Here is a 72,089-nt window from a genome sequence, read left to right as displayed (position 1 = left end):
AGATGCTTATGATATGTGAGCAGAAGAGGCAAGACGTAGGAAAGGGAAACAGGTAGTTGAGGAGTAAAACGGTTGTGATTGGAAGCGAGTGCAGTGTAGTAAGCTAATACCAGGCAAGTGTTCTGAACTTTCTCGAGATATTGTAGTACTTGATAATTCTGTGATATTGCAAGTGCTTTGAAGCACAGAAACCAATTCCTGATTTCAGTAATTGTCCTTGAGCCATGAATCATATTCTTTCTAATCCATTGATTATTGTATACCCAAACAAGAACCACAAATCTACGATACTACTCTACAAATACATACAAACTAAATACCAAACACTGAAATGAACTATTATATACTCAACCCATGGTATCTTATACTTTGAAAGATCGAATCCTTGAAACCTTGAAACGTTGATTCCTTTTTTATCCAATTCTTTCAGTACCCAACATCCAAGCTTTTAAATTGCCTTATTGATCCTTACAAGGATTGAAACCCTTTCATTGTTAAACATTTATTGTTGTTAATGATTTCGGTTATTGTTTACTATTGCATATTCTGTTATTATGTTAGAATTGGATTGTTTTTATAAAATTGTGGACCAGATTCGTGGTCAGACCATATAATGGTCAAGTTAGGCCAATGTGTGCCTTGGATCCAGTAGTTAGAGCAATGTTGTGTGCCTTGCTCGGGGTTAGTGCGTGACTGATCAGCAGCCTAACCTTGGTTTTTAAATTAAAAGTATAATATCCAATTCTAAATCATAATCCATTGTTCACTTGATATCATAAACATATTCACCTGATGATCATTATTCTCAGTTTTGTCATTGTGACTTGCTGAGCTAGTTAGCTCATTCGTGCGATGTTGTTTATATTCTTTCCAGTTAAAAAGGAACCAGTTGGTAAAGAGGATCCCCAGTCCAGCGCGACAGCTAGGGGTTTAGGTTGAGAAAGCTGAGCTAGTAGGCTTCTTTTGGAATAATTTAAGTTTGTAAAAGTTTGTAATAATGTTTAATACTCAGTTTGAATTTGAAATAGTTGGGATTTGAACGGTTTGTAATATATTAGTGTGTTTGGCTTGTGTGCATACTTTAACCTGTTGCGGTCCGTGGTGATTGGTAAGTAGGGTCATTGCATATATTATTATTATCTTTATTATTGCTATAAGCATGTTATAATTAAGATGTGTGTGTGGACCCCAAACTTCTGACCCGGGTTTGGAGGGCGCCACAGGTTTGGTATCAGAGCTACAGGTTATAAGTCATTGACACAAGCCTAGGTTGACGAGAATGGGTAGAGGGATAGGATTAGAAGTAAGGTATAGGATGATAGAACGTCGAGAGGTTGAGTGTTATGGTATAACCGGTATTAGTATAGGTTGCGTCGTGGTACGAGATTCTTATATTACGATATGATTTCAGATAGCAGAGATGGTCGACTCTTTTATTCCCGTATCAGCTGATCACTCAGAGCCTTCAGTTGGAGCACCAGCATCGGATCCACGTCCTGTGATTCCACCAGCATTGGCTATTCTACCTCCACCGGTGTTGCAGCCCGTACCATTGCAGGCTATTCCACCTCCAGAAATGAGGCCACCTGTCAGAGGACCCCCACCAGCTGAGTCAGATTCCACTGGGCATTCAGTAGCGAGTGCCCCATTCCAGTCTACATTGCCCCCAGTTCCTTATTACCGGTATGAGGCTCTTCTATTGGAGCGTGATTCCTTGTGGGCTCAGATTAGAGAGTTACAACATATCATTAGGACTACAGATGTTGATCGTGGTGTGAGGGAGCTTCGAGAGGAGATTCATGTGACATGGAGGGTTCTTGAGGCTAGGCTACATGGAGCTACACTACCTGGCAGAGGCCCTGATGCATTGCTGGGCTGGGCTACTGAGGTAATGGAGGACTTTGAGAGGCTGGCAGGACCAGAGTTTCCTTGGAGCTGAGTTAGAGATTTTGAGATGGAGATGCTGAGCAGTGTTGTTATGGTTATGTAGTATGGACAGTAGTGTGTAGTGTGTATCAGTAGACTTTTGAGTTGTATTTATAGACTAATGATGTTGACTAGTGAGTAGGTTGTTGTACCCTTTTTGCTTTTACTTTCGAAGCGTCTTTACGCTTGTACTACCTAAAACTTTTGATCTATATATCAGTACCTTTTCCTTTCCAACACTGTCATTTACTTTATCGCACCTGTTTTACTTACCTTATTTATTGCACCAGTATACCTGTGATACCATGTACCCTGTTTTCCATAACTGTTTATATTCTGTAAAGAAGCATGCAATTTACTTAGTTACAACTATTTTCAAAAAGAGATATTTCTATTTTACAAAACTTTTCTTTTATACAAAGATTTGATTCAAAAGCTAAATAAATTGATTGATTCTTTACAGAAAATGCCTCCCAGAAGAAATACCCGCACCAACACCCAGAATGAAGAAACCAACAACAACAACAATAACAACCAAAATGATATAAACCAGAATGTGAACCCAGGACCCATGGACCCAGCAATAGCCCAGATTCTTCAAATCTTGGCCCAACAAACAGTTCACCTGGCACAACAACAGCAAAGACAGACCAATCCCCAGGTAATTTTCAAAACTTTTCAGGCAGTAAACCCACCAGAATTCAAGGGTTCCTTAGAGCCAATTGAAGCAAATGTGTGGTTAAAGGAAATAGAGAAGGCATTTGCCTTGGTAAAAGTGAAAGAGGAGCAGAAGGTTGAATTTGCAAGTTACTATCTGAAGAATGAGGCCACCTATTGGTGGGAGATGGTGAAGACCTTGGAAAGCACAGATGTTATTACTTGGGAAAGGTTTAAGGAATTGTTTTTAGAAAAGTATTTTCCTCAGTTTGTTCAGGATCAAATGGAGCTGAAGTTTTTAAAATTAAAGCAAGGGAATATGTCGGTTGCAGATTATGAGGGGAAGTTTGTGGAATTGTCAAGGTATGTGCCGTCATATGTTGATACTGATAGAAAGAAAGCTAAGAGATTCCAGCAAGGCTTGAAGCCATGGATCAGAGGGAAAGTAGCTATTTTTGAATTGGATACCTATGTCGGGGTTGTACAGAAAGCTATGATCGCAGAGACAGAGAGTGAGATGTTCCAGAAAGAAAAGGAAAGCAAGAAAAGGAAAGTTGAGGGAAGTGAGGGTCAGTCACAAACAGGGAAGTTTCCAAATTTTAAGAAGGGCAAGTTTCAGCCAGGGAGAAATTTTAATTTCAGGAGACAAAATGCAGGAGACGGAGGCCAGGGCAATCGTCCAGCTATTGTGAATCAGCCGAATCAGTTGAGATTAACTTTTCCAGATTGTCAAGTATGTGGAAAGAAGCATGGAGGAGTTTGTAACAAGTTGAATGTGGTATGTTTTAAATGCAACCAGAAAGGGCACTACTCGAGAGAGTGCCGAAATCATCCAGTAAGAGAGCCAGCGAATAAGGATCAGCCTATCCGGAATCCAGCAGTGAAGGTTCCAGCCATTGGATTTACATGCTTTAAATGTGGGAAGCCAGGACATATGGCCAGGGATTGCAAGACACCAGCCCCAGTCAGTAATGCATTAAGGATTATGGGATCTACCCCAACAGTGAATGAGACTCCGAGGGCTAGAGTTTTTGACATGTCGGTGAAGGATGCGATCCAGGATACGGATATCGTGGCAGGTACGCTTAATGTGAATTCTTTATGTGCCAAAGTGTTAATAGATTCGGGAGCAACTCGATCGTTTGTTTCAAAAGATTTTGTTAGTAAGTTAAATTGTCCAGTTGGGTATTTAAATGAAATAATGACTGTGGAATTAGCAAATCAAGAACGTGTAACTGTTAACCAAGTCTGTGGGAATTGTGAGATTGAGATTTCTGGTAGTAAATTTTATGTAGATTTGATACCGTTTAAGTTAGGAGAATTTGACGTTATATTAGGGATGGATTGGTTATCTAAGCATGATGCTCGGATAGATTGTCGAAATAAGAAAGTAATGGTGAAAACGCCAGACGAAAGAATAGTAACGTTCAAGGGACAGAAGCAGGTAAAGAAGTTCTTAACAATGATTCAAGCCAAGAAGTTACTACGACAAGGATGTGAGCATTTCATAGCATATGTGATCGACAGAAGTCAGAAGCCAGCAAAACTTGAAGATATTCCAGTTGTAAATGAATTTCCAGACGTATTTCCCGACGAGTTACTAGGACTTCCTCTAGATAGAGAAATTGAATTTGCAATTGATTTAGCACCTGGAACCGAACCAGTATCCAAGGCCCCGTATAGAATGGCGCCCGTTGAGATGAAAGAATTAGCAAAACAATTGCGAGAGCTGTTAGAGAAAGGAGTAATTAGACCCAGCATATCCCCGTGGGGTGCACCGGTATTATTTGTTAAGAAGAAAGATGGAAGCATGAGACTGTGCATCGACTATAGGGAGCTCAATAAGTTGACGATCAAGAATAAGTATCCGTTACCCAGAATTGATGATTTGTTTGACCAATTGAAGGGAGCCAAGTATTTCTCCAAAATCGATTTAAGATCGGGATATCATCAACTAAAGATCAAACCAGAAGATATACCAAAGACAGCTTTCAGAACAAGGTATGGGCATTACGAGTTTTTAGTGATGTCTTTTGGATTGACCAACGCCCCAGCAGCATTTATGGACCTGATGAACAGAATTTTCAAAGAATATTTGGACAAGTTCGTTATAGTATTTATAGATGATATTTTGATCTATTCAAAGACGGAGGAGGATCATGCGGAATATTTAAGGACAGCTTTGGAGATTTTAAGGAAAAAGAAGTTATATGCTAAATTGTCGAAGTGTGAGTTTTGGCTACAGGAAGTTCAGTTCTTAGGACACATAGTCAGTAACGAAGGGATCAAAGTGGACCCGGCAAAGATCGAGGCAATTACGAATTAGGAAAGACCGAGAACACCCACTGAGGTAAGAAGTTTCTTGGGATTGGCAGGATATTATCGACGATTCATTCAGAATTTCTCAAGAATTGCAACACCATTGACAAAGCTTACACGAAAGAATGAAAAGTTTATATGGAATGACAAGTGCGAAGAAAGTTTTCAGGAATTAAAGCGGAGATTAATCACAACACCTATTTTGTCACTTCCAGACGATCAAGGGAATTTCGTAATTTATAGCCATGCTTTCTACAAAGGATTAGGATGTGTTCTTATGCAGCACGACAAGGTGATTGCGTATGCGTCAAGGCAATTGAAACCACACGAACAGAAGTACCCTACTCATGATTTGGAGTTAGCAGCTATAGTTTTCGCTTTGAAGATTTGGAGACATTATTTGTATGGAAAAAAATGTGAGATTTTCACGGATCACTAAAGTTTGAAATATATATTTACCCAGAAGGAACTTAATATGAGACAAAGGAGATGGTTAGAATTGATTAAGGATTATGATTGCTCGATTAATTATCATCCCGGTAAGGCGAACGTTGTAGCAGTTGCGTTAAGTCAGAAGGAAAAGTTAAATGTATTATCCGTACCTGAAGAGATATATAAAGAATTTCAAAAATTGGAATTGGAGATTAGAATTTGCAAGCCTAAGGAAGCAAAAGTGTACAGTATGATTTTCCAACCGGAGTTATTGGAGAAAATAAAGAAATGCCAGAAAGAGGTAATGGATCAAGATATAAATAGTTTGGTAGGTGAGGAATTATGCACGCAACAAGATGATCAAGGTATTCTTAGGTTTTCTTCAAGAATTTGGATTCCACCAGTAACGGAGCTGAAAAATGAAATTTTACAAGAAGCACATAGTTCAAGATATTCCATCCATCCAGGGAGTACCAAAATGTACAGAGATTTAAAGAAGAATATTGGTGGCCAAATATGAAGAGGGAAATTGCGGAATGGGTTAGCAAATGCTATACCTGTCAGAAAGTTAAAGCGGAGCATCAGAGACCAAGCGGATTGCTACAGCCATTGGAGATTCCAGAGTGGAAGTGGGAACATATTTCCATGGATTTCATAGTATGATTACCAAGGACAAGGGCTAATCATGATGCCATTTGGGTTATAGTAGATAGACTTACCAAGTCAACTCATTTTCTGCCTATAAATGAAAGATTTTCGCTCGATAAGTTAGTTCATATGTACTTGAAAGAAATTGTAGTTTGTCATGGAGTTCCAGTATCTATTGTATCTGATCGAGATCCAAGATTTAATTCAAGATTTTGGAAGAGTTTTCAAGAATGTTTGGGAACAAGATTGAATATGAGTACGGCCTATCACCCCCAAACGGATGGTCAAAGTGAAAGAACGATCCAGACAATCGAGGACATGCTACGTGTTTGTGCTATTGATTTCAAAGGAAGTTGGGACAAGCATTTACCCCTAGTAGAGTTTGCTTATAACAACAGTTATCACGTCAGTATTGGGATGCCACCTTATGAAGCCCTTTATAGACGCAAATGTAGATCTCCAGTATATTGGGACGAAGTAGGAGAACGCAAAATACTTGGACCTGAATTGGTGCAACAGACAAAGGAAGTTGTTGAAATTATCCAGAAAAGATTAATAGCTGCACAAGATCGTCAAAGGAAATATGCGGACCAGTCAAGAAAAGACATGGAATTTGAAGAAGGAAGCTTGGTATTATTGAAAGTATCACCGTGGAAAGGACTAACGAGGTTTGGGAAGAAAGGGAAGCTAAACCCAAGATATGTCGGACCTTTTGAAATCCTAAAGCGTATTGGCAAAGTAGCTTACGAGTTGGCGTTACCTCCGCACATGGAGCATATTCACAATATTTTTCACATATCAATGCTTAAGAAATATAATCCAGACTCCAGGCATATAATAGAATATGAGCCAATAGAACTTCAAACAGATTTATCATATGTAGAGAGTCCAATAGAGATTCTAGAGGAAAGGGAGAAAGTATTAAGAAATAAAGTGATAAAGTTAGTAAGAGTATTGTGGAGAAACCCAAAGGTTGAAGAATCAACCTGGGAGTTAGAAAGTGATATGAGAGAAAAATACCCTCATTTGTTTTCTTAGAGATTCTGAGGACAGAATCCTTTTAAGGGGGGAAGGATGTAATATCCGGGATATATCGTGTAATTATTTTTGCTATTATATAATTATTATGTGTGTTCAGTATCTATTCTGCGAGCTAATTCTTAAGTGTTATCTGTACTTGAATATTCAAAAATAATATTAATTGAGTATTTTAATATTTATATGTCCAAAATAAAATATAGATAATTGTCATATCTTCCTAATTATTTTTATGTTGGTTTATGGATTTATAAGAATCATATGAAATTTCTAAAATCTTTTTCTGGGTAATTAAAATCTATTTTATAAAAACGGGAACCAACCGACGTCAACCGTTGTTACGTTTTTGGAACCCGAAACTCTTTCGAGAACTCCTTCCTAACCTAATTGTAATATTCCGAGCATATTCCATATTTCGACTTTTTCAATCCGGCGTACGGTTTGTCCTGCGCGGGTCCCGACGCAACATTTTCGATACAATATTCATTTCAGTAAATCAATAAAACCCGTATTTTTGATAAACGGGAGCTTTTTATTAAACTATCCCAATTATCACTTCGTAATACGTGTAACCAGGTGCTGAGACCAAGACCGCAGTACAAATTGTACTGATTTGGATAATTATCCCGAAAACCGATACCGTTTGGATCAGTTTTTACAAATAAACGTACCGTTTTATATCAGGAATGATCCAACGGGATACTAATTTTCCGTAATTATAAATAGCCTTTTACCGTATTTTATTTCGTATCAAAATCATTTGCAGACAGATAATTATATAATTTTCAGAGAAAAGCCCTAATTACATAAACTGTTCTAAGAATCAAATAGCAAAACGAAGGCGTTACCGATCTCTGTTTTCAAAGCTTGAGTAACCAAAACGAAGGATTTGAGGTGTTCTATCATATTCTGAGCTTTATTTCACTGCAGAAATCAAGGGTATTTTTCTAAAAAATTATTTATTTTCGAATTTATTTTATTAAAAATATGAATTTTTGTTCGGATGATTGTTTGTATGATTTGATGATTGCATGTTGTAGAGCTTGTTTTCCTGATGATTTTCATATGTCATACGTCTGATTTGGAGTTCAATAACATGCTCAAAAGTGGGTTTAATTTTCGAATTTCAAAATTAGGGTTTATAACCCGTATGAATGTTCTTAATTGAAATTTGGGGGTTTCTTATTCTGTGATAGATTGATGTTGTGTTATAGTGGGTTGTGTTCTCTGTGAAATTTACAATCTAGTCGTATAAGTTTCATGAACCAACGAGGTCTGTAGAGAAGGGAGTTGTGTTTTGAAGTTTTCCGATGTTCGTCGGAAACTGGAAAACTTCACGGCCAAATTCCGGCCAATTCAGGGATTGTTAGGTTGTTTTGATTGCATGATTGTATTCCTGGTAATTTGTAGATGTGATCTGGAGCTTTTGGTAAGGTGAGGAGGTCAGAATCGTGTTCTCCGACGAATCCGACTGTTTTCCGGCGACGGTGTGTAAAATTGCAGTTTGGTCCCTGGACTTTTGGGGACGATACAGTTAGGTCCCTGAAGTTTCCAGACTTTGCAAATTTAGGATTCCTGTTTATAAAATGTTTAAAAATCATATTTCCAATTTATTTTTATTATAAAAATTCGTTTTTAATTTTTGAAAATTCTAAAAATTATTATTTTAATTCTGAAAATTATTTTTAATTCACAAATAAATCTAAATTAATTAGTTAATTAATTTCAGTTAATTTATAATTGATTAATTGGTCAATTAATTCGAAAATTAATTGATTAATTGATTTAATTAATTATTAATTGATTTTAATTAGTTATTTAATTAGATTTAATTATTTAAAAATGATTTAAAAATTTTGAAAAATAGTTTCGAGCCTTAAAATATTATTCTAAATTATTTCCAAGGCTCGATAATTATTCTAAAATTATTTCGGAGCTAGAATGGGCCAACCGAACCCTGTTTATTAACCCGAAATTGATCCAACGACCCGTTTAATTCCGAAAAATGTTTTAAAAATCATTTTAAATACCAGAAAGCCTATTTATGACCCGAGACTTCTTTATAAATAATATATCATTGATTACGTGATGTATTATGTGCTACATGTGATTTGTTAATTGACTATCGGTCTATATATTCGGTGTTTACTTGATTATTGCATAACTTTCAATCCGTTAATCGGATTTGGGTAAAACGAAGGGTAGATAGAAGTATGTGTTGAATAGAATTCCATGAGTAAATTATTGATAGATGCTTATGATATGTGAGCAGAAGAGGCAAGACGTAGGAAAGGGAAACAGGTAGTTGAGGAGTAAAACGGTTGTGATTGGAAGCGAGTGCAGTGTAGTAAGCTAATACCAGGCAAGTGTTCTGAACTTTCTCGAGATATTGTAGTACTTGATAATCCTGTGATATTGCAAGTGCTTTGAAGCACAGAAACCTAAATCCTGATTTCAGTTATTGTCCTTGAGCCATGAATCATATTCTTTCTAATCCATTGATTATTGTATACCCAAACAAGAACCACAAATCTACGATACTACTCTACAAATACATACAAACTAAATACCAAACACTGAAATGAATTATTATATACTCAACCCATGGTATCTTATACTTTGAAAGATCGAATCCTTGAAACCTTGAAACGTTGATTCCTTTGTTATCCAATTTTTTCATTACCCAGCATCCAAGCTTTTAAATTGCCTTATTGATCCTTACAAGGATTGAAACCCTTTCATTGTTAAACATTTATTGTTGTTAATGATTTCGGTTATTGTTTACTATTGCATATTCTGTTATTATATTAGAATTGGATTGTTTTTATAAAATTGTGGACCAGATTCGTGGTCAGACCATATAATGGTCAAGTTAGGCCAATGTGTGCCTTGGATCCAGTAGTTAGAGCAATGCTGTGTGCCTTGCTCGGGGTTAGTGCGTGACTGATCAGCAGCCTAACCTTGGTTTTTAAATTAAAAGTATAATATCCAATTCTAAATCATAATCCATTGTTCACTTGATATCATAAACATATTCACCTGATGATCATTATTCTCAGTTTTGTCATTGTGACTTGCTGAGCTAGTTAGCTCATTCGTGCGATGTTGTTTATATTCTTTCCAGTTAAAAAGGAACCAGTTGGTAAAGAGGATCCCCAGTCCAGCGCGACAGCTAGGGGTTCAGGTTGAGAAAGCTGAGCTAGTAGGCTTCTTTTGGAATAATTTAAGTTTGTAAAAGTTTGTAATAATGTTTAATACTCAGTTTGAATTTGAAATAGTTGGGATTTGAACTGTTTGTAATATATTAGTGTGTTTGGCTTGTGTGCATACTTTAACCTGTTGCGGTCCGTGGTGATTGGTAAGTAGGGTCATTGCATATATTATTATTATCTTTATTATTGCTATAAGCAGGTTATAATTAAGATGTGTGTGTGGACCCCAAATTTCTGACCTGGGTTTGGAGGGCGCCACACGTTCCAGGGATGCTCAGGCCACCATCACCTCCATATCACATCTACACAACACCAGGAACACAACCATGCAATCAATTCATCCTAACAATCCCTGAGTTGGCCGGAATTTGGCCGTGAAATTTTCCAGTTTCCGGCGAACATCGAAAAACTTCAAAACACAACTCCCTTCTCTACAGACCTCGTTGGTTCATGAAACTTATACGACTAGATTGCAAATTTCACAGAGAACACAACCCACTATAACACAACATCAATCTATCACAGAATAAGAAACCCCCAAATTTCAATTAAGAACATTCATACGGGTTATAAACCCTAATTTTAAATTTTCGAAAATCAAACTCAAATTTGAACATGTTATTGAACTCCAAATCAGACGTATGACATATGAAAATCATCAGGAAAACAAGCTCTACAACATGCAATCATCAAATCATACAAACAATCATCCGAACAAAAATTCATATTTTTAATAAAATAAATTCGAAAATAAATAATTTTTTAGAAAAATAACCTTGATTTCTGCAGGTGTATGGATTACAGAATCTGGTAGAGCTCTTCAAGACCTTTAGATTGGTTACTCGAGCTTTCCAAACCGAATTCAATAACACCTCCAAATGCTTGTTTGATTCTTAGAACAGTTTTAGGAAATTAGGGTTTTTCTCTGAAAATTATATAATTATCTGTCTGCAATTGATTTTGATACGAAATAAATTACGGTAAAAGGCTATTTATAATTACGGAAAATTAGTATCCCGTTGGATCATTCCGGATATAGAACGGTACATTTATTTGTAAAAACTGATCCAAACGGTATCGGTTTTCGGGATAATTATCCAAATCAGTACAATTTGTACTGCGGTCTTGGTCTTAGCGCCTGGTTACACGTATTACGAAGTGATAATTATTATAGTTTAATAAAAAGCTCCCGTTTATCGAAAATACGGGTTTTATTGATTTACCGAAACGAATATTGTATCGAAAATGTTGCGCCGGGACCCGCGCAGGACCAACCGTACGCCGGATCGAAAAAGTCGAAACATGGAATATGCTCGGAATATTATAATTAGGTTAGGAAGGAGTTCTCGAAAGAGTTTCGGGTTCCAAAAACGTAACAACGGTTGACGTCGGTTGGTTCCCGTTTTATAAAATAGATTTTAATTACCCGGAAAAAGATTTTAGAAATTTCATATGATTCTTATAAATCCATAAACCAACATAAAAATAATTAGGGAGATATGAAAATTATCTATATTTTATTTTGGACATATAAAAATTAAAATACTCAATTAATATTATTTTTTTTGAATATTCAAGTACAGATAACACTTAACAATTAACTCACAGAATAGATACTGAACACACATAATAATTATATAATAGCAAAAATAATTACACGATATATCCCGGATATTACAAAGTTAGAGATAGTTATCCTCCATTTGATATTGATAATGATTGCCAACTTATGTTTTATATTGGGTTGAAGAAAAGAGAACCAGGATTTACAAGATACCCTCTGTGTTTGACAATCGGAGAAAATAATGTCCAAGACACTATTACGTCAAGCAGGAGTGGAACGACAAGTGATTATGTGTGTATTGAAGCAGTGCAACCTGAAGATGCAACATCAAATTCACTTACTAAAATGGATGGAGAAATGATTACAGATTAGATTGACTACGCAGAACTCATATCTGGTCAACTTATGGATATATTAAATGAGTTTGAAAATATTGGGGATGCAACTCATATTGAGAAGAAGTTTGTCATTAGCAACAAGCAACATGATCAGATTGAATTGGATCAAATAAACAAAGACAGAGAAATACTGAAGATAGTTTTGAGTCATTATGCCATTCGTAATAATTTTCAGTTTCATGTTAAAAGTTTTTGCCATAGGGAGTATTTGGTTGCATGCCTCGACAAAAATTACAGCTGGATGATGCGCGCATCACGAAATGGACAAACAAGTCAGTTCATAATACGGAGGTTGGGTGACACTCACACCTGTGATCTAGAGTTAAGATTTAAATATCAACGGCAGGCCACTGCAACCATCATTGCAGACATCATAAAAAACAAATACACCAATATCAAAACAAAATACACAGTTGCAGATATAATAAGAGACATGAAGCATGATTATAAAGTGCAACTGAAGTACAACAAAACTTGGAGATCCATGGAAAAAGTGCAAGAAATTGTTAGAGGCAACGCAAACGAATCTAATGCTCAACTGGTACTTTATTTATGTTGCATTATACAAATCCAGGATCAAATGTTAGTTTTAAAGTGGGAGAGGATGGGTGTTTCTTATACGTCTTTGTTGCATTGAATGCTTCAATGAAAGGGTGGCCTCATTGCATACCAGTTGTCATTATTGATGGTACCTTTCTAAAATCAGCTCATAGAGGTACATTATTTGTGGCAGCAACTCAGGACGCAGGGGGTAAGATCTTTCCATTGGAATTCACTGTAGTCAATTCAGAAAATGATGAGTCTTGGGACTGGTTTTTGACAAGTTCGGATATGCTTATCGATTGAGAGGAGACATGACTATAATATCTAATCGTCATGAGAGCATAATAAAAGCTGTCAACAAAGTGTATCCGAAGATACCACATAGATTTTGCATCTTTCATCTCCTGAACAATATTAAAAGTAAGTTCAAGAAGAACTCAAAAAAGGTTAAAAAGTCTTTCTTCTCAGCGGTAAATGCATACACTATTAAAAGTGTTTGAGTATTACATGAGAGATCTTGATAAGGTTGATAGCAGAATAAGAATATTTTTGGAAGAAGTTGGGTATGACAAATGGGCAAGAGTTCATTCACCAAATAACAAGTACTCAAACTTAACATCCAACATTGCTGAATCTTTAATTTATGTAATCATAGCAATTCGAGAACTCCCGGTTTGTACTATGCTAAGAGTTTGCATGCTTTGATCCAAAAATGGAGTTGGAGCAATAGAAATATAGCAAATGCAACCTTGACAAGACTGACCAATTAGTTCAAAGAAATATTGAAAGATAACTACCTATACTCAATTAATTTGACGGTACAATTTTTAATTTTAGAATTTTTAATATATTGTGTATTGACAAGCAGTGACTTATATATTCATATGTGTACAGGTGCATCTGATAAATGATGTTTCGTTTGAAGTTCATAATGGTGATAGAAAAGCTATAGTTGATATTGGTTTGAGAACCTACACATGCAATAGGTTTCAACTGGACCAACTTCCTTATGATCCATATGATTATTGTTCACCATATTTCACAAAGGAAACAATGATTCATTATTATGAAGAGACAGTGTCCCCTGTTGGTCACAAAGACACGTGGAAAGTACCCAAAAATATCAAGTCAATGAAATTAAATCCTCCACAAGGACGAGTAAGAGTGGGAAGACCAAAAAAAGAAGATGCAAAGCTTCTTGGGAGATAAATGCAAAACATCATGAACAACTCAAATGCGGGAGTTGCAATCAGTACGAACATAATAGAAGAACTTGTCGAAATCCTCTACTCTGAATTACTTGAATTAGTTACTTTATATAATTACATTAATTGTTTTTTCTCAAGCAAATACACAATTGTCGTTTTACAGTACACATAATAAAACTACTAATTTTATATATTTAACTTTAAAAATTATTTCTTGTTTAATTCAGGTTAAGGTATCAAGTGGCACTGATAACCTAGTTTCAGTGGCATTTGAAGTTGATTTTTATTGCATATTAGCATTATAATGTCTGTTAAACATTAGCAACACTGAATGTTATACTATATGCAAATATCAACCTAATTTGCAACGTTGTGATCAATTTTACTGCTTTTTTTTAAAAATCCAAAGTGCAGCTTCATTAAGAGCCTCTATGGGGCCAATAATCCAAATGAATTCAATATTATCATGTCTTTAGATAGTAAATGCACTGGCATGATATTCCTTTTAAGTTAGTCCATGCTCATAGTATTAATTTAGTATCCAAGAACGTATAAACCTACAATGCAACAACACATGCAACTCAGTATTATCATATGCAACATTATATGCAACTTAGTACCCTTATATACATATTGGTTTATAATATGCACACATTTAGTTTCAAAAAATATCAACCTTAAGATCATCTATCTAAAAATTCACCCCTCTCATGCAATGGATGAATATTCATGTTAATTAAACTACCCACTTATAGGCGTAAATTGTTAAAGTTGGTACTATGCAACTTAATAATCCAATATGCAACATTATATGGAACTTATTAAATAAATATGCAACTTCAGCAGCATTAATAATTTATTAATTTAATATGCAACTTTGAAACCTAATATGCAACATATTACAAAACTCAGTAATATGATATAAAAATTATATGCAACTTAGTGCCTTGAGATGCAACTAACAACCAAATACAAACTTAATAATTCTTAAACGAACCAAATCATAAGTTTTCAAATTCTTAATTCCATCATATCAAATCATGTTACAAAACTAACCACTAATATACAATTCCTTTCAAGTACTTAGTGGCACAAACAAAAATTAACACAAGCAACTCATTTCATAGATCTCGTCTTTCTCTTCTTCGTTGGAGTCTTTATCGCCTTCACATTTCATGTTGTATCATCTCCCTCGCTCTCGTAGCCATATATCTTCTTTTCCATGCCATATGTGTAAAATAGAAAAGCAAGTTTGCTTCTACGAGCACCAATATCCAATTCTGCTTTGGGAATTTCCTTCTTATCAGCAAAATACTCATCAAATGAAATCATGCATATACCACTATCACTGCAACAAATATAACATAATATAATGATAGATTATATAAAGAATTTAACAAACTTAAATAGCCATGCGAAATTACATAGATGATGACTTAATGCAGTCATGATGTAATACCAGTCCCAGAGGATCAGCATCTAACTTGTTCAAATAAGACTTGGATGAGAAGTCAATATCATCACGTTTGTAGAAGCTAGTATTCTCATATAGTAAGGCAAGAACTTGCAAAATAGACGCATATTTTTTACAAGAATCTCCTTCACGCCATCACATTTTAAGGTGTTATACACATGGACTTCCCTATCTGCAAAACTAAGTCTTCCAAGAAGCCAATATTTTTTCTCTCGAATGAATATAGGAAACAGGACATTACCAACCAAACCCCAATGAGTATTGTAACGAATGACACCACCCATCATAACTTTCACCATATGTTGCTTGATATTAACTGTAAAATTATCTTTCATGACACATGCATCATACATGGTAGCAACTCTATTTTGAAAGGTGGAATCTGTAGAAACAACTTCAAAGGTTTACTTAACCTTCTTCCTTAAATGGTAAAAAAACACATCAACATGCTGCATAAAAATATATTGACATTTTATTAATATAAATAGGAATATTATAGTACAATTTGAGAAATGCAACCTGATATTCAACAATCATTAAAACTTATAGAGTTCGTGAGACCCTTGCTACCGTACTCCAAAATATAAAACTATGTTTCCTGGGATACGCCTAAATTCAGAATCGGATTGATCTTGTTGTCTTCTTTTGAATATAATGTTGTCGCACTAAAAAAATATAAAAGACATAAACATTAAAATCTACATAAAACTAGATATGCATATACATAAACAAGTATAAAGCCTTACTTTTTCTTTGTAACCATGCCATGATCCAACCATTCTATGAACTCTCCACATATATCAAAGCCTGGCAATTTTCCAATCTTACCATACAATGCAGAAAGTCCTTTACAGTCTTGAACACTTATTTAATAGATAAGGAGTCAGTACTTTTCCCTGATGTTGAACCAAAATGTTGCAAAAATGGAGCCTGCAATTATGAAGGGAGTTTAACCATCCGTTTAGGATTAACAAGAGTTGGCTGAATAGGTTCAGCAGAAGTTCCTATAACAAAATAAATAAAATTTACCAACTACACGTGATTATACATAAAAAAACAATATTTACACCTTTTAAATTTATTAACATTTACCAATATGAGATTCCCTATTTTTCTGACACTTTGCACAGCCAACTCTAAATCAGCCAATTCTTTGTCAGAGAAATTATCAAAAAAACCATCATCATCTTTGTCAACTCCTGCAACTTTTGAATCTCCTACTACAAAATTATTATCCTTCTTTGCAAGCTTTACAAGGTCCCCTGCAACTTCTTCATCAGCTGCTGCAACCTCTATTGTAACAGCTGCAGCTTTAGCTGCAATATCTCTATCATTTGCAGCAACCTCTACTACAACATCTGTAACCTTAAGTGAACCAACTTCATTTGCAGCAGCAACCTCTCTTGCAACATCAAAAATTTCTACAACCGCATTTTATGGCCAAGGGTCCCATCCTCTTTTATCCTGAATGATATAATGTATAACATAATGAAGCATTTATATAATATCACAATAATTCAATAGGAACAAACTAATTTAATAATGCAAACCTGTTCAAAAATCCTTTGTAATTGGAGCATCTTTTCCAGGATGGCTAGCATGGCAACATGAATCATCTATGGGATTGGACACATCATCTCCAGTGTAATTGTAACATCCGGGATGTAACGTGTAATTATTTTTATCAATAAATGATTATTATGTGTTTATTATGTGATTTTTGGTGATTTATCTGATGATTGGTGTTGTTATGTGAATGTTTATATGTGGTAAAGTCTAGGTATGTTAATTTTATTATGTCCAAAATAAAATATAGATAATTAAGATATTTTTCTGGTAATTTTTGGAATATTATATGATTTTATATTTATTAATTTATTAATTATTATCTGTATAATTACAAAACTATTTTATAAAGCCGGGAATCGTCCAACCTCAACTGTTTTTACGTTTTTACAACCCGAAACTCTTCGGAAAACTCCTTCCAAACTTAATCTGATAATTTCAGACATTTTTATTATTTTAACTTTTTCGATCCGGATTACGGTTTTACTCGTACGCGTCCCGGCATACAAATTTCGATACGATAATCATTTCGACGAATCAACAAAACCTGTATTCTCGAAGGACGGGATATTATTACATTATTTTCATATAAAGTGTTTAATAAGAAGCCCGGTTTGGATAATTATCCAATACGGGTATCAAATCGGATCGTTTTTGCAGTTACTTTGCGGCTAAGCAACTAATTTATTGATCCAACACGATCCAAAATGAACCAATATTTCATAAATATAAACAGACTATTTGTTTTCTTATTTTATTCGTATAATTATAAACAACCAGTTAAAACTATTAATTTACAGAGAAAAAACCCTAAAAATGTTGCGTTCTTCATAATCAAACCCACGAACGAAGGCGTTATCGAACTCCGATTCAAACGTGCGATATATCAAATTGAAGTTCTCGAAAAGACCTTTCTAAATCATTCAACTGTTTCGGTGCAGAAATCGAGGAACTTTCTTTTTAATTATTTTATTTCAAATTATTTATAAATTAAATTATGAAATTTTGTTCTTGATGTTTTTTATATGATTTGATGGCATAATCATGTAGATAATTATCTTCTAATTAATTTGGTATATTATATGTCAAAAATCGAGTTCAATAACATATAGAAATTGATGTTTGATTTTGAACACTTGAAATTAGGGTTTATATTCATGAATAATTTCAATTGAATTTGGGAATTTCATTATTACTGATTGTTTAATGTTTTGTTGATTACGACTGTGTTTATCAGTTAATTTACAATCGTTTCATATATAGACCATGTTATTTGGATGACATTTTGGCTGATGTCGGAGCTGGTCGGTGTTGCCACCGGTTCTGTTCGACTTCTCGTCGGAATGGGTACTATACCGATCGTTTATGGCGATAGTTGTTATTGAGATGATGGCACTATATTGATTGATTCTGGACTGAAATCATGTTCAACTTGAGTCGTTTTGGGTGAGATCGGAGCTCCGGCTGTTGCCAGTTTCTGGAGATTGTCGGCGGGTCGGGCGGTGTTCCTCACCGACCCGATTGGTTCTACACGACCCATTTCCCGACCCAATTATGACCCGTCTTTGATCTTCTTTTACCCAAACTCATTTCAAAAATTATGTTTCTGTGATTTTTATTTAAAAATAATTCGAAAATTCTATTTTTCATTTCTAAAATTCATTTAAAATTCCAAAATACATTATTTATTATTTTGAAAATTATTTTTAATTATAAAATAAATCTAAATTATTTAATTAATTAATTTTAGTTGATAATTTAATTATTTAATTAGTCAATTATTTTAAATATTAATTAATTAATTAATTAATTTAATTAATTATTAATTAATTTTTAATTGATTATTTAATTAGATTTAATTATTTAATTGGATTTAAAAATCCTGAGAAATAGTTTCGAGCTTTAAAATATTATTTAAAATTATTTTCAAAGCTTAATAATTATTATTAAATTATTTTAAATTCAGATTCGGGTATTCGAACTCTATTATTTAATTATAAAATGATTCGGAGTCCCGTTTTAATTCTGAAAAATGTTCAAAAATTCGTATTTAATACCTGGAAAATCATTTTAACCATGAATCTTCTTCGAATAATTATTATAATTAAATATCTTGCGTGCTATGTGTTATACGTGATCCAATTGTTGTACAATATGACTGTATGTGCATTGTTTGACTGTTTTTGCTGTAACTTTTAATCCTTACGTCGGATTTAGGTGAAACGAAGGGTAGATAGAAACTCATAACGAATAGAATGAGATGGGAAGTAGTATTAATATAAATGTGTGATGTTTAACAGAGAAAGAGAGATATAGAAAAGGAAAGCAAGTAGTCAGTGAGTGGGAACCAATTGACAAGTACAAGTAGAGTGAAAGCGAATTAATAAGGCAAGTGCTTCTGTTCTTTCTTGTGATGTATTGCGAGCACCTTTGAACTATCTTCATTATGTTATTACAAATAGTTCTTGTTCTATATTGCAAGTACTTTGAAGTACTTAACCCTAAACCCTGATTCTTATTGATCTTGAGCCATAAGCCTTATTCTTTGGAAACCACTGATTGTTGAATTCTCAGATACGAATTACATATATACGATACTACTCCACAAATACATATCTACCACATACTGATTCTTGATATGAAATTGTTCAACATACGAACCCTTTACTTTGTATAACTGTTAGGGCGAAATCACGCACTAATATTCACACAAGTATACGCGTTCGCAAATAATATAGAATACTTTCTAGTCGTTCCCTCAGAGACTCAGACTAAGTTATTGTCTAATTTAACTCACTCACCAATGTATGACTACTTCTCAATGTTAAGATAATAACACTTAAAATTGTTGATTAAATATTAACTATAATTAACTAATTAATTAACCACTTAACTAACACTTCAATTTATCAATAATAAAACACTCATGAGATCACAACTTCATTATTACTTCCTTCTATAGCCATAGTTATTACCTTTAGCATGTGACAATGATGATATTAATCGAATAACACGAAACTGATAAAAGCCAACTTTCATTGTACTAATACCATTCTACCAAGCATCCACAATTAAGATAGAAGTTGAATAGTCATCAATTATGTTGAGTTCCTATATGTCTACAGAAATTGACAACACAACGATTTAAGCACAAGTTATTCCTTTTTGATTACATAGGGCAAATAAAACTGTTAGAGTTACCCACTAATCATGCACAACGTACATGAACCTATGCTAGCATGGCAAGTTCTAAATCTCAAGATCCACCGTCGCTTCACAAGAGATTAACACCCTATCTTATATGTTCGCGACGCACATAAGACGAATACGCACAACCAATACTAGATATCATGCAATCATCACACACTAAAGTATTAAACAATTAACTAAAGAATTCCATAATAAATCCGTTGCAACCCCATGATCACGATTAGCCCATAATAGAACTTATCGCCATCATGGGTTCATATGAAATCATGATAAACGACACAAGAAAATAACAACTAAACTAATTATATTAAAACAGAGTACGTCACAAGAGTAAATAAGTCAAAGCAAGAAAACTAGCATCCAACGTTACAACGAAACAAGAATCACAAGAATATATGCTTCCTCTTCGTTGCTGTGTGCTAAATCGGTCTTCTTCCTTATCTCCTTCGCTTCTTGCAAAACACAATCTAAAACATAATCTCCTCTTAATACTCTATGAAAAACGTCTCAAATCTACCTATATAATAGTCCCATAAAACTCAGATTACATAGAAGTTGGAAGCCAAACAGAAATAGAAGTCTAAAATAATTCAGCTTTTTCCCCGACCCTGCGCGGCCGCTCAGCATTTCTGCGCGGGCGCGCAAGGCTGCTGCGCGGCCGCTCAGCATTGCTGCGCGGGCGCGCAGGACCCTACTGGAAAATTTCCAGGTTTGCTCCGTTTCTTCGCCGTAATCTGCCCGTTCTTTTCCTCTCGCAATGGTGAACACATGCCAAGGCTTATTCTTGATGATTCCTTCTCCGAAATGCAACTAATACCCTGAAATGCATAAACACTAGAAAAACGCATCAAATACACAAAATACTTGATTTCAAGACACCAATTTAAGCCATTTTAAGACGTTCTAAGCGGTATAAAATGCCACTTATCACACCCCCAAACTTAAATCGATGCTTGTCCTCAAGCGTCACAGACTCAAAAACAAATAAAAATATGCATGAATGCAATCTATATGAAAATGCAACGATCCCCCTTACTACAATTAACCAACCAAATTGCCACGTCTCAACGAATGCAGTTAGACACTAAAGATCAATAAACTCATGCAAACGGACATACCGCCAGAAACGTGGTGTGTGCAAATGCTTAACAGATATGCTTTGGAACTAGACCAATTACTATGACTAGACTATCCTCAAGACAATCCTACGATTATACAAAGAATAAAAATTCTAGGCTCAAAGTGATATACAACACTACAAGAACTCTGGAGCTTACTACGGAATCGTGCTTTTTATTTACAACTCAAATGCTTATTTGACCGTGCAATGAGTGAGGTCCACAAAAGACTTATACAATGGTATCCATGTAACGAGCGTTAGGTTAGCGGATCCCAGACTCTAAAAGCCTTAGGTCACTAGGCACAAAGTCCCCTAAGAACTTAATAACTCGAATACCAAAGAGCCCACTCTTGATCAATTATGCAAAATTTTTTTTTTTTTTTAATAACTCTGAGCAAGTGCGTTTCGCTCCATCTTGCTCAACCCTAGACTACTCGCATAACATGCGAGCCGGCTACTAGCCATTTGACACCTAGCCACAACTAGCAACAAATTCCATTTTTACTCCATTTTTTTTTCTTTTTCATGCCTTTACCACTAAGAACCTATTATCAAATTCTAAGCATAATAAATAGATTATCCTCGAAAATAATCAGATCATAACAACAATCTAGTCCTTAAGCATTCTCTAAGACTTAGTGACAATACAAGTGCTTCTAGCATGCATATCAACCTACACAACTTAATATCACTTTAATGCTATCACTACACTCGCATTAATATCACAATTCAGTCGATAAATCATTGCAAAAGGGATCATGGTATATGCATGAACTATATGATATGACAAACAAATAAAGCTATATATATAAAAAAAAACTATATAGCAAAAATTATGCAACTATATGAACTAACTATCATGAATATGCAGCTATATGACACACACAAAATATTCCTTAACTACCACCCCCAAACTTAAAATCTTCACTGTCCCCAGTGAAGGTAGTAGAAAGGAACACAGGGTATACCTACTCGGAGTCATCATCATCATCACCCTCAGTGGGTGGAGTATCAGGCGGCGGGTATGCAGAGTCCTCACCAAAAACTGGCCACTGGATATCAGCTCCAAGGCCTCGAAAAGCAGTCCCTAACGCAAGGGTGAGCTCCTGAGCAAACCTGCTCTGCGTCTCATACATGGCATCCATCCACCGTGAAAGCCTCCTATACTGGGCATCACCCATCCCAGCACCCTCCTGAGCTCTCGAAGAACTAGCCTCACCACGCCCTGGCCTGGCCATAGTAGCACCTCGTGCTGGACGCCCTCCTGGAAGACGATAACCCAGCCCATGCTCCTCAGGCTCACCACCGGTCCACTCCTGCATCCCATTTAGAGTGCCAGAATCTATCGGAGCTGCTGGCAACTGCAACTGCTCATGAGCCGGCCAGTTCACTCCTACTGCTCGGTATAGCTTTGTAACCGTGGATGCATAAGGGATGTTCATATGCTTTGCTCCCCTCAAAAACTTCAGAATTCCTTGGTAGATAAACTCACCAAGGTCCACATAGTATTCCTCATTCAGAATTCCCCACAACAACTGTGCTCTCTCAACTGTGACCTCGTGTGCATGTGAAGAAGGCAAAATATTAGCACATATAAATGCATTCCATGCACGGGCATACCTGTTCATGGCGATCGCCGGAAAGTGACGATACTCATTATTGGCTGGACTGCGGTTCCAAACTGTGCCCGGTCGATAGAGAGTCGCACAAATCAAATCCAAGTCAAAGTCCTCAGCAGTCTTTTCATTCCAGTTCTCCTCCTCGGGCTTCCTCTCTCGCTGTCCAATCACACGGCGAATCGCCGCAGGATGATAATCAACCGTCAGCCCACGAACTACAGAAAACCCATTCTTTTCAGCCTTCGCGTTCACGTAGAACTCGCGAACAACGCTCATCGGTACTGCTTCGGGTGACTCACAAAAAGCTATCCACCCCTTCTCTGCAATCATGGGCAACAACTCACTATCCCTCCCTGATGGTAAAAACCCCCTCTCCTTCAGAATCGGCTTCCCCAACAGCCTAGTGTACTCCTCCTCCGCGGCTCTGTCAGTTAACCGAGGCCTCGCAGCAGTACCCCTTGATGAATCAGCAGTAGGAACTGTGCTGTTGCTGTCAATAGTGCATGCTCTCTTGGGTGCCATTGATTTGTGAATAAAAGTGTGTAAGAACTGATTTTTGATGTTTATGCGAGGGTTTAAGTGTAGGAAGTTTGTGGGAGATATGTGGGATAGGTGTATGTATATATAGGGTATGGAGTAGGTTAAATTAGATTAGGAGTGGGGTTGAGGGATAAAATCATGGGGTAATGGGAAAAGAATTCGTGGGTTTATGGGCTGTGATGGGTTTTTTTTGTGTGTTTTTGTTTTTTTTTTTTCTTTCTGAACTGTAAAAAAAAAAAATTCTGGAACTCGACCCCTGCGCGGCCGCTCAGCATTTCTGCGCGGGCGTGCAGCAAGCTGCGCGGCCGCTCAGCATAGCTGCGCGGGCGCGCAGAGGGTCTCTGGAAAAAAAAATTTTCAGCCCCTGTTTTCTGATTTTTTTTGTGTTTTTGGATAGGTTATTAACTTCTAAGGGTTCCTGTAACAACAATTCATGGGTTGCCTCCCACGCAGCGCTTCTTTTTCGTCATTAGCTTGACGTTCCGTACCTTTCTCACGTAGTCAACAACATGGCACTAACCACCTCTCGGTTTGCCATGTCCCCATAGTAGTGCTTCAACCGCTGACCGTTAACCTTGAATGCTTGGTCCGAATCATTCTCAAAAATTTCCACCGCTCCATGTGGAAACACAGTTTTGACAATAAAAGGTCCAGACCACCTTGATTTCAACTTCCCAGGAAAAAGCCGGAGCCGAGAGTTGAATAACAGAACTTGTTGCCCTGGCACAAATAACTTAGGATGTAGCTTCCTATCGTGCCACCTCTTCACCTTTTCCTTATACATTTTGTTATTCTCGTACGCTTGAAGTCGAAATTCATCAAGTTCATTAAGTTGAAGCATTCTTTTCTTACCAGCTGCATCTAAATCCAGGTTCAATTTCTTCAATGCCCAGTAGGCCTTATGCTCAAGCTCCGCCGGTAGATGACATCCCTTACCGTACATCAACTGAAACGGTGACATCCCAAGTGGAGTTTTGTATGCTGTTCTGTAAGCCCAAACAGCTTCATCGAGCTTTAAAGACCAATCCTTCCTTGATGGACAAACAACCTTCTCTAGAATGCGCTTTATCTCTCTGTTAGACACTTCCGCTTGACCATTTGTTTGCGGATGATAGGCAGTAGCTACTCGATGATTCACATTATAACGCTGCATCATAGAAGTGAACTTACGGTTGCAAAAATGCGATCCTTCATCACTTATGATTACCCGAGGTGTTCCAAACCTTGTGAAAATTTGCTTATGAAGAAAATTTAGCACTGCCTTTGCATCATTTGTCGGTAAAGCTTTAACTTCGACCCATTTTGAGACATAATCGACTGCCAGCAAGATGTACTGATTATTGCAAGATGAGATAAAAGGCCCCATGAAATCGATTCCCCATACATCAAAGACCTCGACTTCAAGCATCACATTTAATGGCATCTCATCCTTCCTTGACAAATTTCCCACTCTTTGGCAACGATCACACCTTAAAACAAACTGATGAGCATCCTTGAACAAGGTAGGCCAGAAAAAACCTGCTTGCAGAATACGAGCTGCCGTCTTCTCACCTCCATAGTGTCCACCATAAATCGTGGAATGGCAGTCTCGTAATATCCCCTCCGTCTCACAGAACGGGATACATCTCCTGATGATCTGGTCAGCTCCCTGTCTAAACAAATATGGTTCATCCCACATATACCACTTCACCTCATGCAGAAACTTCTTCTTTTGCGCGGATGTCAAATTAGGAGGCATTATATTGCTGACAAGATAGTTTACAATATCTGCAAACCATGGTTCTTCCTCCTGAATTGCAAACAACTGCTCATCCGGAAAAGATTCATTGATTAACGTTCTATCTTGTGAAGTAGAATCGGGATTCTCCAACCTAGAGAGATGGTCAGCTACTTGATTCTCAGTACCTTTTCTATCTTTGATCTCTAACTCAAATTCTTGAAGTAAAAGCACCCAACGAATGAGTCTCGGCTTCGAATCCTTCTTAGAAACCAGATAGCGAATAGCTGCATGATCAGTGAATACTGTCACTTTCGTACCAAGCAGATAAGATCGAAATTTCTCAAAGCCAAAGACTATAGCCAAAAGCTCCTTCTCAGTAGTGGTGTAGTTCAATTGGGCCCCATTTAAAGTTTTACTCGCATAGTAGACCACATGGAAGAGATTTTTCTTGCGCTGTCCTAGAACTGCACCTACCGCATAATCACTCGCATCACACATCATCTCAAACGGTTCTGTCCAATCTGGTGCTGTAATAACTGGTGCCGTGATCAAACTCTCCTTGAGAGTTTCGAATGCTGCCAAACATTCATCATCAAATTTAAAAGGCACATCTTTCTCAAGTAAATTGCACAACGGCTTAGATATCTTTGAAAAGTCCTTGATGAATCGCCGATAAAAACCCGCATGACCGAGAAAACTACGGATTCCTTTCACCGAATTAGGTGGGGGAAGATTTTCAATGACTCCCACCTTGGCCTTGTCCACCTCCAGACCTTTGCTAGAGACCTTATGCCCAAGGATAATGCCTTCACGCACCATAAAATGATATTTCTCCCAATTAAGCACCAAATTAGTTTCCACGCATCTTTTGAGTACGGCGCGCAGATTATTCAAGCATTCATCATATGAGTGTCCAAAGACGGAGAAGTCATCCATGAACACTTCGACGTTATTTCCAATCATGTCAGAGAATATAGCCATCATACATCTCTGAAAGGTGGTCGGGGCGCCACATAACCCAAACGAAACTCTACGAAAAGCAAATGTGCCAAATGGACAAGTGAAGGTAGTCTTTTCCTGATCCTCTGGTGCAATACAAATCTGATTATACCCGGAATAACCATCCAGAAGACAAAAATACTCATGTCCCGCCAATCTGTCAAGCATTTGATCAATGAATGGGAGAGGGAAGTGATCCTTTCTTGTGGCTTTGTTCAATTTCCTATAATCCATGCATACTCTCCATCTTGTAACTGTTCGAGTAGGGATGAGCTCATTCTTTTCATTTGTGACCACAGTGATACCTCCTTTCTTAGGAACACATTGTACAGGGCTCACCCACGAGCTGTCAGAAATAGGATAAATGATGCATGCATCTAGCCATTTCAGAATTTCTTTCTTCACCACCTCCTTCATGATCGGGTTCAGTCTTCGCTGCTGTTCCACAGTTGGCTTACTACCTTCCTCTAACAGAATTTTATGCATACAATATGAAGGACTTATCCCCTTGATGTCTGCTATGGTCCATCCTATAGCCGATTTGAATTCTCTCAAAATCCTTAAGAGCTTGTCTTCCTCACTACCTGAAAGGTGAGCTGAAATAATAACAGGTAACGTAGATGAATCACCTAAAAAAGCATACCTCAAGTGTTCAGGTAATGGTTTAAGCTCCAAGGTAGGTGCTTCCTCTATTGATGGTTTGAGCTTCCCTTCAGCATTCTTAAGGTCAGAAGTACCAAGAGATTCAAATGGTATGTCGAGCTTTCGCTTCCATGGAGAAGCGTTCAGATATTGTAATTGCTCGTTGCTATCTTCATCTTCACTGTCAAATTCCCCCACTAAGGCCTTTTCCAATGAATCAGACATTAGCATGTGATCGAGTTCCGAAGTAACTGCGGAATCAATCACATCCACTTTTAAACACTCCTCATCTTCTGTAGGGAATTTTATTGCCTTGAATACGTTGAAGGTCACATCCTGATCTTGAACCCGCATAGTAAGTTCCCCTTTTTGCACATCTATCAAGGTACGGCCAGTAGCCAAGAAAGGCCTCCCCAAGATTATGGGAATCTTCTTATCTTCCTCAAAATCCAGAATAACAAAATCTGCAGGAAAGAAGAGCTTATCCATCTTGACGAGCACATCCTCAACTATGCCCCTTGGGTAAGTAATGGAATGGTCCGCCAATTGTAGCGACATGTATGTGGGTTTTGGATCAGGCAGATCCAGCTTTTTAAAGATCGACAAGGGCATCAGATTAATGCTTGCTCCCAAATCACAAAGGCACTTGTCAAAAGTTAGATTGCCAATGGTGCAAGGAATGGTGAAGCTTCCTGGATCTTTCAGTTTTGGTGGTAACTTTTGCTGTAGAACAGCGCTGCATTCTTCCGTGAGAGCAACGGTTTCAAGGTCATCCAGTTTCACCTTCCTTGAGAGAATAGTTTTCATAAACTTCGCATAACTAGGCATTTGTTCCAGAGCCTCAGCGAAAGGTATATTGCTGTGAAGTTTCTTGAACACCTCCAGAAACTTCCCGAACTGTCTATCCAGCTTTTGTTGCTGCAATCTCTTAGGAAAAGGTGGTGGAGGATAGAGCTGTTTCTCCCCTGTATTAGCCTCAGGCAGAGTGTGTTCAACAGTAGTCTTCCTTGGTTCTGCCGCTTTCTCCTTTTGCTTAGATTCTTCATCCCTAACTTCAGCTTCGACTTCTTTTGCCTTTTCAGCATCAGCTACTTTTCCAGACCTTAAGGTAATATCCTTGACTTGCTCTTTGGCTTCCTTCCTGCCTGGTACTTCCGTGTCACTGGGAAGAGTGCCAGGTTGACGATTGAGCACTGCATTGGCTAATTGACCGATTTGATTTTCCAAGGTCTTGATAGAAACCGCCTGACTCTTGCACAACAGCTTAAGTTCCTCAAAATCAGCACTAGTAGGTGCTGCTGCACTTCCCTGTTGAGGATATGATTGTCTTGTAGCATACTGCTGTGGTTGCTGGAATCCAGGTGGGTTAAACTGTTTACTCACTCCTTGCTGATATGGTGGCTGAATAGCATTCTGATTATTTCCCCAGCTGAAATTTGGATGATTTCTGTTGTTAGGATGATAGGTCGCTGGAACAGGCTGCTGTTGTCGCTGATAATTATTCACATACTGAACAGATTCGTTGATAAGAGAACACTGATCCGTAGCATGAGAACCTGCACAAAGCTCACAAACCATAGCTATTTGATTAACTCCATACATAGCCAAAGAATCAACCTTCATTGATAGCGCTTGGAGCTGGGCTGCAATAGCGGTGGCTGCATCAACTTCCAGAATACCTGCTACCTTGCCTGACGTCATCCTCTGAGTTGGGTTTTGATGCTCATTTGCAGCCATCGTCTCGATAAGATTATACGCCTCAGTATAGCTTTTAGCCCATAAGGCGCCTCCAGCTGCTGCATCGAGCATGGGCCGAGATTGGGCCCCCAAACCATTATAAAAACCAGTGATTACCATCCAATCCGGCATTCCATGATGTGGACATTTTCTCAACATTTCCTTGTAGCGTTCCCAAGCCTCGCACATAGATTCTGTAGGTTGCTGCGCAAATTGAGTAAGAGCACTCCTCATAGCAGCAGTCTTTGCCATTGGATAAAACTTCACCAGAAACTTTTGCGCAAGATCTTGCCACGTAGTGATTGACCCAGCTGGTTCAGAATGTAACCAGTCTTTAGCCTTATCCCTCAGTGAGAATGGGAAAAGCCTCAACTTGATAGCCTCATCAGTCACGCCATTATACTTAAAAGTGCTGTAGATCTCGACAAAATTCCTTATGTGCATGTTAGGGTCTTCAGTTGCCGCTCCTCCAAAAGAAACAGAATTCTGCACCATCTGAATAGTGCCCGGCTTGATTTCAAAGGTGTTAGCTTGAATAGCCGGATGAAGGATGCTTGACTGAATGTCATCAATTTTAGGCCGAGAAAAATCCATAAGAGCTGGATCAGCTTGAACAATACGATCTCCCATGTTTACTGGTTCTTTCTGCTCAGTTCCTGAATCTGAATCCTCAAAATCTAACTTCTCCGGTGTATCAAGAACTTCGTCTTTCTCCTCAGCTGTATCTAAGGTCCTCTTGCGAGCACGAGAACGAGTTTGCATAAACGTTTGCTAAAGTACCTGAAACACAACCGAAAAGAGTAATTAACTACTACGTCCTAATCACTGAGTCCCCGGCAGCGGCGCCAAAAACTTGTTAGGGCGAAATCACGCACTAATATTCACACAAGTATACGCGTTCGCAAGTAATATAGAATACTTTCTAGTTCGTTCCCTCAGAGACTCAGACTAAGTTATTGTCTAATTTAACTCACTCACCAATGTATGACTACTTCTCAATGTTAAGATAATAACACTTAAAATTGTTGATTAAATATTAACTATGATTAACTACTTAATTAACCACTTAACTAACACTTCAATTTATCAATAATAAAACACTCATGAGATCATAACTTCATTATTACTTCCTTCTATAACCATAGTTATTACCTTTAGCATGTGACAGTGATGATATTAATCGAATAACACGAAACTGATAAAAGCCAACTTTCATTGTACTAATACCATTCTACCAAGCATCCACAATTAAGATAGAAGTTGAATAGTCATCAATTATGTTGAGTTCCTATATGTCTACAGAAATTGACAACACAATGATTTAAGCACAAGTTATTCCTTTTTGATTACATAGGGCAAATAAAACTGTTAGAGTTACCCACTAATCATGCACAACGTACATGAACCTATGCTACCATGGCAAGTTCTAAATCTCAAGATCCACCGTCGTTTCACAAGAGATTAACACCCTATCTTATATGTTCGCGACGCACATAAGACGAATACGCACAACCAATACTAGATATCATGCAATCATCACACACTAAAGTATTAAACAATTAACTAAAGAATTCCATAATAAATCCGTTGCAACCCCATGATCACGATTAGCCCATAATAGAACTTATCGCCATCATGGGTTCATATGAAATCATGATAAACGACATAAGAAAATAACAACTAAACTAATTATATTAAAACAGAGTACGCCACAAGAGTAAATAAGTCAAAGCAAGAAAACTAGCATCCAACATTACAACGAAACAAGAATTACAAGAATATATGCTTCCTCTTCGTTGCTGTGTGCTAAATCGGTCTTCTTCCTTATCTCCTTCGCTTCTTGCAAAACACAATCTAAAACATAATCTCCTCTTAATACTCTATGAAAAACGTCTCAAATCTACCTATATAATAGTCCCATAAAACTCAGATTACATAGAAGTTGGAAGCCAAACAGAAATAGAAGTCTAAAATAATTCAGCTTTTTCCCCGACCCTGCGCGGCCGCTCAGCATTTCTGCGCGGGCGCGCAAGGCTGCTGCGCGGCCGCTCAGCATTGCTGCGCGGGCGTGCAGGACCCTACTGGAAAATTTCCAGGTTTGCTCCGTTTCTTCGCCGTAATCTGCCCGTTCTTTTCCTCTCGCAATGGTGAACACATGCCAAGGCTTATTCTTGATGATTCCTTCTCCGAAATGCAACTAATACCCTGAAATGCATAAACACTAGAAAAACGCATCAAATACACAAAATACTTGATTTCAAGACACCAATTTAAGCCATTTTAAGACGTTCTAAGCGGTATAAAATGCCACTTATCAATAACAGAAGACCAATCCTTGTAATCCTTGAACCCTTGGTCTTCTAATTTCTGATTTTTTCTTTAATTAAAAACCAATCTTTATGATTCCATTGTTATACCTTCTTGGAATTATGAATCACCCTATGCTTCGAGATAAATGTTGTTTATGATTCAGCTTATTGATTTACATTGTTTATCATATTGTTATTCTGGAATTGGATTGTTTTTAAATATGGACCAGATTCGTGGTCGGATCAGATTCGTGGTCGGACCAGATTCGTGGTCGGACCAGATTCGTGGTCATAACAGACCAATGTGTGCCTTTGATCCAGTATATAGAGCAAAGATGGGAGCCTTGCTCGGGGTTAGTGTGTGTCTGATCAACAGCCTAACCTTGGTTTTTTAAATAAAAGTGAATATCCAATTCTAATCATTGCTTATCAGTAAACTTGATTCCTTATATCATTTCAATTGATCATTGTTTAATCTCAGTGTTGTCATTGTGACTTGCTGAGCTAGTTAGCTCACTCTTGAAAATTTGTTATATTCTTTTCCAGTGAAAAAGGAAACTGGTGGTAGCGAGGATCCACAGACAAGCGTGCGAGCTAGGTTTCCAGGTTGAAATGGAATAAGCTAGCAGATGATGTTTGGCTTAGTTGTGTTGATAGTTTGTAATAAAGTTTACTTCCATTGTAAGATAAATAAAATGGGATTTGGAATATTGTAATATATAAGGTTGTGACTTGTAGGCATACTTTAAACTGCTTCGATTCGTGGATTATGGTAAGTAGGGTCATTGCATACATATTATTATATTCATAATCAGGTTTAAATATGGTGTGTGTGTGTGTGTTGTGGACCCCAAACTTCTGACCCAGGTTTGGAGGGCGCTACAATAATTATTAAAAAAAACATCATCATCGTTTCCATTCAGCCTCCTAACCTGAGAAATTCAATTACTTTGCATAAAATATCATCATTAGTAGAGTTTTTGAATCAAAAAATTATTCCAAATTAATATAAAGGTTCAACTATATTAATTTAGAAAAAGATTACTGAAACTAAAAAAAAAGATACGTACTTCTTTCATGATAGTTTCTTGCAAGTTTAAGAAGACCGATTCAAAATATGAACGCATCTCACTTATAGTTTCTTCAGAGAATTAACCTCAATAGTAAGATTATTCTGACGACTTTTAAATGAGCAAAGTTTCATCTGCATTTCAATAAGAGATATGTTACCTTCAGGTGCATTTGAATGTGAAAAAGATAGCCTCAAAATTAGGCGTGGACGGTTGGCAGAGTCATCATCGCTATTATCATTCTCCAGAACACTCTGCTGATTGGAAGTTGGAAACAATTCTTCCAAATGAAGTTCTTTAATCTCACTTGCAGTAGCACTTAAGTTTCTCAATTCCAGTTGTAAAAATAATAACAAATGAATAAAGCATTATCTATATAAATATAGATATAAATATAACGAGAGCAAGGTAAATTTAGTAATTATACCTCATTTGCGCTCAATGACAGTGTAGTAAACACATCCTCAAACTTCGCATTACCGTCATTGACCAGCTAAGCATACATGGAATACACCCACTATCTGCATCACAGTACTTTCCATTCAAATATGAACAACACTTATAAAACCATAGTTGAAGAACATAGGAAAAATCATTCAAACGATAATAGTTGACTTTGGAACTTGTTCTTGCATTAAATTTCAGTGACTCTAAGGTTGTCTTATAAATTTCCCTACCCCATGAAAACTGATCAAAATCTCCACTATCCGGCATATCAAGGTCACCCTTAGGAATCAAAGAATCACTAATGGAGCTAAGAAGAAAGTGGTGAAGTAATACAATTTTGCAAACTTAATTGCATCCTCATCAGTTTTCCATTCTTTTTTTAAAAAGGACTATTTGACATGACTATTGGTTATACTATTCGCACCATGATAATAAGAATTAACAAACTGATTCTCGAACCTAAAAAACCTTTTCTTATCTACAGCACTAACGCAACCCATACCAATAATAAGCGCAAATTCACGTATACCAAAACAAAGTTTTGTCCCAACAATACCAATCCAGATTTCAAGAGGGTTTGGTTATTTCAACTGTCTAAGAAAGAGGTTATGGATAAGTTGATATTGGATTTTAAAAGGTCTTAAATGGGTGAAATGGCCAAAACAAGAAGCGCAAAATTCGTCAAGCTGCTTTACAAATAATGTATTGAACAAATCACTAATTTGTTCATACTTGTTATTCGTGTTAACTTTCGTTGTCTTGTGATTTTTAACAAGAATAACATATTGCATCCCATGTAAAAAAACAAAACATTGAATACAAATATATATTCAACATCATACTAGTCTGTTTAAAAAATGCAGTACCTTAGGAGGTGGAATCATATTAACTTGAACTGTAAAGTTCGCCCTCTTGCCTTTCCCTTTTAACTTTGACTTTTTCATTTCAACTTCCTTCAGTGTCATCTTAGATTTCCCCTTTGAAGCAGAACCACATTCTGAAGGAGACCGAGACACCGAAGAGAACCTCGTATGCACCATGATATGTAAACAGATCTGTAACTTAAAAAAGGCAAAATATCAACAATTGAAAACACATATAAAGCTCAACAATTAAAAATACAACTATCTACTTCATGTACTTAAAACATAAATTGTATTGATTCTTTTTGCACAACTTGTACAATATATCTTTCATATCTAGCATAAAAATATCGAGATGCCCTAATTAAATTGTTAATAAAATAACTCCTAATTGATCTTGATAATCCATTACATGAAAGCTAAATCTAGATCTAAAACCCTCAGTCGAATGTGTCAAAGTCGTCCAGAATATGAAATTTATCCGGCATTTGTGGATTCTTAGAGGTCTTTGGAGATTATTGTTAAAGTGAATATGGATTTTTATAATATCCAGATTCATGTTAAATGGCCTTTGTAGATGCCTTACTACCCTGAGATATATAGGGTTTGCAATATCCCAAATGAATATCCCACCAATGCACTAGGAGGGAGTCAATTCTTCTAGGTTTTTTCATCCATTATTTCAAAGTGTCCTGCAATGCATCACGACTTTTATATACTAACTGACTAAAGATCCTGAACATGTCATTCACATATTTCCTGAACATGTCATTCACATATTAGCATTATAATGTTTATTAAACATTAGCAACATTATATGCAACTTAACATCTTAATATGCAACCTTGTGATCAACTTAATCCATTTTAACAAAAATCCTTGTAAAATCCTCCCAAAATATATCTAAATCTTGATTGCGACTTCAATGAGTGCCCCTGCGGGGCCACTAAACCAAACGAAACTAAATCCTAAATTACCAACTTAGTTAACTACAACTTCATATGCAACTTATTTAACTGATATTCATCCTAAGTTGAAGGGGACTTTGTAAAAATGCAACTTCATCTGCAACTTACTTAACTGATATTCACCTTAATTTAGTGACCCAATATGCAACTTATAAACCTAATAAGCAACATCACATGACATATAAACAGATCTATTACTTAAAAAGGGAAAAACTCTCAGTAATTCAGAACACAACTATCTACTTCATATACTACCCACTGTACAATTTTAAATCAAAAAACAACAACACTACATCAGAATTAAAGAGATTCAGAGTTTTTAACATTCCCCAATTGAAATTTACAAAATCAAACACATATACACTTGCAACTTCATTCAAACCTAACAAGCTATAAACCAATAAATTATCCGAAATTTTGGTATTTAGGGTTTGATAATATAGAAATTGAACAAATCTATACATACCTAAATATTCATCCATATAATATTATATACAAAATTCACAAGTTTTATTACACTTCACCTGATTAACCGGCAAAACAGAGCAGCAGCGAGAATGAGAAAGTGTTGTTGATGAGATCGTTGGAGGTTGAAGAAGAGCCTTGCTCTCGAAGCAATGAAACAGTGAGTATATGCGCTGAGCACCTCAACTCCCAACTCCACTGCCGTATTTTAAAAAATAAAACCAACTGTACCGTATATATGGTAATAAAAGCATGTATGTGTAAAAGAAGTAGTAAAAGTAAAAATGTCATTAACTGTGGTAGTAAAAATAGAAATAAGAATAAAAAATAGTTTTTAGGATAAATTCCCTAAAATATACTAATATAATTATATCCGCCACCTATCTAATCCACATAACTCCACTTTCTCTCACCTCTGAGTTCTTCTCTTGTTCATGAGTTCATCAGCATCGTTCATCAACAGATAGCCTATTTCATCTTCTTCCCAAATCCATATTCATTCTTAATAACTAACAATTCTTATTATTTTAATCCAATTATAAACGCATCTAATATATTAATGTATGTATGTTGTCTGTTTTCAAGAAATTGATTAGAAAACTTTGAAGATCGGATCAGTGAGAAGAATCAACGACTCGATTCATCCATCTTTTACTTCTTTCCTCTCTCTCTTTGAAGCATCAAAGCAGGAGATCGAAATTTATCGTGATTGTGTTGAGAATTAGCAACCCGGGATTTTGACCCGATATGAGAAAATTGATTTATTCAACGATTTACCTTAATTAGATTGGAAGTATAGTTTTGAGCGATATTTTGGCCGATTTATCGGCATTCCGGGCGATTTCTGCAACACTGACCATTACCATCAATATTTATGCAAAGTAAGAAGTGAAAATACTAAATAATATTTTAATGTAGTCATCATTATTTTTCAGATATTAAACTTAAAAAAATATTACAAGCAAGATAATTTTTTTTGTAATCTATATTATGATTTCAACTTTAGAATAGAGAAGGTGGTTTTTAAAATAAAGACTATAGCTATGATTTCCGTGTATGGTCTTACGGTTAAACCTCGATAACTCGGTAAATAAATATATTCGGGGCCAGATAATTTTATTCATTTAATGAGACTATTCATTTATCGAATTTAAAAATACATTGTCTCTATTATTATTTTGGGATAAAAAATGATTTGATTGACGAGATTATTCGTTTATCGAGGTTTTACTATAATTTTAGGTACTCACCTTTGATTTGAGCAAGACATTTTCTTAATGTTGTGTTGGGTTTCGACCCAAGATGATTGGTTGGACTTGGTGATATAAGACATAATTAGATTGAATAATAATTATTTAGGTAGACAGTTATTTTTATAATCAGATTATGTATATCTTGTTAACTAAGTTTGTGATGACTATATAAACATAATTATGTTACTGTTTTGATGTATGTTTAAGAGATATAGTCGTCTTAGGTATCGTGCGGGAGATGTTTGAGTATTGGTTAGTTCAAGTATCAGTTTAGGACACCATTGAGGTGTTATGTATTGATTGTATTATTAATAATTATTTTGATTAATAATACAAGTTGTGACGTGGGTTTTCCTTGTCAGATATATGTTGTGTGTGTACTCCGTCTTGGTAGAATTGAATCTCGAATATGTGTGTGTCTTTCCTCCTAACAAGTTGTATCAAGAGCCGAGGTTCGAGGTTCGGGATGAATTGGCCTGGAGAAAAGTTCGCGGTTCAATTGGTATGGTGAAGTACGTTGATGAATTTGCTGAAAAAGTTACGTGCGGTATGACGGTTGACTTGTACCGTGGATCAATTCGTTCAGACTCGAGATGAAAGATGAAAAGGATCATTGCAATAGTTTCAATGGTTTGATGGTTGACCAACCAGGTGAATAATTTGGATGATGCTCATGATGTTCTTCATAAGAGGCCGAAGGATTGTGAAAGTAAGAATCGGGTGGCTCAGTGGTGAAAGGAGGTACTCGTGGTTGATGCATGTGATTTTGTGGATGGTTATACCGTTATGATGAAGAATTGTAGTTTGTAGGTATTGGAGGTCACTATACAGGTTTTAGTGATTCTTAAAAATTGGAAGAACGTGATGAATTGAATTTTATTCGAGGGGAGGTATCGACGAATGGACGTTAATGTTTTGATGGTTACCGTTCAATCTGATCTTAAGTATCGGGTTGAAGGGGAGGATTGTTGTGTTTCTACCCAAGATGATTGGTTGGATTTGGTGATAAAAGACATAATTAGATTGAATAATAATTGTATGTGTAGATAATTATTATCATAATGGGATGGAGTAATAATTGTATAATCAGATTAGGTATATTTTGTTGGTTAAGTTTGTTAATGATGCATGCTTAAATGATATAGTCGTCTTAGGTATCGTGCGGGAGATGTTTAAGCATTGTTTGGCTCAAGTATCAGTTTGGGACATCATTGAGGTGTTATGTGTTGATTGTATTATAAATAATTATTTTGATTAATAATATAAGTTGGGACGTGAATTTTTCACATTATATATATGTTGTGTATGTAGCCCGTATTGGTAAATAAGAATATCGAATATGCGTGTTTCTTCCTAACATATACTCCGAGTTCAAATTTGAAGAGAAGTGAACATAATGGAAGAAGAAATCTCGAAACTTTCTTTCAAGGTGCTCCCTGAAGGTGGAAGCAAACAAGCAATTACGCCCCCTCCCCCCCAATCCAACCCCCCATCCCAAAATTTAAACGTCACACAATTAGTTATTTGTTAGGTGTTGAGTGTTGACTTCTTGACAAACTATTAGCTTTCTCAGGTGAGGACACTGTTATAATCTTCAAAGTATGACCACACATTCTCTCAATCTTCAAATTCCTCAACTAAATTTACCTCAACAGGCTGAAATTGAATGAGGCTACGCCAAAACTGATGGGTGATGGTTGAGTTTTAAATGTACTAGGCATTAGTTTATCACTCTATAAATACCAAGACTCATCTTCACTATTCTACATAACAAACTTTCACTATTTTCAAACATTTCCAGTTTCTTATATCGTTTTGCAATCACAACGAGATTAATCATGGGAGTTCAAACCTTCACTGATGATATCAAAAGCCCCGTGGCAGCCTCCAGGCTATTCAAGGCCATGGTCCTCGACGCTGACATCCTACTGCCAAAGATTGTGCCTGAGGCTATCAAAAACGTCCAGGTAGTCGAGGGCAACGGAGGTCCTGGAACCATCAAGCAGATTAATTTCCCGGAAGGCAAGTCATTTTCCGCACTACGTTAAGTCACATTATCTTAATATTCTTGCTGTACTTATCATCACTCTGTAATTTTGTCCACAGGTAGTCCTCTCAAGTATGTGAAGCATCGAGTCGATGCACTGGACAAAGAAAACATGACATATGCATACACAGTGGTTGAAGGTGATGCACTGATGGGCAAGGTTGACTCGATTTCTTACGAGTTCAAGCTCAGTTCTGCACCTGATGGCGGGAGCATTGGGAAGAATGTGAGCACTTACAATACTAAACCAGGTGTTGAGATCAAGGAGGAGGAAATCAAGGCTGGGAAGAATATGGCTGAGGGTGTTTTCAAAGCTGTGGAAGCCTATCTCCTTGCGAACCCCGATGCTTAATTCAGATATCTCTGTATCTATGTACTAGTAGTCATGTTTTCCTCCTGTGTGTTTCGACTTGTGTGTGCCTTGTGTTTTCGTATGGCCTTATGGGCTCTTGGAGATGAGTATGAATAAATGCTTTGTACTAGCGATATTATATAAGAATTATGATATTCATATATGTTTACATAACATAAAATGTTTTCCTTTGTGGATGAACGCAGTACATGATGCCTTCTAATCATGAATCTCAAAAATAGTTCCTCTAGGCTCACTCAACGCCTGAGCTCGAAAATTTCCTATGGCAAACAATTAATATATACAACATCAATATCTTGGAGTTTTTCATCATCAACAGAAGTTGGTTGATTTTGGTGCTTTCTTTCTAGGGTTTGTCTATGCCCCGGGTGCACCCTCTAATCACTAAATGAATTTATGCACTTTTAATAATTTGGTTCATTATAATTGGTGGAGATTTTAACAATTTGTCTATCATTATTAATGAAAATGAGTCAATCTAATTTTGACAACTAGTAAGTTATTAATGAATATCATTGCCACACGCTAGAAAATCCGTTCTGTCTTTTACGTTTAATTGTTTATTCACTTGATTTACAAAACTTTCAGCCATCCGATTAATTGAAGTCGCTCCATAACCATGCATGTAGAAATTTTACGAACAGAAAAGGGGGGGTAAAAGGTGTTTGCAGACACAGAAGATTTTAACAGATATCCACATAAAAATACTACCCTACGGACAAAAGAACTTACTCTGTAAAATCGGATCAATTATCATAAATGGAGATATCAAGGACGTGGGCAACTTTGTAAAAATGATGTCCTTGTTAATCATTTTAATACAAAAATATAAAATTAAAAGAAAAAATCAAATAACAACTTTTTTGAAATGAGAGAAAATGAAATCGTGGACTTTTAAAAATTTAAATTATAAAAAATATGAAATTAAAATAAAATAAAAGATATTGCGCAAAATCCACGATCAGAAGATTAAGAAAAAAAATTGATATATCACGAATAAAAGACTGATTACACAATTGAATCTTGAGAAAATAATAATCAATATAATAATAACTTGTTAGAATAATTTTCTTTTCCGATTCTAATGAATATAATGTATTGTTATTTCCGGTAAACTAATAAATATACTAAAAATAATATTTTTTATTATAACCAAACATAATACATTAAAGAGAATTAATTCATAAAAGAGAAAATAAGTTGGATGAAAGTATCACCCGGTTAACTTTTTGGTTATGGAAGATATGAAGCAGTTAAGCTGCGTTTGCCAAACAGTAGGCTACAAATTGGATTAGTGATTGTCATCATTTAAGTTGGGTAAATGAATCCCCAAACGAGTTCATGAATATGAGTCCTTGAGGAAGCTCCTCCAACTTTGGACAGTTTCTAATCCTCAAGCAGGACAGCATGGGCATGATTCCTTTCTCCACCCTCCATATTTTGAAGTTGCGGAGGTGCCATAGTTCGAGCCGGGTGAGTTTTGAAAAACCCATGGCTGAACACACCATTTGCTTTCCCACAAATGAATTTCTGGTTAAAAACAGCTCACTCAAAGTAGGAATTTTCTCAAATACTGGCATTGGGGAATATTATGAAGTTGTCGCTGCTCAAATAATAGAGCCAACTCTGGAAGCTCACAATATATTTCTAATTTCAGAAGCTTATGTTTACACAACAACTCCCTTAAGATAATCGGACCATTTCCCAACCTCAGATTACCTGTAACAATAGTAAGGGATAAGTACATGAGACAAGAAGATGATGGCAAGCCTATCTCTGCTATATATTTCATCAACTCTTCCAAACCTTCATCACTACCGTTTACTTTCAGACTTAGCTTCCTAAGACTAATTAATTCTGGTACATCCCTTATCTCACACCAACAACTCTCAAAGTACAAATGCCGCAAGCATCCCAATTTGCCCAGGATATTTCTTCACATCCATGGGGGAAAATATATATTGTCTTGTATGTCTAATTTAAGAGTTTGCAGCAGTACTAACTTTTGAATGGATGGAAACATCAACAAATTAGTCTTCCTGACACTAACATATCGCAAGTAAACAAGGCTGCCTAGTACTCTTCCAAGATTTATACGAAACAGGGTACCTGAAATAGTTCGTCGATCAACCTCTACTTTTTCTAAAGAAAAAACTCTTAGTAACCTAAAATTGGCAACATGTGACCCAAGTACTGGTGGCAAACTTCTCATTACGAAATCATTGAATAGTAACAGTGATCGATATTGTTGTCGATTGGCTTTCTTGACAAAGTAGGAATTAGCTTTCCTGCTTATATGTCCCTCATCAGAATAAACTACAAGTTGTCTAGTGTAGGCAGACGAGAAATCCGTAGGAGGACTCATATCAAATTCATTTGTTTCTGGAAGATAAGCAACTTCAAAAAAATCTTCCAGTTTTGCTTTGGAGAGAGAAAGATATCTCATAAGGTCATGAAGAGAACAATATTCAATCTTTGTAACCAAGATTCCATATCTGTATATTTCGCTTGGACCATACTCATATGGACCAGTTCCTCAATATACAACTCGGCAACTTGCATCGGTGTTTGTCCTTCCCTTTTGTCACTTGATAGTACCATCCCTTCCGCGATCCATAACTGACATAATGTCTCTGCTTCTATTAGTTCATCTTCTCGAAATTTACTAAAATATAGAAAGCAGGGCTTCAGATGTGGGGGCAAATCATTGTAACTCCAAGCCAAAAAGTTCAATAACTGCTCTTGATAATTTTTTTCCAATCCATTCCCCAACTCCCGAGATAATTGACTATGATTATACACCTTCTCCCACTCTACCAACGTAGGTTTTGTTACAAGAATTCCTCCCAAAATGACTATAGCTAATGGAAGACCAGAACAATATTCAACCAAGTCTCTTCCCAGTATCTCCATCTTTTTAACATCTCTGGTGTCTGAAAGGCACAATGAGAGAGAGGCACAATAAACAAGATACACATTTTAAATAAATGAATGTAAAAGATAACATACAGTCTAGTTAGGTTTTCTAATGAACTAGATATACCACAATTGTGATTGAGTCCGACTTTAGAATTTAAATCCCCAAAGTAAGTTCTCTTTAAGTTTCAAATCATGGTAAAATCCTACTAAACTAAGTTTGCATGATACTGCACTTCAGAGTAGTATAAAAGATTGTTATCTTGGATTTTCAGCTGAGGATGCATCAAATTCTACTTTGATAAGTTTGGACGTTTTCAATGATATTACATTAGGACTAGTATGAAGATATTTATACTTCTTTTCACATACGAAAATATGAAATTCAAACTCATGTGACAAGCCAAGGCCCCGAAAGGGTCACTAAGGAAATACCACATTTAGAAGCTCATTTACCGCAATTTAGACAAAAACAGAATTGTAATGCTGGGATCTTGGGTAGAGACGGGTGAGATTTTAGTAGGTAAATTAACGCCCCAAATGGTGAAAGAATCGTCGTATGCCCCGGAGGATAGATTGTTACGAGCTATACTTGATTTTTTGGTTTTAACCCTACGGCATAGAAGGAATAGGAAATTTTTGGGGGTCTACAAATTTAGTAAAAGCATGTAAAATAATGTACCTAGATGATCTCCTCTTGGAAGTGCTTTTAACTTGAGTAGTTCCCAACTTTGTTCCGAACTTGGATATTCTGGTTGGTGAATTAAATCCCTTCGGATTCACATATCTAGCAACCTCAAACTTACGACTTGTAAGCATTAATTTGCTTATTGACTTGTCAGCTATGAAGGCTGCTTTTAAACAATCCCAAGGCATCAGTTGACCATATGTCATCAAGGACTATTAAGCATTTTTTCGTTTGCTGGATTTGTAGCAAACGAAAATCATCCATAGCAAGAAAATCGTCTTTCTTCTCATGAACAAGACATATAAGAATCCTCTGCAACACAAGTTTTGCTCCACAGTTTTGGGAATGGAAACCCAGGCTAAACCACCAGAAAAGTAATTTTTTATGGTGGAATGATTGTATATTTTTTGAGCGAGAGTGGTCTTACCCAGACCTCCCATTCCACAAATGGAGACAAGCGGGTAACAGTCATCGCCTTCGTTCACCATATGTCCCACCAAGCGATCAACGTCTCTCTGAAACCCAACAAATATCTCTGGTTCAATTGTAGTGAAAGAGTGAAATCGCATTGGCTTTCGCAGTGTCCCATATGATGAATTTGATGGTTCAGGGGATTCCAATGTTGATTTAACATTATTATCACGAAAACGATCAGAAAGGAGACAAATCTTCCTTTGTATATCTTTGATCTTTCTTCCAAACTTGTTTGCATTCTTTTCCCGGTAGATAAAGCCTTAACAAGAAAACTTTCGACAGCATGTTCAGCATCATAGGCAAGTCCTCGTAGGTCTGCAAGCAAGATGTGGATAATTTTATCTTTACTTGTCCTTGAATCGGCATCCCGTAAGAATGCCTTGATCCGCCCCAGCTCAGTCACCAATTGTTGAATTTCATCTCTCACATCGTCAAGGTTCCTCAAACAACAAATCAGACAATTGACACGACTGCTTCCACCATTTACAACTCCAAATTTAACCACTTGTTCACACAACAGACAAGACCCTGCTTTCATATCCAAGATACTATATTAGCATCTACACAGCACACTTAATTTATCAGAAAATTATAAACATTTCCGCAACAACAAAGATAGCACACAGCAACTATTAAACTTACCATGCAAAATTTCTGCCCAAACTTGAACTCAAAGAGCTTATAACAAAAACATTTGAATTGTACGAATAACATACTACAGCCTGTAATGTCTTCGAGAATCACAAATACAACCACATAAAAAGTTGTTAAAAAATTGCTGATTTCTGGGCCCTTCCCCTACTGCATCATTTCCCAAATCTAGCTGCCAGGACTGAGAGAGCTTATCAGGGATAAAAACGATGATACCAGAAACAACAGCCTCCCTAGAGTAAACCATGATAAATTAGCGTTTCTTAAAACATGAAAGCAGAAAGTGACGCATGTTCAACTCAGTAACAATCCACATATTCTTCTTCCACACATTTTTCTGACCAGTCCTCTTCATTGAAATTTCTTGAGATAAATAATAGATCACCTCCACCTTACAATTAATAATTAAAAAGAAGCACAGAGTAGACCGCAATTTACCAGTATGCACTTTTTTAATCAAACACATCAAACCTTCCAGTAAATAAAACACAAGCACACCTGGACAATAGCCAATTCGAGTAAACTACATAACCATGAACATGTAATTACTCTCTTGGACTCCTAAGCTCACATCAGCTCTACTTATATCTTATAAAACCTGAATCATAATCCCATAAATTTAAAGTAGCTCTTTTTTTGTGTGTACACTGAACAAGAACCTCCTCCCATACGTTTTAATAATAAAAATAAAAACAATATCAGCAAGACATACACTCTCATCGTTGTAATATCTGCAAGGACTTAACTGGACAAATACTCCTCTCATCTTCAAATCTTAACGAAGATATGTAAACTTTAATGTTGATCTTATCCCAACAAACTCAATTTATTTATAAAAGTGTACTTCATTTGTATGTTCAATAAATATCTATTTTCTTTTATAGTTAGTTCTTTTAATTACCCAACACTCTCATAAACATAGTTTCAAGACACCTCAACATATGATACCTGTCTCGTACAGCATGATGCATATGATAGAAGTAGAGAACTAGGATAGAAAAATATACAGAAAGGAGAAATAAATTGTGTGGAGTTCGAAAAGTATAATTTCTTCTTTATATTTATTATACTTACTAATTCAAAGTTACCCTGAATACCTTATTATACTGTCAAAAAAGAACTTGTAATAAATAAACTATACGAGCCTGATAGCAAGATACTCTGTCTATGCTCTAATTTAACTCACAGTTTACCTGTACTCAATAAAATAAACAGAAAAGTGGATAGCAAGTACGAATAATATATAGGGGGTTTCTGACAGATTAAAATTTCCATCTGTTAGTAGAAATAAATACCTGAGTAGCTATTGATGTGCCAAAGATCATAACCAAACACCATAATATTAAATTCTTGAATATTCATATATTCTCCACTTTAACTAGAAAGATGAAACTCATGAGAACATATTAATTTAGCAAACTGGAATACATAGTAAGCATAGCTTGAGTGCTTAGCTGCTGATCATAGCATTACTTGTAAATTGTGCAAACAAAGAAACTAAAACCGCCTGTTTTATCCAAAAAATTGTCCAATAAAACTCAGAAAATACGTTATTATGCAACCAGAACATGTGATAACCAAGCAAACACAAGCAGATAATCCACATTTTACATCAGATGATTCTTTATTTTAAAGCAATCTTGAAACTATAGCTACCAGCTAGCTGGGCTAGTGCTACAAAGCTTAAAAAATTTAGACTTTTATAAGGTAGATCACATGGACCGCAAAATCTCATTTTGCTCTTAAATTTCATGTCAATGGCTTCGCTCATCCCATCAATCCATGTTACTTGCCTCATCTTTTGAGTCTGAAAAAACTAGAGACACGAAAACATCTTTGATTGCGATAATCATGAACAATTTCATTAAGACCAAGACCCAAGTTCGGGTCATTTCATGGTGAACGTAATCTGCCATAATCTCTTGAAATTCAGATGCACTGCCACTTCGTCCAGCATTGGCCACTGAACGAACACCACTTCCAGTTTGCTTTAGGGTCTCCTCTTTAACCTTCTGGATAGCTTCACCTCCTGACGCATAGCCCCTTGTAAAAACTTCTCCCTGTGACATGAACCCGGGAATTACTTGGTGATTCTTGAATCCAGGAATGCCTCTCTGAAAGCTTGATCCATAGTGGTTTAATGGTATCCCGGAAAGTCCAACCCTTTTTTGTGCAGTGCAGAGTGCACGGAAGCTTTCAGTGGTTTTCGGGGTTACATCTGCATAAAGTTCCCTCATAACTCGAGCAGCGTTCATCTTTCCAATCATCTTGCTAACTAACTGCTTCGGGTTTGCCATCTTTCGCAGTACAATCTATAAACAGAAGATTGTTAATGATGATCATCCACAAAACGGCATAGCAGAACACAACCACAAAACGGCATAGAACACAATTATAATCCCCACCAAATGACAATTAATATTCATTACTTAAATCAAAAATAACAAATTACTTCATCACTACTCAGTACATTCATTACTTTGCTCACTCGTCCAATTTCTATACTAATTCAAAATGTAAAAATCATGTAAAAATCACGGCACTCTTCGTGCATTTCTGCACTGGTAGTCTCGAATAGGATAAAAAGGGGTATACTGGTGGAAAAGGATGAAAAATAGTCGTAAAATGGTTGAAATTTCTTAACAGACATCGTTTAACTTTAGAATAAAACTAAAAAGATGATATAGGTGATAGATTGCTGTAAAGTTTAATCACTCAATGTAAAACAAATTACTTGGAAAAGAACTTGCCAATTTACTTTAAATCATTTGCATACGCTCCATTGTATAAATACATCTTTTATCCTCTTGGAGTAGTTTGCAAGTTGTGCAAAGAGTTCGTATCAGTTACATACAAATTAACAATAGTAAGCTTTCCACATTGTTCCTCGTTTAATTTATAGTTATGATTCATCCAGGTGGTAACATAAAATCACAATGAAAAGGCTGCCAAGTAAATCAAGTATAGCAGGACCAAGCAAGCACGTTACAATCTCGACACTACAACTAGCAAACTCAGAATTCAAGTACAAGCAAAGCACGGACACTTGACGGAAATTTAACAGAACAGTCGAATTATCCATTCTTAGTACTCTTAACTCTCGAATTACTAACATAAAATTAACAGTACTTTACTGAATACTCATTGTTTTCGATTTTAATAATATCAAAGGGGCAACAAACAGATCTAATTTACAACAAAACAAAATATTAAAGCGGAAGATCTGAAATTAACATGAATCGAATTGATAAAACGTAAAAACCTAAAAATCAATATGAAAGCCATATAAACAGATTGAAAAATTTAGCAATAACAAATAAACAAAACTTAACAATTCAATCTATATTGATAAACAACAACTCAACTTACACGCGATGAAATTCAAAGGCAGCAGTGAGCGATAGGTATGAATGAAATCTTGGGGGGGGGGTTGTATGAAAAAGCTAGTGGATTTACCCGACCCGACTTTTTCTGACTTGTTAATTTTTCTCCGGCAAATCATGACAAAATATTTTCTGCCAAAAAAATTATGACAAAATAATTTTAAGTAATAATAACCTCTATAAATAATATGGTTGGCACCGAAGAATTTTATTATTTTAAAGATATTAAATAATCGATAAATTAATAACTATTAATTTATAGAGAGATTCCGGTGTTAAATAAAATTAAATTTTAATTATATGAGTATAAATTGAATAAACTTTCCTAATTTATGTATTATATCTAATTTCATGTATATTAATTAGAAATTCAATATAAATCAAAAATATTTAGTGTATATGTATTTATTTGACTCTTAAACATAACGTTAATACAATCTTAAATATGATATAACACATGTATTTATATTAAATGTGACCAAATCGTCTGCCAATAAAACTCTCATTGATTCATGTTTAATATTATAGTATAGATAGACAGTATTTAACATGCTCAGACTTAAAAACTTTCTAGTAAATAAAAATTGTAATTATTTACTAATTTCTTCAAAAAAAATAATTATTTTCATAGCTTATTTATTCATATAATTTACAAGGAAATATTATCAATATTTTGAGGGACAAAACGAAATTGTAGAAATGATTTGTGTATTGACCTTGCCATGTAGATGTTCCAAGCAAGCACGTTTCAGCCTTTCAGCCTAAAAGTTTCAGGGATTACGGGTTTAAAAGTATGTTGGTCACTTTATATAAAAGATCTCTTTACAAATTTTATCTTTTCTAATTAAATAAGTAAATTACGTACCTTTTTCTTTTCGTTTTTTACAATATATAAGCAAATTATCACATTAATTTGAAATCATTTTTCTTATACTGAGATTGATATAATTATAACATTAATAGGAAAAGCTGGAAAATGATTTTTTTTAATATTAACAAGAATATAATAATGAAAAAAGGGTTCCAGGCTCTTGGTCAATCTCAGGGCCTGCACTTAATCCTTCAACCTAAAAAAGCCTAGACCGCGAAGAAGAAGAAGAATCAAGGCAATCCATGAAATTCTATTTTAAGACGACGAATAGCTGACCAATAATGAAATTGCTTCCATTAGTTCTCCATGACTGCTACAAAGTGATGGGGTGAAAAAAAAAAAGAACTTGCACGATGTCAAGAATTATAATTTCATCAACCAAGATGAGGTGCCATTTCCTGAAGTAGGATCTCCAGGAAGGGACAAATTACAGGGTGAGGTGATTATGAATTATATACAGCTAACTGTGGTTCCGATTACATAAAAAGTAAGTTTCCCCGGCTAAACTGCTTCCTTTCTGTGTATATAATTTTTGTATGTGTTTTACCTAAGTGCCTTTTTAGGCTTGGGATGTACACTCTTTACAGCTCTCCTGTTTTACTCGTACAAGAAAAATATTAGTGAAAAACTTGAGGTGATGCATAATATTCACTCTCTTTGTATCCAGGTCTTAGATCTTCTTTGCACATAAAATCTAAAGGGAAAGAAACCAAATGCCCCTTCACTGACTTTAGTCTTTCCATGGGATCGGTTCCCCTTATACTTCCATCCTGATACGATTCCAGCTTTACGGGAGCTATTCCTAAATCAATTGTTGTGTGCCCAAGTTTGTCTTTATAGTATGTCATGCATTGTCTGAGTGCAGATCTGCAGAAAAATGATTACAGCTTAGGAAAGCAAACAATGAAAAGAGTTAAGAGGCTTACTAGAGATGCGTTCAATTTGCACCTGGACTGTATGAGATCATTAGGGATGCATGAGATTACATCTTGATAGATCATTGTATTTGTCTGCAAGTCAGTAATATACAGACAAGGTTGTAACAAATGGAAATTCATAGCAAAATCCATTTCAGATCAATTAGGAAAAAAAATTGATAAAAGATTCTATCATGTTAGCAAGAAAACGTTAGTGCCAAAATCTCGTAAATTCGAGATTAGTAGCACTTAAAATACTTGCCTTTGCAGTTGCCATCCATATTTCCTTGTATGTTGAATCAATTACTGGGTCAATGATATGGCCCATCTAAAAAAAGATCAGCAGAACAAATGTAACATGTCATCTTCAATTCTGGTACATTTATTAATAATGTTGTTAACAAATGATGCTAACCTCTACTGCTGAAAGACCCAGGTGCTCAGACCAAAGTGAATGGCGAAGACTAGAAGCAAACTTTCCAGCCTTCCATGGCTTCCCTCCCATGAATGAATCAACTAATTCTTTGTCTTCAATAAGCACACCAATCTAGCGTGACATGTTTCGATGTGATAAATGTGCATACAATGATACAACAGAACCACAGAAGTCATGTTAATTTTGGAATTTGAAAAAGAATTCATCTCAATTAATGTAAGAAACTCCATGAAAATTTGTGTAAATTAATTCCATTATAGAGTATACACACAATTTCAAACTTCAAGAAAATTGTCTCCAGATGGCTAAGACTACATACTTTTGGTTTAAATTTATAAAACCAAAATGCCCAAAATAATTGACACAATCAAGATTCAAGTCGAAATCTATAAATTCAAGAAGTCCTTGTCCACAGATAATATGTGGGGTGCACTACCCACAGGCCACAGAAACTCAATCTTATTCCATGACATAACGAAATTAATCAACTGCCACAAAGGATGGCCTATTTATGGCAGTGCTGATGTTGTCATAAACATGCATAAAAGTGATTATCAGTGTTTCATTAATAAGTTTTCAGGTATTTATACATTTCTAAATCACCTTTCTAAACAACAATCTACAGGTCAGATACAGTTCTCCTTAATATTAATCTACCACTTAATCATTTACTCACATTTTAAATTTGAAAACCATATTGGGTTTTTAAAAACAAGCAACGTAATATTGCTATCTCTATCTCAGAAAAAGAGAGATAAATGGTCTGTGGAAGGGATTAATGAAAATATTTTGTTTAAAAGTATACAATCCAGTCAATTTAACAAGAGTAGGAACAAATATTCCGATGACTTTTAAGCAGTAGAGTTACTATCTACTGCATTTTTTTCATTTTATTTGAGACAAATCTTAAATTGCTTTCACCCCAGACATTGATTATAAAATTGAACTTCAATGCAGAAGTAACTGGAGATTATTAGAAGTAGCACCTCAGAGTCTCTCGATCCAAGCAAACTTCTATCATTAATATTAGCTGATCCAATCAATACTGTACAATCATCAACTATCATGACCTTGCTATGAACATAAACCTGCAACACAAATGGTATCAATGAATGTAATATCCACAAACTATTTAACAAGAAAATTCGAATACAAAGCTATATTTTCTATAATACCCTAAAGCTTTACGGAATTCAGCAGCTGCGACTCAACCATTTAAAAGGAATACTCTGAATATTTTTTCATGCAAATTTTAATTATTTTTTAGCAAGTTGATTACTAATTACAATTTACAAATTCTTAATTAAACATGAGTCTAAGACTTGAACTGTTAACCGCTTCTTACCACGAAAGGAGGTTTCACCACCTAGTTAGAAGCCTCCGTGTTCATAATATTTGTATAAAAAAAATAGCATATACACTTGGATAACGTGAATATTCCAGTTGTGCATCAATACGTACTTGCTACGTATTATACATTGTGTTTTGGGAAATTATCATTAGTACCCTCTTGGTATTGGCTTTTCTGAATGGGACCATTTGACATTTTTGACTTTTAAGTGGTACCATTGTACTATTGTTTCGTTCATGTAACACCACTCTGTTAGTCATCTGTTAGACAAACGTTATTTTTAAGGGTACCAATTGGAAAAATGAATTGTATAATGGTACCATTAGTAATATATTTTCTTATTTTTTTAAAAAAATATATATATTATTTTCTACTATTAAAAATTCGAATAAATAAAAAATAATAAGCAAAAAATTATTATGGTGATTAGAGAAATAACATCAATTTACCTAATTTAAACTAATTCAAGAAATTACGAGTATTTATTTATATTTTTTTCTAATATTTTCATGTTTTGTACTAACTATAAATCGAGTAAATGAAATATGATAATTTAAATAAAAATAATAAGAAATAGGGATATTTCAAATTCTATTAATATTTATTATTTATATATTTTATTGTATATAATTGTAAATAAGAATAATCATTTTTCAAATTGTTTTAAAATATTAGGTAAAATAAAAAGAAATATATGTATTGAACTCTTAATTAGAGGGTATTATAAAATTGGGCACGAAACTAATTGATAACTTAAAATGCTTATATGAAATACTAGTATTAAGAGGATTAATTAATTAGTAGGGGAGATATATAGATAAATTGTGAAAATTATGAAAAATTATATTATTTTAGTAAGGGAAAATGGTACCACGCAAAAGTAAAAAATAATTTAATGGTACCACATAGAAGTAAAAAACATTTAATGGTACCAAATAAAAAAAGTCAATTATATAACGGTATAATTCATAATTTTATAACGTTCGTTTAACGTTTGTTTGACAGAGTGCTATTAGATGGATGGATCCATATATACAGTGGTACCACTTATAAGTCAAAAATGCCAAATGGTACCACTCAGAAAAGTCAATACCAAGAGGGTACTATTCATAATTCCCTTGTGTTTTTGCATGCATATTACATGGCTAAATTTCATATGATGATCATGTTTCATATGATAGTGACTCCAAAGATCAATATCAACAGCTAGTTGCTGATAGTAGGGCCATGTAAGTATATCAGGAACTCAATATATCTTAACTTGTTGCTGAAATAGCAAACACAGTTACATCACCCTTCACTGGCATGCATTAGTTATTACTAATTAACCTGGAAAGCAGAAATGATATGCTGTTAAGTAAGTAAACAATTTTATGATGAGAAGATTATATAGTACCTGGCTAGTAGCCACTGGACCACCATCAAAGAGTTTACCATAAGATCTTAGACCATAAAAGGATATGTAATCATGCATTCTAGCACCAAGAAGATCATAGAGATTATGCAGTATAGAATTTTGTCCTCTGTATATTGTTCGATACTGCCAATGCATGATTGCTCTAACAGATGCAGCACCAGCATCATCAATACCGCCCTGTCAAACACCAATTTTTAAGATTTTCAGTAAACTAAAAATTAGGAAGAAAAATTCATTGTTTTAATGGTTTAACCTGAAAACCAGGGAGGAGTGGTATGACGATAATGACTCTGAAGGACTTCTTTTCCTGGTGTGCCCGAATAATACGTCTATACATTGATTCTAGCACACGATTTCGTATAATTTCATCTCCTTTAAGACCCGAAATAAAGAACTGGTTCTGCAACAAGAACAGGTCAGGAGAAGACAATTAATACTAATGAGATTTTGAAATAGTCGATTGAAAGAGACAAAACCTACTGAACTGTATCAGGCATGACCATGAAACATTGTCATTTAAATTAAACAATATTTTAAGGAAAATATATGTTAATAGTGCAACAATTTAGTTGAAATAGTCATCATTGTCATTTTTCTAGCAAACTTATAAAAAAATAGGTGATACAGGATAAAAACTAATAAACAATTAAATGACAAGCTAGTTGCTGTCAGGCGCAGAAATCCACCACCCTCCACCGCAGATATAAGAATTAGAATGATTCATCTTCCAAAGAGCCACAACCCCCAGGTTTCCCAACTTCGGAAGAGAGAATATAATAGCTGCATCTTGCATCCCATAAAAAAGGAGATAAAATTCTCAACCCAACAATTTATTTTAATATATCTCGTAATTAATTTAAATTGAGAAATTACAACTAATTTTGTTATATACCTAAACTAGTCAGAACCAGACTCAAATTTTAAATCCTTTTCCTGCTCTCAACTACTGTCCACTAACATAGTTGTCCTACCTCTAAAATGTTCCTAATAACATACTCAACTGACATGGTTACTTTTAACTTTATCCTTACATAACAACATAATTTAGATTAATCTTCAATCCCTGGCTCCACATTTTGTGGGGGTCCAGGCACAAATATTCTGCTCTACACCTCGAAGCTTTTGTCAAACACTAGAGCCTATCTCTTAGGTTTAACATATAAGAAAAGTGCCTTATTACAGTTTGGATAATAATCTGTTTTAGGACTTGCATTTTTATATAATGAGAAAAGTAGATGAAAATGTTCAAACAACGTCCTATGGCCTTTTTTCACATATTGATACGGAGATTAGTTTTCCTGAGGTTACCTCAAGTAGGTTTCCCCGAGGTTATTAAAATTTCCCATATACACGAGGGTGTTATTGTAATTACTGAAGATTATTTACATTTACAAAAAAACCATTACTATTTTTTACTTAAAAACACATGCACCTCACATAAGGTCCCTGAGGTAATCTCAGGAACTTTAATTTCATATGATATATACCAGACGCACACATGCCAGAGTATGATAAATATATAAATCAATTGCATACAAATTAATACCGCAAAGTTAAAGCACATTACAAGGCCATGTGTTTCTGGAGAAAGGGATACCATAGAGTGAATATGAGCATAACCTAATGTACTTTGGTGCCTATTCATACCTCGAAAGAAATACAATATAGCAACCACCCAAAATCCAAGAACATCTTTCTCTTGAGGCTTAGAATATTGATCACAAACAAGACAGTGCCATATAGGCAGAGGTCTTAGTGAAGACTACATTCATTAATAGTTACATTTTTATGTACTTCCAAATATCTTTATTGATGGACTTCTAGTCCTCATCTGATATTCCTCTATCTAATTAACATTTATGATTTATTGAATACTAAAATTTACCTCAATATAGACAAAGTGTTCAGCCCTTTCAATAAGAGAGCAATAAGCTCTATGGATGCTTTCCTCAACTTGGCTTGTCCCAGCAGACCACTGACTGACACTCCTTATGACCTGGAAAGGGAGGTAATTGCCATATTAGAATAAAAATAACATACAATATTACGAACACATCACAGAAATATGATTTCAACCACCCAAAGACGCAGCACAAACAGTTTCAAACCTCAAAGATCATATCCAAGGATTATATCAGGCCCTCCCATTTAATCAAAAAACAATCTTTGTTGTGCAGGCAAGACTTCTTTTCTATTGACTATTAAAACAATTAGGACTAGCATACAAACCCTAAAGTACACTGGGACCTGAATCAACAAACCCCTTCTGAGATTTTTATCTATAACACTTCTCACCAATTAATGCATTTCCTATAAAGTAATATGTGATACTCACTTGTCTAGCTTATTTACGAAGTTTAACATAAATTACAAAGCTTATTCCCAAGCTAGAATAGTCGTATACAATTAAAATACACAAACAAACCAGTGGCTTAAGTATTTTCTCCCAAGTAATATATACTACAGCAAAAATACAGCTTCGTAGGATGAGGGGATGACATGCCAGATTTTACCAGGAGAGCACTAAAGAGGAACTGAGAAATATTTTTCACTTCATGAATCAGAACTCACTTGACAGCGACATGAAACACGAGGACCGACTTGTCCGGTTTCATCTGCGGAAACAACTTGATCTCCTCGCTCTTGTGTTTCCCACCATTCTTTTTCTAATGTTCTCTTGCTGATATCTGACGATAAATCCTGCTTAAAAGCTAAAGAATCAAAATTATCCACAAATCCTGTCATTGGTGTATCTTCAACTAATGAATCATTTTTTGTCTTCCTAAAAGAGAAAGGACCCTTGCTGCCCCTGCTGGGTTGATCATCCTCCAACTCATGTGATTTTGAATCTACATTGGAGCCACGCAACTCATCAGCTTCTTGAGGTATAAGCAAAGGAATATCTTGGAAGGAAGATAGAGAGGTAACAGAATCGTCTCTTTTGATCGCTCTATAGGTGTCTTCTGAAATTTTCTTTTCAACCTCCATTTCTTTGCTACTTCCCATATAATGTGGAATAACCATATGATGCTGAGGCATAAGCAGAGGAATTGTTTGCTCATTTGGAGCTTTATTTCTCTGAAACGGAATACATTTTTTTAAGACCACTACCAGTATCGGACAACTGGTATAGAAACAAAAGATTTCTATTAAATAAAACCTTGGCATAATTCCAGCGCTGAACGAAGTGCCGGGCAACATCACGACAAGGTGGGCCCCAAAGAGCACAATGGACATCATGCCATGGCATACGTGGATACTTTTCACGATCTATCTCATCCTTCATAGTATCTTCCCACGTATTTGGTTCTGATTCCCTTCAATACAGGAAATGAAATTCATATTAGCTAAAACTCAAGGTCGGTGAAGAATGAACACAGAGTTAAAACTCAAGGTCGGTGAAGAATGAACACAGAGTTAAAAATCACACTGCCTTAGCTATTTTTGTACAGCTACTTTGTTGATGTTCTAAAAGTCTAGCATTACATAGTCTATGAAAACATTGACGCAGCCATCTATGAAAACATTAACGCGGCCAGATGAACAATCATTTGTGTCATGTCCAGAAAAAAAACATAGATATTCTGTAAATCAATAAAATAACTTTTATGCTGCAACTCAGAAAATCTTGAAAGTTTCCCCCAACAAAGTTCTTAATTACTGTAGTGGTATTACTTCAAGAATTTAACGATATATAACAGGAAGGAAACGTAAAAATGAGGACATCCAAAAGGGGAATAGATTGTAATTGTAGGAGTGCAAGAAAACCACATATCTATGCATTACTCAAGACTTACTGGTGCCTATGTTGCTGCTTGAATCAAAGATCTTGAGTAAGAAGTAAAAGGCATACCTTGGATTATAATAATCCTTTCCTGGCCAGATTTTGGGTGGAACATCACCCACTTTATGGTCGGATGAATCGTAACGGCCAAAACACAGATCTAGTCCTCCAATAAAACAAATGTGATTATCAATAATAACAAGTTTTTCATGATGAGACCTACACGTAAATAAAATTTTATTTCAGTTGATAGCACTATTAAGATTCAAGTTTAAACAAAATCATATGGTTTACCCTCATATTAGGCAAACATGTACATAATTCACCCTTGTAAGCCACATACCATAAATAGACACCACTTGAGAAATGATCAGGATAACGCAGTACTCTGATATTTTCATGAATGCTAAGAAGCCTTCTCTTACTGTACACACTGTTAATTTTAAGGGCAAGAGCAACCTCTTTGTATAAAAGAATGTATATCTGCAGTAATTAAGATTAAAATTAACCATATTAATAATAAAGAGCATTCAAATCATATTATCTTTGTTAGAAAAATGGGTCTTGTTATCTACCATCATGCTAATAGCTAATTACTTACCCATATATAACCAGAAAGCAACCATTTCTACCTTAGAGTCTTATTACAAAAAGGTAATATATATACGAATCTGCGTACCTGGACACCTTGCTTGGCTTTTGCTTCCAATAAAGCATCAAGCCGGGAGGAAGCGTTGGTCTGAAACGGGCGTCTTAAATACAGTTCAGGGCAAACCCACCAGCCACAAATAAATATCTACATGAAACTCTCAATCATCAATATTATCACAAAGCTAAATAATAAATGATTAATAAATGATAGATATTGACTACAGCTAAAGCTGCACCTCTGATTTTGCTTCATCAATTGCTGAAGCAATGGATTCAAATGCTGCACGACCGTCGACAAACCACTGAACCTCACTACCATCTTCAGCCAACCCTCGTGGAGGAGCAAAAGAGCCAAAACGATGAGGATGACACCACCCCTCCGGAAGCCGAAGGGCGGCATCATTAATTGCAGCAACCCAGTCCTTAACTTTAGCACCACTCTTAGATCTTAATCTTATGCTCCTGTTTCCACAAGACACCTGTAGTAATTTTACATAGTCAGAAAATCATGTATTATAAGTGAAGTACTTGGCTAGCAGAGAAAGTTTAGCACAGAATGCTTAACTAATGAAGTTAGATTTTCACATAGTTATGTAGATGTTTTCCCACGTTATCACTAAGGTGATATATATATATATATGTGCATGTATGTATATGCATACAAATTCATGTTAGCTACCTCCATCTAATATTGTCTCCAGTAAACAACATATTCAGCCACGTTGGATATTAAACCATCTATAACAGCATATTTTTAAATTTGAACTTGAAACTCTTTCTGAACTAGTTAAGCAATCACAATATATCCATCCAGAGTATAATCAGATCCGTTCAACAGTCGTTACCTAAAATATAATCAAGCATATAAAAAACTAATAGCTTCCATCTTAAAGAAAAAATTGAATAACTTCAGAACCTGAACATAAAGTGGTATGGTAGATTCTATACAAAAATTGTGATCAATACCCATTACCTGTTACTGAGGTATGTGCTTAGCTAATTTCCTTCTGATGACAATGTTTAATACTTGAAATATGGTAAATAAATATTTTTGTTCTACAACCGATTAAATTTTAAATTTGAAAGAAAAACATGACGAGAAATATGAAACTTAGCAGTTTTCTGTACAAGGAAAGTGCAATAGAACCTCAAATAGAAAGAAATATTGACAAAGTTAGTGATAACAAATGATAAAGTTTTTATGGGAGCAAGATATTCATATGATATTTTACTTTAAAAGAATGACGCAGAGGATTCCGCTCTTTTATTTCTACTGCTAATGGGACTCTGGCTCCTCCAATTCCATCTGAAGGCGGTAAAACATCGAAAACAATTATATCCAACGGTTTAGTGTCAAAAGGATCTTTTAGCAGAGCCAAAAACCCAGGTTTCAAAACAGCCCAAACCTGCACAGCATATAGGAGCATTACTACAATTAGATGCTATGAAAACTATTCACACCCCACGCTTCTTGCTAGATACATGCAATACTAATTAGTTCCCAAATAAGCTTAAACACTAATGAGATCTTCAACATAAAATAATGGAAAGCAGATATAGCCCATATTTTTCAGAGTGTTCATCTTGTTAAGAACGGCTACACTAATTTTTTTATTCAAGATAAGAAAGTAATCGAGAACAAATATAGAGGAATACAGCCACTACTGCATACATACATAATCTACTTGATTTTAGCCTTCAGTTCAGGAGTCAGTAACTAGTTACAACCCTAGGCCCAAGCATGGAAATGTATGTCAATCAAAGAAATATTAAAGAAGTTCAAATAATAATGCTTTCCCGCAGATTCTTCACTAATCCATGGAAGTATTTACACTTAATTAAGTATGATATTTTTGAACTAAAAAATAGATGTATTTTTTAGTGATGGGAAAACGAATAGGTACAAACATACTTCCAACTGCAAAAATTATCAGTCACCAGGAAAAGACTTTCATAACAAAGCAGTGCCTTAAAAATGTCACAAGTACGCAGCCTTACACCTAATATTATAAGGGTTGTTTCTAGTTGTTGGGCCCATAAGAAGGCATCCATAAAATAAATTCGTCTTCATTCTAACCTCAACAAAGTCAGGGCTGTGTATCTGTATATTCTACGATGAGCTTACAACAAAATTTGTGTAAATGTACTGAATGTGGGACATGCTTGACAACTAAATATGACAATCATTGGAGGTAAAAGCTACCAATTTCTTAAAGATTGTGAAACTTTAGTAAGATATATTCTTGCAAGCACCCTTCATAAGTAGTACAAGGCAGGCATTTACTTCTCTATCTAGATCTTTATCAACAAAATAGCAAGTCCACATAAAACAGCAGGCTCTAGAACAAATTCAAAGACCGGTGCAAGATATCACACACATACATCATAACTAAAAGCCTAAAATAATGACCACAGTTAGACTTTCAAACCTTTTGCCAGTTGTCATTACAACAATTAAACCACTGACATGGAGAACATTTTCTGTCATCGTCGTCATCAAGAATTTTCGGTAAATGATTCACCATCACATAGTCTTCTTTTTGCTTGGGTCCGTACTCCGGGGAAAATGATAGTGTAGAAACCTCCAAAAATTTACAAACCTACAATATATTTTGTAGTTGGCATCAATAAATTGGACAATAATATTTACCCAGTAAATAAGTCCAGCTATATCCTAGAAACCGATTATAATTGAATATTTAATTAATGAAGAGCCCAAGTGACAATTGTCAAATTAGATTAAATATCAGAACAATGTTGACGCATCAATGCCCTACCAGGTTCAGTCATTTTTTTATTGAATAAATCAGTTATGAAAAATATTTTATTATTCGAAATCCAATATGTTCCTAAATGTTAACAGAGTTGGAACAGAAACATAGGAAATCATCGGAGACTATTAGAACATTCAGTAGCCTAGAGCATTCGGTTGATAAATTTTGTTTAGATGGCCAGTGCTAGAAGAATAGAGCAATGTTGCTTACTCTTACTAGTGTTAATCTTAATGCATTCTTGACTTCTTCTGACATCCATGACATCCACACCACGACGCTGATGCAGGTCCCCCGCATATTTGCATTACTAGCTATAAGTGTGCATCACACATGAATTGTTTATATAATTATTTTAATTTTACCTATTACTATGTATGCAGTCCTAATTCGATGATTCAATTTTATCAACTTCCACTAATAGCTAAAGTTGATTATATATTTTTTTATTAATGCAAATGTTTAGTATTCCAATTTATGCTGTATTTTTTGGAATGGAATTTCAGGTTCGTTATAATGTTATCATTAAAGTTTATTGGTGTCTATTTGTTCGATTGTTTCTCTAAATTTGAATCTGTAATTTTTAGTCTGACACATTTTGTCAGGAATCCAACACTATTATGTATCAGAGTAGTATTACTAGTAAAAAGTAGCTAGAGTATTATTACTGGTAGCAGTAGTATGGCAGGGTATTATAGTCTTTTGACTAAGGCTTAGTAGTGCTTAGTATAAATAGACCAACAGCCTTGTAATTCATTATGTATGAACAATTATTAGAATGGAATATCTTTTCCACCAAGTCTGCTCTCTCTCTCTAGAATCTGTTATTTCTTTCTCTCTCTAAAACTGATTTCTCTCTAGGTAATTTCTATCTCTAATTCTATCAATCTCTTGCTTGTTTCTCTTCTGATCTATCTTCCTTTCTCTGTTTCTATCCTTGATTTACTGTTTTCTGCACTTATAAACCTAGAAAATCACAAAAACATTCAAAAACTAGAAAATTACTTTGTCAAGGCATGACAAATTGGTATCAGAGCTGTTGTTTTTGATCCATTGTTGCTTCCTCTGTGTTGTGCATCTCCAGGCAAGTTGTGCGAGCTTAGAATCACAGCAATCGCATCTGTAATCTCAGAGATCTGCTCAAATCAGTTCAGGTGCTCTGTTCTTAAGTCTTCTCTCAGATCTGTTGATTTTCTATAGTTATTAGCTAGTTGTGAATTTGTTATAGTTGTTTACTGCTCGTTTAGTTATTATTAGTAGAAGCTAGTTGAGCTTATTGGAGAAAAGTACAAAAATAGCAAGTTTACTACAGTTTTCGTGTTGCTAGTAGTGAATACTCTGTTGTGAAGTTCATACTGTTGTGTTGGTGTGGAGAAGGTTAAGTACTTGAATCTGTAAGTACTGTAGGTGAATTACTGTGGTATATTGGTGCTTTGTGGTTGTGTTTGGTTTTGAGTTGCTGTTGTAAAGAGTTGGAGTGATTCTGAGTAGTAATATACAGTGCCTTGAAGGTGTTCGAGGAATTGTCAGTGAGAGTAGAATGTGTGAATTGCTGGTATTGTAATTGGAGCTGTTGTGTGGAGGATCGTTGAATTAGTGAATTGTTGAGATTGAGTTTGTGAGAAGGTGTGTGATAATAAGATTGCACTCCAGGTGTTTGATAATTGGTGCAAGAGTATGAGTTTGTTTCATAAAAAAAATATGAAGTATTCAACTGGAGGAATCGATGATAGACATTCCAATAAGATGTTACAGGAAATGCAGCAACAGTTCCTAGATAGAAGAACTGGTGGCCTTAGCAGTTCACAAGATGAACCTGTTGCCTGAAGTGAAACAGGAGGAAATTGTGAATCCTTATGGCAAATCAGACAACAAAAACAGTGTTACAAAGCAGGAAGAGCCTCAGGATAACCTTAAGCATCTCAAAATCAATTTCCCTAAATAGGAAGCAGGGAAGGAAGTTGCTAACTGGATTGAGGACTGTGAGCACTTTGAGAATTTTGGAGTCCAGGAAAGTAAGAAGGTGGAGGTTGCTGGCATACACTTAGAAGGAACAGCCGAGAACTGGTACCAAGTATTCACTATTGGCAGATCTGAGTTTTTTGGCAAGACTTTTGTATCCATTTCACATCCAGATTTGGTTTGAAGGAGAATGAGTCGCTCTATGAAAGATTTAAGAAATTGAAGCAAGAATGGACTCTAGACTTGTATTGCCAACAGTTTGCAGTTTGTATGGGACATTTGAAAGTCGAGATGCCTCAGTTGTCAGAAGGATACTTTGTTGAAAGTTTTATCAGTGGCTTGCAAGATGACATCAAACAAGTTCTCAAACTCCTTAGTTCCAATTGTGTGGAAGGAGCTTTTAAGAGAGCTCAATATTGTGATAAGGGAAACAAAATTCTGCAGACTAAGAAGGCTGGTGGTAAACAATCTGGTGTAATGGAAGTTAATGTTGACAGCAAAGGGGGATTGTCTCAGATGCAGATGCAGGAGGTGTCAAATGGACACTCAAAAATGAAGGGTGAAGAAGTGATCCTTGGAAAGTCCCTAGGCCATGAAGAACCAGCTAGAAAGATGTGCAGAAAAGTTGATAAGGAACGGAGTTCCTTAGAAGCAAGAAGAGAGGGTCAGCAAGCTATGAGTATAGAGAAAACTAGTAATAAACTTGACAGAATTGAAGAAATGGAAGAGATGGCGGATCATAAGTTGAGTTTACTAAGGAGTATCCAAGCTAAACAGCAAGAGGAAGGTTTTGTTAATACTTCTGGTTGGAAGGCCAAGGTCAGGCTAGATAGTATTAAACAGCCAGGTGTTATATCAGATTCAGTGACTCCTCTTGATTTAAAACTTCCTAAGTTTGAAGGAGCAGAAACCTCTGGATGTTTACAGAATTGTGAGCACCAGTTGGTTGGTTTTGGGCCTTTTGGCATTGGAAACATGACTATTTAATTGCCAAATCCCGAGGAGGAAAATACACATGATTCTTTGGAAATGTATACAGGAGAACCTATCTATAATGAAGAATCAGAGGAGGGCCAAGAGTGTGTTAGGACCTGTCCAGGCCTTCTCTTTGTATAAATATAAAAGGAAACAGATTCCTTTATTGATAAACACACGCACACACAATCAGGTGGTATTCGAGAGACCACCCACTCTCCATAAACACACTTAAGTCAATCTTATTTCTTCATCCCTCAAACATATAAATGGCTTCCTATTTATAACCCCAACCTCAACTCACAATCCCTAAATTAAAGCTAAAATATTATTATTCCCACCAAATCCTCCCTTTGAAATCCATAACTGATGCACACATTAATTATTCAGATTTGTACTGATTTAATAATTATTCTATTTATTATGTTTCCTAACAAAGTGCTGGCCAGAACAAGATTTCATTTTAGCAGCATTAAGAGGGGACAACTCAAAGACCCCTAATCTCTTACAATCTATACTTTGCACAACTAGTGGATTAGAGCCAAATCTGGAAAAAAATCAAACAATATCCTTAAAGATGAGGACAAGCCAAAGCTTGTATATTATTACAAAGGTGAAGAAAGACAAGGTGTTGTTGAAGAAAAATCTTCAGTTATGCGTTATGCTTACCAACAGGAGAGAAGAATTAACAGCTGCCAATTCTTTTGGTTTGGAAAAGTCTAGTCATTTTGCTAAGACCAGCTTGATTATCTTTGATCCGGGTAGTCTTGTGCAGGAAGAACACTGAAAAGGTGTTAATGTGATGTTGAAAGACATGGCCAGCATTAAAGCTAGAGGAAGTTGCACTAATATACTCTGCTTGTGGACAACCTGAACAGTGGCAAGGGCATCCCGAGATTGTGATTCAGGTTGAAATTTCAGATGGAATACTAGGCAGACTAGGTAAATTTGGAAGAGAATTGAGATTGAAATTTGCAGTTCATAAGGCCCCAAGGAAAAGGATTACAATCACCATATATGATCCAGGAGATCCATATTGCTTGTATGAGGCCAACTTTGCAAGTAGAATAGATCTACTGAGTGTTAGATCAACCATGAGGACATGGTACACTTTGAAGGGGAAAGGATTGCCAGGAATCCAACACTATTATGTATCACAGTAGTATTACTAGTAGCAAGTAGCTAGAGTACTATTACTGGTGGCAAGAGTATGGCAGGGTATTATAGTCTTTTGACTAAGTCTTAGTAGAGCTTAGTATAAATAGACCAACAGCCTTGTAATTCATTATGTATGAACAATTATCAAAAAATGGAATATCTTTTCCACCAAAGTCTTCTCTCTCTCTCTAAAATCTGTTATTTCTTTCTCTCTCTAAAACTGATCTCTCACTAGGTCATTTCTATCTCTAATTCTATCAATCTCTTGCTTGTTTCTCTTCTGATCTATCTTCCTTTCTCTGTTTCTATCCTTGACTTACTGTTTTCTGCACTTATAAACCTAGAAAATCACAAAAACATTCAAAAACTAGAAAATTACTTTGTCAAGGCATGACACATTTGTTAATATTTCATCAGATTTTGTTAACAAATTAAAAAAAAAAAAAAAAAAAAAAAGAGGTTTTCAAATAGGCTGGGTAGTAATTTCCAATGTAAGGATCTATTAATTTTAAAGTAATTGGGGTAATAATATTTCAACAGATGTTACGAGCATATAGACAATATTGACCTTTGACTCAATTACATCAAAATAACAGGAAATAAGCACCCATAGAACTGGATAAAACAAGACAATTAAAGCAGCAAAATTTAGCGTATCAAAAAACTGACTTAAATGAACACCCCGGTATACCTCTCGAGAGTTAACAATATCCAAGTTTCCAAGAAAATGATTCAAGTATCCTTGCATTGCTACCCTTGCTCTATCTGACATTGAGTGTTGCCTTCCAAGTTCTGGCCGAATAATCGGTAAAGCAGCGCTAGAAGGGACATCTCTGAAGAAAAAAGCACCTGTAAGAACTATATCAATGCTGGAGAGAGATGAAACTCATTTCCCACTAGTCTTGACAAGCGATACCTAATCAGCACTTACCTGTTTCTAACACTTCCATCGTGATTCAAAGGAACAGTCTCATCATCATGTTCATCTTCATCATGCACCATTGTTGTGTTTTCTCCAATTCCTAAGTTTTGAAGCCATTCTTTAACCTAGAAACACAGTTGAATAGTTACATTGCATCAAAAGCTTTGATTGCTATGTGCTGAAAAAATCTCAAGTAGAAGTCACAGCAGTTCATTACGAGAAAATTTAAATCCTCCGCAGATGAAATACAAAATATCATATGGAAAAATGTAACATACCTGCTCCTGTTTCTCCTGAATCTCCTCGAAAAATGCACGTTTCTTTAATGCAAAATGTAAATAAAAAACATGTGCAGCTTTCTTCTTTAATTGCCACTTGAACTATATAAACAACATGTATAAATTTAGTAAAAAAATAAATAATACAATAGGTACGAATATAATTTTAACAGGAAATAATAATTTACAGCCAGAAAAAATTCACAAAAGGAGTAAAACTACCAACCCAACACTACACAGAATATCAACAATAAATTAGCTATACCGAGAGTTCAAAATAATATTTAACTGGAAACTTGTTTTCTACTTCTCTCATTACGCAATCAAATATATATATCAGACCTTATTAGGCAATGAACAAACATTAAAATTAAATAGTCCTTATGGAAGGAGTAAAGTAATTTATACATGGGAGGGATATTAATATCCAAACCCCAAATAGCTGAATGGACCAACCACATAAGGCAAGACACATGTGCAACAACTACTTATTGACATAACAGTATGAAACGTTGACAACAGCAACAACAAGTCATCTACGCCGAACGTGGTACAGTAGTAGTCGCACAGACAAGTCAAATCCCCTCTCCCCACGTGGGGTACTCGAAAAAGAGTAAATGTAACCAATGAATACACGAAACTAGGGCATGCAACAACTTTGCAACAAACCCTCAGTCAGATGATAGTATCTAATTCTCTTTAGTTCTCACCTTCATCAGAACTCTTACTCTCACATCGGAGGGAGGTGTCCCACCCTTCCCTTCCTATACATTGTTGAAAACGTACATGCCATTACAAGCGAAAAGTCCAGAAGGGGTTGTGAACCCACACGGAGCTAAGAATCTATTAAACTTATTCTTTCAACACAAACCCCAATTAAACAAAAAAATTAATTACTATATTCTTTTGAGCAAATATTCAGAATTCTAAGAAGCACAGACACAGACGCTCAAACTCCAACCTTAAACCTCACATACAAAACAAAAGCAAGAAAGCTACCCCTTGTACAATAACAATACGTCAATCACATACACGTAAATTCATCAAAACAAAACCTATATCTTAAAATATCTGACAACCCTCAGGCTCAAACTCAATCTCTACACACATTTTTCGTTCGATAAAACAACAAGCTACACAAAGTCACCCCTAACTAATCAAAATTCAGCACGTAATCCAAATCACGCAATCGAAACACCTGTCAGCTCATTGACAAACAAAACACATACATAACCTAATTACACAATAAAACAGAGGATACATAGAAACAATAAATAGTAGTACCTGTTTGTAACGAAACTCAATAGTGTAGGACAAAAGCATAGGGCTAATATCGCTAGCATCAGGACGAGAGACTTGAATAATTGTAGCTTTAGGTAACTCATCAAACATCCGAGTTGACTCAGTCTGACTCTGCCTGAACGAGAAGAACGATGATATCATCGACGTTCCTGGCTCCGATTGCATTTGCACGTAACGCGGTGTTAATTGCTCCGGCGTCATCCTCCCCACTCCGATCACAATTAGATCTCTATATTCCAATTATATTTTATATCTGGAAACTAAGAATTAATTAAATAATTTGATTTTTGTTGGTGGTGATATGTATGTATATGTAACTGAACAAGAAGGAGAATCCAATTTTGATTGTATGTATATGTGTATGTAACTACGGTCAATTAAATTGTCAATTAAATTCACTCTGGATACTCCGATTTAACCGAGCATTCATCTGCTGCAACTCTGCTCGGAGGTTTTTTTAATTTCTTGATACTTCAATAATATATTAAATTAAATTTTTATCAATGTGTTTGAAATAGTTTGAGATTGAGAGTTTAATTTTCACAAATAATCGTTTGTGAATAGGTAGATATAGATCTTATTTAAACGATAAAAGCTTATAATGATTTATTATATCCAACAATGCATGATTCTGTTTTGATATTAATAGTTATGTGATTTTTTAAAATTTTAAGTTTAACAATTTGTATAATCATAATTATATTATAAAATTTTAATATTATAGTATAGTAGTATAAGAATACGTATAATTTTAATATATCTAAATAGAATCAAACTTTATTTTTTATGGTAAAAAGTTATATTTATTTATTTATTTTATTTTAATTATTAAATTGAAAAGAATTTAATAAATTCTAAATTTTTACATCTACTTCTATTATATTTAAAAAATAATTTAACAATCAGTATTTAATACGATATAATTTAAGCACATATTACATTGAGATAAGACAATCTATAAACACTGATCATAAAGTCTGATGCATGAGAATAAAAACTAAACAGATTTTGAGAAAGAACCTGAAATAATTCCAAGTTCATTTACCAGTCCTGTAAAAGTAGCTTCACATAGTGGTTCTGTGAAGATATCTGTTAGTTATTGATCTGTTGGAACAAAATGCAATTCCACTGTACCTTCCATCACATGTTCCCTTATGAAATGGTACCTAATGCTGATGTGCTTTGTCATTGAGTGTTGAACTGGATTTCCTGTCATAGCAATAGCACTTTGATTATCACAGTAAATGGGTATTTTAGAAAATTCTAACCCATAGTCCAGTAACTGATTCTACATCCAAATAATCTATGCACAACAGCTTCCTGCAGCAATATATTCTGCTTCTGCAGTTGATGTGGAAATTGATTTATGTTTCTTGCTAAACCAGGAAACCAATCTGCCTCCTAGAAATTGGCAGCTTCCACTAGTGCTTTTCCTGTCTATTTTGCATCCTGCAAAATCTGCATCTGAGTAACCTATTAGCTTAAAATCTGATTCCCTAGGATACCACAATCCTAGATCAGCTGTACCCTTGAGGTACTTGAAAATTCTTTTCACATCTATTAGACGAGGTTCTCTTGGATCAGCCTGAAATCTTGCACAAAGACAGGTAGCATACATGATATCAGGTCTACTTGCAGTTAAATAGAGTAAAGAGTCAATCATACCTCTGTAGTTAGTAATATCTACTGATACTCCAGTATCTTTATCTAACTTGGTGGCAGTGACCATGGGAGTTGATGCAGTTACTGTCTTGCATACCAAATTTCTAGAGTAAATTTCTGGTGTACTTGGATTAATTTATGGAAGTACCTTCTTCAGTTTGCTTGACTTGAAATCCCAGAAAATAGCTAAGTTCTCCCATCATACTCATTTGATATCTTGATTGCATTAGTTTTGCAAACCCTTCACAGAGTTTGGCATTTGTAGAACCAAAGATGATATCATCAACATATATTTGTACCAAAAGTAAGTCCTTTCCATGGTTGAGGTAGAACAGAGTTTTATCAATTGTGCCTCTGGTAAATCCACTTTTCAGAAGAAATTAAGCTAAAGTCTCATACCATGCTCTAGGAGCTTGCTTGAGGCCATAGAGTGTTTTATCAAGTCTGTAGACATGATTAGGAAATTTTGGATCTACAAATCCTGGAGGTTGTTCAACATATACCTCCTCTTCCAATTCTCCATTGAGAAAAATACTTTTCACATCCATTTGAAAGACTTTAAACTTCTTGTGAGCAGCATAAGCCAAAAAGATTCTTATGGCTTCCAATCTAGCAACTGGAGCAAATGTTTCATCATAGTCAATACCCTCTTATTGAGAGTAACCTTTAGCAATCAGCCTTGCTTTGTTTCTTGTAATTATGCCGTCACTGTCAGTTTTATTTCTGAACACCCATTTTGTACCAACAATGGATCTGTCCTTTGGTCTTGGCACTAGGGTCCAGACTTTATTTCTTTCAAATTCATTTAACTCTTCCTACATTGCTTGCACCCAATCAGTATTTTGAAGAGTTTCTTCCACTTTCTTTGGTTCAGTCTGAGATAGAAAGGAATGATAGAGACATTCATTTGATGTTGTTGTTCTAATTCTGACACCTGCTTCAGTATCTCCAATTATTAAGTCAGGTGTGTGTGATTTAGTCCATTTCCTTGCAGATGGAAGTTGATCTCTAGAACTGGATCCTCCCCCATGATCCATGCTATCTCCATCAGCATTTGTTGATGCTCCCCCTCAAGTTATGCTCTCTGAAATTCCAGAATTTGAGTTGGATCCTTCAGGAATTGAAGAATCAGAGTTTCCAGAATTATTAGAATTTGGCTCATCAGAACTTGATGAATCAGAACTTAAAGAGCCAATGACTGGTTCTGATGCTTCTTGAGAGTCTTGAGATGTGGTAGGATCATTAGCTTGCTCCCCCTGAACATGTGCATTTCCCTTTGGAGCAGTTACCACAGTTTCAATGACATCAGAATTTAACCCGTCATAACTTACAGGATCAGGATTTAGGTCATCAGAGTTTACAAAATCAGAATTTACATCTTCATTTTCAAATCTCAGCTGATCATGATCATTGAAATCTTCAAGTCCAATAATCTTTTTATCATCAAAAGATACATTGATAGATTCCATAACAACCCTTGTTCTTAAATTGTAGACTCTGAAGGCTTTTGTGAAAAGTGAATATCCAACAAAAATTCCTTCATCAGTTTTTAGATCAAATTTTGACAGATGTTCAAGATGAGTCTTAAGAACAAAACACTTGCATCCAAATACATGAAAGTATTTCAAAAATTTGACTTCTTTTTCTTCACCATCTCATATGGTGTTTTTCCATGATTGTTTATGAGTGTAGCATTCTATGTAAAACAAGCAGTCTACACAGTTTCATCCCAAAAGTAGGTTGGTAGCTTTGCTTCATCAAGTATAGTTCGTGCAGCTTCAATAAGAGTCCTGTTCTTTTTTTCTACAACTACATTCTGCTGTGGAGTTCCAGGTGCAGAAAATATCTGCTTTATTCCATGCTCTTTGCAGAACTCTTTCATGATTGAATTCTTGAACTCAGTGCCATTATCACTTATTATTTTAACAGAATCTTTGACCAACTTATCCAGCTGTCTGACATGATCAGTTAGAGTAGATGCAGTTTCATTCTTCTTGTGCAAGAAATACACCCAAGTGTATCTTGTGAACTCATCCACTATAACCATAGCATATTTCTTCTTTACAATGGATATGACATTGACTGGACCAAATAGATCAACATGCAGTAAGTGATAAGGCTCAAGAATTGAGGATTTAGTTTTGCTCTTGAATGAAGATTTTCATTGTTTTGCCTTTTGACATGAGTCACAAAGACCATCAGGAGTAAATACTGATTTTGATAGTCCTCTCACAAGATCTTTCTTTACTAGCTCATTTATGTTGTTGAAGTTTAAATGAGAGAGTCTCTTGTGCCAATTCCAACTTTCTTCAATTGATGCTCTGCTTAACAGACAGATTGCTGAACCATCAGATTTTGTTTAAAGTCTGGCTTCATATATGTTACCATGTCTGTAACCTTTCAGAACCACTTTGCCTGTAGAATTACTTAAAACTTCACAGTGTTCTTCAAAGAAATCCACATGATAACCTATGTCATAGATTTGACTCACACTTAGCAGATTGTGTTTAAGTCCTGAGACAAGAGCTATTGTTTCAATTATGACATTCCCAAGATTGATATTGCCATATCCCAGAGTCTTTCCCATGTTTCCATCTCCATAAGAAACTCTTGGGTCAGCTTTCTCCACAAAGTCTGATAGTAGGGCTTTATTTCCAGTCATATGTCCTGAACATCCACTGTCCAGAACTAGGATGTTTTTTCTGTTGCCCTGCAATCACAAAGACCACTATTGGTTAGTTTTAAGGACTCAGACTTGCTTGGATCCTTTGGCATTTTTAATTTGTTAGCATTTGCAGCGGATTTAGTTTCAGAGTTTATGCTAACATGCTTTTTATCAGACTTTATATCAGACTTTGCATCAGAATTTACACTAGAAGGAATTACACTAACTTTCTTTAAAGATGGTTTTATTTGATAATAATCATAGTACAAACTATGATATTCCTTACAAGTATAAATAGAATGCCATAAACTACCACAATAAAAATAAGGATTTTGTGGTTTAAACCTAACAGACTGACTTTTAACTCCTGATCTAGGAGGTAAAGAGTTTATATCTTTATTTTTCCTGCAAAAAGAAGCAAGATGGTTAGAGTTTCCACAGTTATAGCATTTCTTTCTAGGAGCATTAGGAACAGGCATATAATTATTGTTTTTATTCACATCTTCCTTTTCATTCCTATTTTTCCTAGCTTCCTTTACCTTATTCACATTTCTAATCTCTTTCAGCTTATACTTAAGTTGCTTCTTTATCATTAATCCAACATTTACCATAGTTGGTTTATCATATTTTAATCTGTCAGAAGTTGACTTTTCTTTGACTTCTGTTTTAGAATCATTCATCTTTTCAGATTTTGACACATCAGTTTTTGCAACAAATTTAACAGAATTTACCTTTGGCTTTTCAGCTTTCTTGGTAAAGTTTGGTTTAGATGACACAATTTCTTTTTCTTCTTTATCATCTAGATAACCTAGTCCTTCTTTCCAATTTCCATTTTCTAAGATTTTCTAAGTTGTTCTTCCAGAATTAGTCCAAGTTTTGATTATCTCCTTTTCATTTTCTAGTTCAGATTTAAGAGATTTATTCAATTTTAGCACTTCATCTCTAACATACAAAGCCTCATCTCTTTCTTTCTGAGTTTGATGAAATATAATTAACTCTTTTTCTAAGTAGTCATTTCTGTTTCTAAGAGCAAGACTTTCAGAAGTTAATATTTCATTTGTTAAAGTCTGATCTCTAAAACTAATGAACATGATTTTAAGATATAATCTTAGCTCAGAAATATCATCAGTATGAAAATCAAGAGTTGAATGAGGTACCTTCAATTCAGCAGCATCAGAACTGCTATCAGCATTTTCCATTAAGGCATAGTTCACCTCATCTTCATAAACTGAAGTGTCTGCCCAGTTTTTCTTCTTTGTGATAAGTGTCTGGCCTTTATCACCTTTTCCTTTCTTGCAGTCAGGAGAGATGTGGCATCTTTCACCACAATTGTAGTATTTGACATTTGAGTTGTCTCTTCTGTCAGACTTTCCTTCTTTGCCTTCAGACTTTCTAAACCCTCTCTTTTCAGAACTTCCACCTTTCCTGGAAAACTTCTTGCCCTTTCTGATTTTTTTATAGGCTATCTTTGTGATACCCTTCACCATAAGAGCACACAGTTGCATCATCTCTGCATCAACATCCACTTCAGATAAATTATCAGATTCTGAATCATCATCATCAGAATTTGATGACTCTGAATCAGACTATATGATGAGAGCCTTTCCTTTACCCCTCTTTGAGACAACCACTTTAGGAGATTCCTCCTCAGCTTTAAGAGCAATTGTCTTTGACTTTCTTCCATGCCTTTTGCTTCTTTGATCCATCTCAAGTTCATGAGTTTTGAGCATACCATAAATTTCATCAAGAGTAGTTTCAGCAAGGTCATAGTTGTCTCTTATGGTAGTAGACTTCAAATCCCAATTTTCAGGAAGAGCTAAAAGGAATTTTAGATTTGAATCTTCAAGATCATATTCCTTGTCCACCAGTGATAGATCATTCAAGAGTTTGGCAAACCTGTCATATAAATCAGTTAATGATTCATCAGCTTTTGAATCAAAGTGCTCATACTCTTGAGTCAGTATAGTCTTCCTATTATTTTTGATGGCTTCAGTTCCCTAACATCTTGTCTCCAAAGCATCCCATATTTCCTTTGCAGTCTTACATCCAATTACCCTGTTTGACATGACATTGTCAATTGCACTATGAAGCAGATGCCTTACCCTTGCATCCTTGGCAATAGATGAGATGTCTTCAGTTGTGTAATCACCTTTCTCCTTTGGTATCATCTTTGCTGGTTGATCAACAACTGCAACAATAAGTTTGGTAGGCTTATATGGTCCATCATTAATTTTAATAAGGTATTCTGGATCTGTGGCTTCCAGAAACATAGCCATATTTACCTTCCATATAGGATACTCAGATGCTATCAGTATGGGAATCCTAATACTCTCATATCGACTGTGCATTTGATTGTTTTGAGTATCTTGAGTTTTGGTGGGCTTAGTTGGAGTTTGTGTTTCTTCAGACATGATTGTAAACTGGATCTCACTGTTTGTATATCAACAGAGAGGCTCTGATACCACTTGTCAGGTCACACAACACTATA

At 35.5% G+C, this 72,089-nt stretch overlaps 4 protein-coding genes, 2 long non-coding RNA genes and 1 other non-coding gene across 8 annotated transcripts; 4 read left to right on the top strand and 3 right to left on the bottom strand.

The window, feature by feature from the left end:
- The first annotated feature begins 12,201 nt into the window (after window positions 1-12,201).
- Window positions 12,202-13,040, top strand: LOC141686061 (uncharacterized). Its single transcript, XM_074491123.1, has 2 exons — window positions 12,202-12,706; window positions 12,769-13,040. Exons 1-2 carry the CDS (start codon window positions 12,202-12,204, stop codon window positions 13,038-13,040), a joined length of 777 nt encoding a protein of 258 aa, XP_074347224.1.
- Window positions 13,041-13,211: 171 nt separating this feature from the next.
- On the top strand, window positions 13,212-13,946 carry LOC141686060 (uncharacterized). The gene is made up of 2 exons (XM_074491122.1): window positions 13,212-13,409; window positions 13,632-13,946. The coding sequence occupies exons 1-2, from the start codon at window positions 13,212-13,214 to the stop codon at window positions 13,944-13,946; spliced, it is 513 nt and encodes a 170-aa protein (XP_074347223.1).
- A 14,756-nt stretch (window positions 13,947-28,702) lies between these two features.
- Window positions 28,703-28,809, top strand: LOC141687773 (small nucleolar RNA R71). The gene has a single exon (XR_012561256.1). It is a non-coding gene; the product is annotated as a small nucleolar RNA R71 (small nucleolar RNA).
- Window positions 28,810-31,990: 3,181 nt separating this feature from the next.
- LOC141683314 (uncharacterized) lies at window positions 31,991-34,886 on the bottom strand. Its single transcript, XR_012560228.1, has 3 exons — window positions 34,754-34,886; window positions 33,265-33,453; window positions 31,991-32,472 (listed from the first exon to the last, which is right to left on the bottom strand). It is a non-coding gene; the product is annotated as an uncharacterized LOC141683314 (long non-coding RNA).
- Window positions 34,887-37,675: 2,789 nt separating this feature from the next.
- On the top strand, window positions 37,676-38,543 carry LOC141682590 (major allergen Pru ar 1-like). Its single transcript, XM_074487281.1, has 2 exons — window positions 37,676-37,969; window positions 38,054-38,543. Exons 1-2 carry the CDS (start codon window positions 37,786-37,788, stop codon window positions 38,344-38,346), a joined length of 477 nt encoding a protein of 158 aa, XP_074343382.1. The 5' UTR covers window positions 37,676-37,785; the 3' UTR covers window positions 38,347-38,543.
- Window positions 38,544-44,589: 6,046 nt separating this feature from the next.
- Window positions 44,590-46,605, bottom strand: LOC141686838 (uncharacterized). Its single transcript, XR_012560825.1, has 2 exons — window positions 46,466-46,605; window positions 44,590-45,408 (listed from the first exon to the last, which is right to left on the bottom strand). It is a non-coding gene; the product is annotated as an uncharacterized LOC141686838 (long non-coding RNA).
- A 1,101-nt stretch (window positions 46,606-47,706) lies between these two features.
- Window positions 47,707-65,722, bottom strand: LOC141684114 (phospholipase D zeta 1). Of its 2 annotated transcripts, XM_074488952.1 has the most exons (20): window positions 65,257-65,722; window positions 63,973-64,074; window positions 63,704-63,819; window positions 63,464-63,605; window positions 58,336-58,506; window positions 57,139-57,312; window positions 56,143-56,385; window positions 55,935-56,051; window positions 55,599-55,738; window positions 55,325-55,474; window positions 54,632-54,788; window positions 54,043-54,549; window positions 53,357-53,467; window positions 51,725-51,871; window positions 51,451-51,648; window positions 49,690-49,791; window positions 48,683-48,814; window positions 48,530-48,595; window positions 48,299-48,360; window positions 47,707-48,217 (listed from the first exon to the last, which is right to left on the bottom strand). In XM_074488952.1, the coding sequence occupies exons 1-20, from the start codon at window positions 65,473-65,475 to the stop codon at window positions 47,968-47,970; spliced, it is 3,306 nt and encodes a 1,101-aa protein (XP_074345053.1). In that variant the 5' UTR covers window positions 65,476-65,722; the 3' UTR covers window positions 47,707-47,967. The 2 variants fall into 2 exon arrangements, with proteins under 2 accessions (XP_074345053.1, XP_074345054.1); XM_074488953.1 differs by lacking the exon at window positions 65,257-65,722 and having other exon boundaries at window positions 63,464-63,621.
- Window positions 65,723-72,089: the final 6,367 nt, after the last annotated feature.

This window comes from Apium graveolens, chromosome 9, assembly GCF_009905375.1.
Source record: "Apium graveolens cultivar Ventura chromosome 9, ASM990537v1, whole genome shotgun sequence".
Classification (NCBI taxonomy): Eukaryota; Viridiplantae; Streptophyta; class Magnoliopsida; order Apiales; family Apiaceae; genus Apium; species Apium graveolens.
This window is presented reverse-complemented; position numbering and strand designations above follow the sequence as displayed.

Coding starts and splice junctions, on each gene's coding strand:
- LOC141684114 (XM_074488952.1), bottom strand. CDS start 65,475: ATGACGCCGGAGCAATTAACACCGCGTTACGTGCAAATGCAATCGGAG. Junction 54,550..54,631: donor AGCGCTGGAATTATGCCAAG/GTTTTATTTAAT, acceptor ATTCCGTTTCAG/AGAAATAAAGCTCCAAATGA. Junction 51,649..51,724: donor CACTCCTCCCTGGTTTTCAG/GTTAAACCATTA, acceptor GGTGTTTGACAG/GGCGGTATTGATGATGCTGG.
- LOC141686061 (XM_074491123.1), top strand. CDS start 12,202: ATGGATATATTAAATGAGTTTGAAAATATTGGGGATGCAACTCATATT. Junction 12,707..12,768: donor AGTGCAAGAAATTGTTAGAG/GCAACGCAAACG, acceptor ATACAAATCCAG/GATCAAATGTTAGTTTTAAA.
- LOC141686060 (XM_074491122.1), top strand. CDS start 13,212: ATGCATACACTATTAAAAGTGTTTGAGTATTACATGAGAGATCTTGAT. Junction 13,410..13,631: donor TAGCAATTCGAGAACTCCCG/GTTTGTACTATG, acceptor ATATGTGTACAG/GTGCATCTGATAAATGATGT.
- LOC141682590 (XM_074487281.1), top strand. CDS start 37,786: ATGGGAGTTCAAACCTTCACTGATGATATCAAAAGCCCCGTGGCAGCC. Junction 37,970..38,053: donor GCAGATTAATTTCCCGGAAG/GCAAGTCATTTT, acceptor TTTTGTCCACAG/GTAGTCCTCTCAAGTATGTG.